Raw genomic sequence first — 60,948 nt, 5'->3', positions numbered from 1 at the left:
ATGGGCCAGGAAGTTTGTGCGCGCCCGCACGTGGTATTTTGTGGAAGAGCCACACTCAAGGGGGCAAAAAGCCACATGTGGCTCAAGAGCCGCAGTTTGCTGACCACGGGTATAGTGTGAAGAGCTGTAAGAGGTTAAGAAATAATTTTTGAAACCAGGCTTTTGCCTTGGCGGGTTTTATTTCCTAGTCAAGGCAATAACACAGACGTGTAAATAAGATGAAAAATAAGATGTGGGCAGGAGGGGCTTTGAGAAGATACTTCTGGCTGGAAATCAGGGATGAGTTCACGAAGGAAGTGAGATTTCAGTTCCAGTGCCACCAAGAGAGACACCGTGCTCTTGTTTGGGATTCTACTTCTTAGCACAGGGTCTGGAGCATGATAGGAGCTTGCTGTAACAATTCTATGCTTTTCAAATACACGAATACTTTGGAGCTAGATGATAAGATATGAGAAGTAGAAGTAGAGGTGAGGATGCATACTCTCCATCGAACTTCATGAAGCAAATATTAATTGTCCGCTGACTCCGGGCGGGGCCTTGTGCTGGGTGGGGAGAACAGCGAGTGCCAAAGCAGGGGGAGGGGAAAGCTCGGGGGCAAAGTCCATCTGGGTGTATGGCTCCCTGGGTGTGGGCAGGGAGTGGGAGATAAGGCTGGATGGAGTAAGTTGAGTCCAGCATTGGGAAAATCTTATACTGAGGAATTTGAAGAGAAAGATCTCCAAATGTGTTATTATTGTCTATATTTTTACTTTCCTTTTTAATATATATTTTTTTATTGATTTCAGAGAGGAAGGGAGAGGGAGAGAGAGATACAAACATCAATGATGAGAGAGAATCATTGATCAGCGGCCTCCTGCACACCCCACACTGGGGATCAAATCTGCAACCCGGGCATGTGCCCTGACCTGGAATTGAACTGTGACCTCCTGATTCATAAGTTGACGCTCAACCACTGAGCCACGCCAGCTGGGCTATATTTTCACTTTCTTAAGCAAATATTGGTGACCGATGATCATGTTCATTTTGCTAATATTAAAAACCCGCACCTGGTTAGACTTAAGAATAGCAGCTTATTTTTTTACATCTATTTTATAATCCAATATGCTAGAACCTGGGATCATTATTTGTTTCTATGTGTTTTCAAACCACAAAAGCAGTCTAAAGCAGTAGAGATATATAGCTCTTTTGTTTAACAAAATGAGCCAATTCTACACATCAACCAAATTAATTCTGAGGCAAAAGCTAATTTTGCAACATTCAAAGACTTTGTTCAGAAGGGTTTTAGTCCAGGCTTTTTCTTAAAATAGCTATAGACTCTTGGGGCAAGCTACTTAATTTATATAGCATGTATACATTTTATATCTCTACCTCTCTGACTATATCTACTTCCCTGCAGCTATCACGCGATAGAGTACAGTAGAAAGAATCAAAGAGATTTTGGACTTTGAAATCTGAGAGATCTGGTTGTAAGCCTGGCAGGGTCACTTCCTAGTTATATGTCATTAGGTGAATTGCTTAACTTTGAACCTCAATTTATTTATATATATATATATATGTGTATATATATATATATATATATATATATATATATAACAATTCCTACCTAATTTTGCCTATGAGAAACTCCTAGAGCACACATTTATTATTGAGCAATTGCTATGCATTTTCCATTTGAGGAAACTGAGGCACAGGGCTATTAAGTTGAATATCCACGGCCACACAACTAACAACAGGGAGAGCTGGGTTCCAGTTCAGGCTGGCTGATTGAGCCCATCTTCGGCATCACTGTTATTCTGTTTGTAAACGACCCTCTAGTTTTCTCAAAAATTTAAAATAGAATAGCCTTTGACCTAGGAATTCCACTTCTGGGAATCCTGAAATATCGATCCTAAGAATCCTGAAACATGGATCAGAAAGAATATATGCACCGCTATGTTCATAGCAACATTATTGACAACAAGAGGCCTGATGCATGAAATTCGTGCAAGGGGTTTGGCCCCCCGCAGCCCAGCTCCCTAGACCCTCAGGACCCCGGCTGCCTCGCAGCCCCTTGGACCTGCCCACTGGTTGTTCCAGAAGGTTGTTCCACCATCCAGTCTAATTAGCATATTAGCTCTTTACTATATAGGATAACCATGGTCTGGAAATAGCCCATCGGTAGATGAGTAGATAAAAAAGACTGTGGTACATTTACACAGTGAAATACTATGCAGCTGTAAAAAAAAAAAAAAAAAGAAACTCTTACCCTTTGTGACAACATGGATGGAACTGGAGAGTATTATGGTAAGCGAAATAAGCCAGTCAGAGAAAGACAAGTACCATATGATCTCACTAATATGTGGGATCCAATGAACAAAATAAACTGATGAACAAAATGGGACCAGTAGCATGGACACATGGAACAGACTGGTGGGAGCCAGAGGGGAGGGACATGGGGGTGACTGGATGAAGAAGTTGAAGGGATTAGCTAAAGAACATATATGCATACACCATGGACATGGAAAACTGTATGGTGAAAGCCAAAAGAGGGGGAAGCAGGGGTAGGTAGAGATGAGAAAGAGGGGGAAGTGGGGGAAGTCTGCAATAATGTCAATATTAAAAAAATTTTTTTAAACCTCACTGGGGGAGTGAGGATATTTTTTTCTTTTTCTTTTCTTTTTTTTTTTTTTAAGAGAGTGGAAGGGAGGGAGAGGGGGAGAGAGATAGAAGAGAAACGTAGATATGATGTGACAGAGACACACAGATTGGTTGCCTCCCACACATGGCCTGACTGGAGGCGGGGACTGGACCTGCAACCCAGGTACCTGCCCTTGATCCGAAATTGAACCTGTGACCCTCTGGCGTGCAGGCCCATACCCTAACCATCGAGTCATTCTGGCCAGGGCACATTAAAAAAAAAAAATTAAAAATGCTGCCTCGTGACCCAGCAAAAAAAAATCTACCACATAGATGAGCTTAATACATGCTTTCTTAAACTCTCAGGGCATTTGGGAGGCTAAAATGGGGCAGCACTTTTACCTTTTAAAAGCTCAATTATAAGTTATCTAAATGTAAGTCATTTAAAAATTTCAGGGCCTACATTTTTAAAGTGGTTTGGAATTTTAATAACCATTTTTCTATGCTGAGTATATTAGTGGAATGTTCAATGTATAAAAACTTAAAAATATACAGAAAAGATTAAGCGAACCAAGAAAATCTATAATACCTAAAGATAATCAAGTAATTGAAATGTTAGTAAAATGAGTGCATTTAAAAAAAAATTGGTTTCAACAGACGGGTAGCTAATCACTCTGATGTCTGGTTTATTCACAGGAGATTGAATAAAAGGAAACCATGATGGCCCAAGCCCAGCTGCACAGCTTGTGTCTCCTCACACTTTATTTGGTAAGAAAAAAGCATGCTCTTCCTTTATTTACTAAAATATTTTCTGGCATCCTTCCGTTGCATACCAGAGGAACAATGGTTACCACTTAAAAAAAAAAAAAAAAAGTCTATCAAAATTAAATCTCATACAGAGGACACAGTTTCCCCCAAGGTGATATTTTTGATGAAATGGCTACAAGTCGTGTGTCTGTACTCTCTCTTCAGCTCTTAAAAGCCAGTAGCACTTGGGTAAGGTTTAAAACAAATCTACCTACTCAGCTTTAGACCACCATGGATAGCTAAAAGCACATTGATACAGGTCTAGGTGTAAGTCCCTTAATCATGACTTTTTTTTTTTTACTTTGACCATGAAAAATAACCACTAAAACACACAGAAAAGCATTTTGTTTACTTTCAACCCTGCTCTGCTCAGTATTTTTCTTCCCATATCTATTTTGAAGTTTTCTAGTTAAATTTGTCTTTATAGGTTAAGCTAAATCTATTGACTGACAGGCTAGAGGTTGGAGCTGAATGAAACCTGAAGAAATACAACCCTTGACCTGATTTCACTCATCAGACTCACCAATGTCTTACACCTGCCAATATTTTGTATCATGAAGCTAGATTATGGGGAAGCCTTTGCTCTCTCTTTAGATGGAAGGTTCGATGGTCACACCTCAAGTCTTGGTTCCTTTCTTCTTCTTTTTTTTTTTTTATTTATTGCTTAAAGTATTACAAAGGGTATTACATATGTGTCCATTTTATCCCCCCGCCCTAGACAGTCCCCTAGCCTCCCCTTCCTTTCTTCTGTGACTCAAAAATAAAAGGCAAATTTCAAGACCTAGAGAGTTTCCTGGAGCCCACACAGTTCAACACAGTCACAGAGTGAAACAGAACGAACCTGTTGAAACTGTCATAGCCTTCCTCCCAGTGTGGGAGGGTGGAGGGGCAGATAACCTGCAGTTCATCCTCAAAGACCAGGAGCTCAGAGCTTGTTGCCGGGATTGCTTAAAGACTGGGTCAAACACCCCCACGTGACTTCCGCCCTCTTCCCACCCTCTGAAATGTCCTTCGCTACCTAGATTATCAGAGGGCTGTGGTGAAGTCGGACCCAGGCTCCAACTCGGCACTGTGGCTTACCGGTGATAGGAACATGAGTGAGTTACTTGTGTTGAACCTGAGTTTTCTGCCCTGTGAAATGGGTCTGATGAGAGTACTTGCCTTATAGAAAGCCGTGGCAATTCAATGCGATAATGCCTTTTTAAAGCCCTCAGATCAGTGGCTGGCACAGTCGAAGTACTCAATAAATATTAGCTATGATCATGACTACAGCATTTTAAACACTCAGTGTCTGCACTCATATGGACACTGACCACCATGAGGAAGAGACTGTGTTTTAGTCATCTTTGCAGCCACAGCACATAGCACAGTGCCAGGAACCAGGTAAAAATTCACAATTATGGGCTTATATTAGGAAACAACACTAGATCGAAGAGAGAGAGAAGAATCTATCACAATAATTGGATGTTCGCAGGCTCCTCTGCTTTTTGTCTAAGAAGGGGACATACATTTTTCTTCCTGGATAAAGGTTGAAAATAACAGTTTCTTCTCTCGACTTTCACTCCAGTGGGATTTCTACCTGTAGTGAGAAAGACTGCCTGAGCACGGCTGATGGCAGGAGCCTTGCTCAGGAGGCAGCCGCAGCTCAGCTGTCTCTGGTGGATGGAGGGGGTTGCTGCCTGTGCGGTGGGATCTCAGGGTCACTGGGGTGGAGCCCCTGCTCTCCCCTGCCTCCACTCACCTTTACTCCCAGGCCCTTTGCAACGAGGAACGATAGTTTAGGCGAAGCGTCTTGCCTTTAGCATAAGGCTTCTTCAGCCGAGAGAGTAGTTTAAAATGGTTGCCAGCCATATATTCTGTGCTGTCAATGGCTCTCTCGTTATTTTCTGAGAACTGGTTTTCATAAGGGGGTTAGAACCACTGCATGACATGTTGCAAGGGCACTGAAGAGAGAGTCCGTGAGGAATCCAGGGTTCGGGAAAGGGAGGAGGCAGGGAAATGAAGCAGAACCCACCTCTGTTAGAGTTTTGCTTGGGACCATGTTTCTCCCAGAAGGAAGAATAGTTTGGCATCGATACTGTATAACCAATGCAGAGAACTCTTGCTGGAAAGTGCAAGGAGGGTGGCTACCAGGCAGGCGGATCTGCCCGTTGCACGCGTCCTGTGATGGCCTGGAAGGCCGTGTCGCAACGTGGATCAGAGATGGGGCTTGGGGGCCCAAAATGGCTGGCTCTAGCCCACGTAGCAGTATCAGTGTCTGCTGGGGGAATTCTCTGGAGATAGTTTCCTGACTGATATGGTTGAGGACCAGAAGGAATGATGTGTGTGGAGGGTCCAGTCCCACGGCTGCCACACAGGAATGGTAAGTTTTTCTTAAAGTTACAGTTCAAATTCAGACCAAATTGGACTAAAAGTTACTATGTGCCAAGCAAGCTTTGTATTAAACATACCTGCATGTTCTTTTTCCCCTTATACATCCAATTGTCCCTGGCGAGACTGTGGACTCTTGCGGGGCTGGGGGGGGGGGGGAGACTGTGGTCTCTGGGGGGGCCGCGACTCTTGCACGAATTTCCTTATAAGCTAATGGAAGTGAAGGGAGGGGTTTGGAGAAGCTGGTGCAAAACCGTCTAGCAGGTAGAAGGCAGGGTGGCACTGTGGGAAGGTCCCGAGCTTTTGTTCACGCAGATCCGCATGTATGTGCTGTGTCAGCCCTCACTCTGAGGAAGTAGCTTCACTCCTCTCAGCTTCATGTGCAAACTGGGCGTGAACAGTCTCCCTGGAGGGCCACGCGTGAGGGGTTAGAGGAGAGAAGCAAGGCAAAGCTCAGCGATCCATCTTGGCATGGTAAACCCTCAACCCATTGTAGACCTCTCTCTGCCCATTGTGACGGGCTTTCACATGAGTCAGGTTAAAGGTTTTACGTTTCCCATGTCAGTCCTGGAATTAGCAAGTGATCTATTCGTAATAGATGGTGAGGCTAACTTTTCTTTCTTTAACAGACAGCCGGGCATGGCCTGGAGGGGAAGTTCAGTGGGCCCCTGAAGCCCATGACGTTCTCTATTTTCGAAGGCCAAGAACCGAGTCAGATCATATTCCAGGTAATGACCACTTTCGCTCGCTGTCGTCTTGACGTCTCGTGCTCTCTCAGTAGGCTTTTATTCTGTGCCGCGGGAAATAAAATAGGGGCTCGGCAGCTCTCCTTATCAGGAGGGATTTCAGAAGCGGAGTTAAACAGAGGGATGGTGGCCTCGGTATTGGGAGGCCTTGTACCTGACATCCTCATTTGGGCTTCCTCGATTGTGCCTGGGGCGAGCTCTACCATCTGGGAGCAGGGATCTTGGTGCCTGTAGGGCTCTGCCCCCCGCTCCCCCTGCTACCCTTCCCCCCAAAGGTGGGAAGAGTTTCCGGAGTGGGATGGCCAACCATCAGGCTGGCTGTTCAGTGCGCTTGCTATTGGAAGCGTTTGAAAGTGTGGGTTCTCTGGAGTATGCGTCTGGCCAAAGGCCTGTTCCTCCTCACCACCGCCTCTGAGCCGCCCCCCTCCCCCATCCCATGCCCCCTCCCCCATCCTGTGCCCCTCCCACTTCCATGGCCCTTGCCTGTGGTTGACCAAGGCCCCCTGGGAGGCAGTCCTGTCCTTTAGGCAGGTAACCGAGAAAAGCAGTGGATTAAAGGGTGGCCTGCAGGTGGGAGTGAGAGGCTTCAGCTAAAAGGGCTCTGAAACCATCCTGAAAGGGTAATGGAGGAGAAAAACACGCTACTGCATTTACCAGAAATCCCCTGGGAAGCCTGCTTGGCCTCAGCGTGGTTGGAGATGCTTTGATGAGCCTCTGGGGGTGCCCATGACCCCCACCCCCCGTATCTGGGAGGTTGCTAAGCTGCCTCCTAAGGCAGGTGCATTCCCTGGTTTGTTGGACAGTTGTGCCCACAGAGGAGAGGCTGGGAGCTGCCGCCTGCCCGCTCCATTTGGTATCAGTGCAGATTCGTGCAGAGGGCCCAGGGCATGGCTGGCAGGGTGCCCATGTGTCTCTGCCCACCTGGCGTGCAGGGTGTTGTGGAGGTCTTGACCTCTCCAGTTGGGGAAGGCAGGCAGGGAGGGAGGAGCGGATGGTTTGGGAGCTACCCGGCTGCTAGGAATTCACTTGGAGAGGAAGCAGGGTGGGGGGTGTCCCAGCAAAGGCCCAACATGGACACCGGCCCTGTGCTGGGAGAGGGCAGAAGGCCAGAGCGATGGGAACAGAGGGCAAGGAGAAGGAAGTGGGAGAAGGGGCTGCAGAGACAGCCAGGGCCCTGACTCTAAGGCTCTTAGATTTTCTCCCAAAAGCAATCAGCCTGAATCAAGTTTCCATTCAGGAAAGGCTGCTCTGTACAAACCGGAGGGAGGAAATGAGGCTCTGGGGCAACCATCGGGGCTCACACACGAGATCACCTCGTTTACTGACTTTCTCTGCCTTGCCTGGGGCCCTGGGTTGTAGACTCTCTCACATTTTTCATTCCTTTCATTTAGGTGTTTATGCTTCATCATAGGCAGGTCAGTGGGCGAGGCACACAATCATTTTCTGTTATGAACCATGTATGAAGTGCCTTCTGGGTAGAGCAGTGGTTCTCAACCTTCCTAATGCCGCGACCCTTTAATACAGTTCCTCATGTTGTGGTGACCCCCAATTTCATTGTTACAAATTGAACATAATTAAAGCATAGTGATTAATCACAAAAACAATATGTAATTATATATGTGTTTTCCGATGGTCTTAGGCGACCCCTGTGAAATGGTCGTTCAAACCCCAAATGGGTTGTGACCCACAGGTTGAGAACCGCTGGTGTAGAGGAACTAGGCTGGGTATGGGGTACAAGATGACCCCCAAACCATCCTGCCCCCAGGGAACTCATGGGGTAGGAGAAGAAACCTGACAAGCATGCAAGCACATGCCAGGAAGTGTTCTGATGAAAGTCTGGTGGGATGCAGAGGGGACGAAGGGCAGGTAAGGGAAGGGTGACCACTTTCCTTTTTCTTTTATTTTTTTAAAATATATTTTTATTGATTCAGAGAGGAAGGGAGAGGGAGAGAGAGATAGAAACATCAATGATGAGAGAGAATCATTGATTGGCTGCCTCCTGCACACCCCCTACTGGGGATCGAGCCCACAACCGAGGCATGTGTCCTTGGCCGGAATCAAACCTGGGACCCTTCAGTCCGCAGGCCAACGCTCTATCCATTGATCCAAACTGGCTAGGGGCTTTCCTATTTTTTTTAATTGAGTTTTTTTGTCTTTTTACTGATGTAAGAGCTCTTTATATATTCTGCATACAAAATCCTTATCACATGTCTGATTTGCAAATATTTTCTTACAGTCCATAGATTATCTTTTCACTTTCTTTATAGTGTAATTTGAAACACAAAAGCTTTTAATTTTGCTTCAAGCTCAATTTTTTCTTTTGTTGTTTGTGCTTTTAAAGAAAATCCTCATCCAAGGACATGTTTGATTTTAGAGAGAAAAGAAGGGAGAGGGAGAGAGAGAGAGAGAAACATGGATGTGAGAGAGAAACATTGATTGGTTGCCTCCCACACACATCCCAACTGGGGATTGAATCCCCAACCTGGACATGTGCCCTGACCAGGAATTAACCCCAACCCACTGAGCCACACTGGCCAGGGCTGGCGTTTGTGCTTTTGATGTCATATCTAAGAAACTTTCCCTATTGCTTTCTCTCATCCAGAGTCCTGAACATTGTGTTTGTGTGTTCTTCTCAGGTTTTATAGTTTTAGGATTTACATTTAGGCCTTTGATGTATTTTTAGTGTTGATTACTTTTGGAAAATTCCCCAAAATTGTTTGCAGTGAGTAAGTTCTGACTTAGGTCAAAAAAAAAGGGGGAGGGGGGAGGAAGAGAGAGAGAGAGAGAGAGAAAGAAAGGAAGGAAGGAAGGAAGAAAGCCTGTGAGTAAGTCCAGATAACAGTTCTCTTGGTAGGTACATATCTATAATAATGAAAGCATACTATGCAAATCGATTGAATGGCTGAACAGCAGAACGACCATCTGGACGACCTTCCGGACAAAGCCAGGGCTGCGAGGGCCAAGGCAGCATCTGGGGCGGCTGCGAGGGCCTACCCCTGTATGAATTTTGTGCATCGAGCCTCTAATAGGTTTATAATTATTATAGTTTCTTGATGAAGTGACCCTTACAGAATGTCTTTTCTTTTTCTAATAAGAATTTTTGTTTTAAATTGATATTATTTTAAAGTCTGTTTTCTCCTTCATAGTATAGATTAATTTCACCCTCATTTTGAAGGATAATGTTTTGGATATACAACTGGCAGTCATTTTCCTTCAACACTTTGGATCTATCATTCCTCTGTCCTCCTGCCTCCATGAGAAATCTGCTGTTCTTATTATTGCGCACCCTTTGTACATGATGAATCTTTGCACTTTCAAGAGTCTCTGTATTTCACATGTTTGACTATGATGTGTCTAAATTTGGGTTTCTTTGAGTTTATTGTATTTGGAGTTTATTCAACTTCTTGGACATATAGATTAATTTTTTCTCTCAAATTTGGGAAACTTTGGTTATTCTTTTTTCAAATAATCTTTCTGCCCTTTTCACTCCTTTTTTTCCTTCTATGACTCTGATTATACATGTGTTTGCTTGATGGTGTTCCATTGTATCTAGAATTCTGTTAATAATAATTAAGAGATTGTCATATAGAATCTTATCAAATTAAAGCCACTTTTGAATTGTTTTCTGTAATATTGAAATACTTCCTAATTGTTGTCACAATGTTCAGAAGTACTAAATGACATCTTTTTTTTTAATCTTAGCGATAAAGCTACTTTTAAAAATCTTTTTTAGAAGTTGGTAAGGTTATAGTTTTCAGATATTTCCAGAAAAATCTCATCTAGCTCCAGTTACCATTCAAAGCTTCAGTTGACTTTTGTCCATATATTAAAGTATGTTGTATACTGTTTCTTGAAGGAAATGTATTTTGAATATTAATGTTCAAACAAACTTTTAGAATGTAGCAGTTTAAAAACTCTGAACTTCTTAATTAGCGATTGTACAAATGAAAGCATTACCTGGAATTGGTGATTTTCTACAAAATCTACAACACTGTTTTACTTACAACCTCATCTGATATTGCTTTTTCCCAGTTTAAGGCCAGTCCTCCTGCTGTGACTTTCAAACTCACCGGGGAGACGGATGGAATATTTGAGATACAACCAGATGGGCTTCTATATCACAACAGAGCTCTGGACAGGGAAACAAGGGCTGTTCACAAGCTCCAGGTGAGTTGCGACCAGGAAAAGTCACCAAACTCCAACCTTTCTGAGCATCCTTTGTCTCTGACACCTTCACCCCTTGCCTAGAATCCTCTTGGGGCTCTCCTGGCGTTAATGGTATACTTGGTAAACCTCATTTGTCCATTTCTTTTTTACCAGCTACAGAGGGGTATGGTGCAGGTCCCCTCTTCCTTAGGCTTTTTGACCACAGCAACCCAATTTACATTGCCAAGGCCCTCAGATGGCACCACTCATTCAAGGATGGCATGCTCAGCCACCTGGAGCAAAACCAAGCCAACACATCTGTGAGTTTCACTGGCGCCTGCCTGTTTCTGCTGTGTGGGCTCTGGATCCACAAAGAAGGCAGCATCAGTGAGGGAATGGAGCTTCTTTGCAACTTGCAAGAAGCAGAAATAACCCATGGTCAGTTTTTGTGTGTGGTATCTGAATATTCAGGCATGATAGAGAGCTAATTATGGGGGGGGAAGAGCAAGCCGAAAGCTTTCTGTGTAGTAACTTCTACTATTGGATCAACAGGTTGACCATCAAAATGCCTCTGTAAGAGGCCATCGTGCCACTTCCATAGCCTCAGGGACAAGGTGCTCTGATTTCACTGACTCCAGCTACTTAGCAAAGAAGCATGTCTAGCGTACAGCATCCCCCAGCCCTGGAAAACAGTCATGACCACCCAGGCTTACCTGAGAGGGCCCCTGTCCTAGCCGCTCCCGATTTGGGCTTTTAGGGGTGTCTTCCTCTGCTGGTTCTTTGAACTCTTCATTTCTCTCAAGTGACTTTTGTTGAGTGACATGAAGTCCAGGTTCACCACGGTGGTTTCCTTCCCGTTCTCCACCAGGTCTCGGCCTTGGATGCTCACGGAAATACAGTGGAGGGCCCGGTCCCCATCACAGTGGAAGTGAAGGACATCAATGACAACCGACCCACGTTTCTCCAGTCAAAATACGAAGGCTCAGTAAGGCAGAATTCTCGCCCAGGTAATGGAGTCTGGAGGTATTTACAGAAAGCAGGAAGGGTGTCCGGCAGAAGGGGCCGATTTATGTGGCTAACAGCTGCAGCTGTCACTCATTAAGCACTTCCTATCTTATTGAAATTTCACAGCAATCCTCTGGGAGTTGTTTTATTATCCCTATTGCTCTAGGGCTTGATTTCTCGGCCTTGGCACCATGGAGATCTTGGGCCTGACAATCCTCTCTTTTTTTGGGTCAGGTGCTGTTATATGCATTGTAGGATGTTTAACAGCATCCCTGACATCTACTCCCCAGATGCCAGTAGCAACACCTACCACTAAGTTGTGACGACAGAGATGTCTTCAGACATTGTCAAAGGTTCCCTGAGGTTCCCCAGTTGAGAACCCTATTTTACAGTGAGCTTTAGGAGACCTTAGAGCTCTGTACCACTTTAGAATACTCTGGAAAGGTGAGCTCACTCTCCCCTATCCTCTCAGGCATCTGACATTCTCATGGTCAGTGTTTGGCTCCCATTTCTTTTTCTTCTCTTACTTCCAACCCTAGACTTATCCATTCACTAGGCTCCTACCCTTCATTTCCACAAAAATAACAAAACAAAAAGGCACAGGTGTGTGCCACAGACTTTACTGAAGATCTGGGGAGATGAGAGAGCATTACATCAGAACAGTGCACAAATAAGCATGAGTATTAGACTTCTGTGTTCTCAGAAAGATTCTTGGCCATGTCCCTCAGCTCACTGTCAAGTTTCTCTCTACGCTAGTTAATCTCACCTCTCATTCTTGAATGGCCTCTTCCAATAACTCAGGAAAAGTGTTTTGTCCACTTTATTATGTGGAGCAAGTTCACTGTCTTTGCCCCTGAAATTTCATACCGAAGACTCTCTAATAAGCTCAGCCACATAAGCATCTTCCACATCTTCCCCTTCCTCTCCTCATCGATAGGGTGTTCTAGATTAGTGGTTCTCAAACTTTTTGGCCTCAGGGCTCTTGTATTCCTCTAAAAATTGTTAAGGACTCCAATGAACTTTTGGATACATTCAGTGGTGTTATATGTGGATTACATCCAGAGGGGTGCTGGTAAATGTTTAATAGCTGTCTCTCTGGGCAGGGGGTGGGAATGGGGGTGGGAAGCCCTGCTTATAGTATTTACCAATTTCTGTAGGAAAAATATTCCTGCCATGGCCCATTTAAATTTTCAATGGTGTTAATAATTTGCTCACAAAACTTCTGGAAATTCAACTATTAGCTCTCTCGAGCTGGCTCCAGTACATCACTAGTTATATCTACCGATATTTATCATGTTAGAAATTAAAATGGAGAAACTTCAAAATTTATTAATTCTTTTAAAATCATAAACATTTTAATAAAAACTATATTTTCAAAAAACAAAAAGACTTATCAAGAAGAGTGGCATTGTTTTATTCTTTGCAAATCTCTTTAGTGCCTGAATTAATTGAAAACAATTGGATTCTCATGCCTGTTTCTGTACTCATTCTTTTGCAACATGCTGTTTTGGTTGAAGCATATGAAGAAAACTTGCCTCACATAGATACGTACTTGGAAAAGGGAGGAATATCATAAAAGCATTTTGAGATAACTATGGATATTCTTGGATACTATACCTAAACTCAACAAGTAGTGGTTTCTTAAAAGCTGGTTACCATGTGGAATCTGAAACCATATTAATGCCTTTCCTTTGGGTACTTCTTTACACTAAACTCCATGAAATTACCTTGTGCTTTGAGTGGATCTTTTTTTACATGTGCATAAATTTAGACTCCACTGACCCTAAAAACAGTCTTAGAGACCCCTAGAGGTCCCTGGACCATACTTTGAGAAACCTCATCCCAGGGAAAGGAAGCAGAATAAAGGTTTATTTTCCCACTGATATGAATTATGGCATCCTGCCCCCCCCCCACCACCCCCAAATCTGTCTCTACCTCTTAGAAGGCCAAAGTGGCCCTGGTTGGTTTGGGTTTCAATTAATATCTTTTTCTCTTTCTGGGTATGTTTTGTTAAATAGGAAAGCCTTTCATGTATGTCAATGCTACAGACCTGGATGATCCAGACACTCCCAATGGCCAGCTTTTTTATCAGATTGTCATGCAGCTTCCCAAGGTCAACGATGTCATGTACTTTCAGATCAACAACAAAACAGGGGCAATATCACTTACCCTTGCAGGTAAGTCCATGGATGCCTTCATAGGACTGATTCAAAAGAAGGGATCGACATTTGTGTTAGCTTCAGACACATTTCCCTTTCTGTTCTTCCCTACTTTCGATAGGATCGAAGGAATTGGATCCCAGTAAGAACCCTTTCTATAATCTGGTGGTCTCAGTGAAGGACATGGGAGGCCAGACTGAGAATTCCTTCAGTGACAGCACATCTGTGGATATCACGGTGAAGGAGAATATTTGGAAAGCACCCGAACCTGTGGAGATTGTAGAAAACTCAACTGATCCTCACCCCATGAAAATCACTCAGGTAGGGCCTAAGAAATGCCTAGAGCCCATTGGATAAATGTTCTCCCTTTGTACAAGCCCACTTTCATGGTCTTCACTGGTACATTTATTATGTACATTTTTTCCATAGCATAATTATAAAGCAAACTAAATAGATAAAGTTCCTGACCGCAAGTCTCTGGAGTTTACTATCATGGGTAAACTCTGACTGAACTGGATTCATATCTCTAGCTCTCACTCTATCATCTATCTATCTATCTATCTATCTCCATCTCCCATCATCTGTATCTGTATCTATCTATACATCTTTAAAAGAGAACTTCATCTAAGAGTCCCAAGATACCATTGATGTTTGTTGTTCCCTGTCAGTAGTCTGGGATATGGCTGCACTAGAGTGGGTTGTACATGACACGCACATCATGTACATGTATATGATTTGAATTTTGAAAAGCTGCTTCTTACTCTTGTGAGGAAAGTCTCTATCCAGTAGACTCATCCCACCACAGATGGAGGGACATGGACAGGATTGACCGAGAGTTGAGTAGGCAGCCTCTTTACCTTTGGAGACCACCCTCCCCCAACTCCGCCTCCCCTCTTCATTCACATGCTCCCCCTTCCCACCTCTGTGACTGATACTCTCACCCTGAGTCCCCTCTTCCCTTAGCTCCTGTACATACGTGCTGGCTCCACTCAGATCTGATCTTTTCTGGAAAATCAGGAGTTTCCTTGACTTGAAAGCTGTGGGTTAGTGAGAGAGCACCGGGTTTGGAAGCAGATAACCGAAACCATGTCCTTGCTCTGTTACGTTAATGATTGATCATAGAAGAAGTCATTTAACTGTTCTGAGCTCCAACCTCTCAACAGTAAAATGGGGGATAATAACACCTGTCTGGGTTTTCGTGGAGAGATTAAATAAGAGGTCGTGTCTGTGAATGTGGGTAACAGAGATTCATGTTAGGAGTGAGTCGCAGCCTGTGGTCCCCCTGAGACTGTTTTAAAATGACACTGTTGTTAAGAGGCCCTGGGATGGTACACCCCATATACATTGTGAAACTTAAAAGAATTTTTATTTATTAAATGTTGAATTAATGAACCTCACCAGGAGGAGGAAGAAAGAACAAAAGCCTGAGTTATTCTGCTTTACCAATGAAGAAAGTATGTCAGGACTCAATTCCATGACAGTTGCAGAGTTGGAGCCTTTACTAAAGTCTTCCTATCTATTACTTAGGCTATCCCCATAAGGATTTGTAAATGCTAAAAAGAATGCATATGCTTGTTTGCTCTTGGGGCTGTCGAAGGAAAAAAATTCTGGGGTGCCACACCCACTGCCCCTCCTCACAATTTGGTATCTTTCCTCACAATGCACTTTGACCCCATAGGTGCGGTGGAATGAGCCAGGTGCTCACTATTCCTTAGTCGAAAAGGAGAAGCTGCCAAGATTCCCGTTTTCAATTGACCAGGAAGGAGATATTTATGTGACTCAGCCCTTGGACAGAGAAGAAAAGGATTCAGTGAGTAAAACTGGGAGGAGTTTCCCAAGGGACAAGACGGAGTGCTGTGCTCACAGAGAGCTGAGAGCAGAAAAGATTTTACTTAACACCAGTAAAAGCAACCCCAAACCATACATTATTGATCTCAAGACATGATAATATCCCCACAAATCTGATCCATTTTTTTCTCATTTCCCAATTCTAAGTAAACTGGAAATAAGGGAATTAAACGAAATAGAATTGAAACAGTCATTTTCTCTGCCTTTTAAAGGCAATGATGGGGTCATGTCTTAACGCTGATCTTCCTGTTGTAGTACGTTTTCTACGCGGTTGCAAAGGATGAGCTTGGAAAACCACTTTCAATCCCACTGCACATTCATGTGAAAGTTAAAGACATTAATGATAACCCACCTACGTGTCCACCTACAATGCCGGTATTTGAGGTCCAGGAGAATGAGCAAATAGGTAAGGAATGAGAGCTGTTCAAAGCTGTGTAACTGTCTTTCTTGTGTTAACTCTATACTCCCTTTATCCTCTCTGTCTTGGAGAAGGTGGACAAGTAAACCTGATTGATGATCAGTTATCCACTAGCACGGTGTAGAGGTTGAATACACCTTGAGACTCACACAAGTATAGTTTTCTGGCTCAGTTACTATCTGGGTCGTGTTCTTAAATTGGAGCATTTATGGCTACTAACACCACCACTACCACTATTACTACCCCTACTAGTACTGTTACCACTACTAATACTACTACGCCCTCCTTACCACTAGCACTAACACCATAACCGCTTACACCACCATCCTGTGTACATATATAAGATGATCTCATTTGCAATATTTTTTACATAGATCCTTATTTGCCCTCTAACAAACTCAGTAACAGATAAAACCGCACCAAATTTGATAAATAATTTTAATCATCATCTACACCCAAGGTCAGATACTCTATAACAAATGAGCACAACAAATGGAAATTGACTTTTGACCCTTGTTGCTCCCTCTCTAGGAAGCTGGTAATAATAGTTCAGGAGGCTGGCTGGTAGATGAAGTTCAAGTCCTATCCATTCTGGTCTTTTTGTTCTTGACTTGCTTTATGTTCTTTTACTGTGTCTCATGGTAGCTTTAGTTTTGCACAGGGACAACTACTAGGAGAACATTATGCTCTCTGGAAGTTTTATTACTTCCCTGGATTCAGGTAAACTCTTGTCTATTACTTCTTGGTGTTGAGTCGATTGGCTGAGCAGGCTGGCTTTTCTTGAAATGTTTTTGTCTGTTGTTTCCTGTACATTTCAGAGGGTTAACAGTGTCTTATATGACTGTGATGCCTACGGCTCTGCTGCCCTTCTGGGCAGATCCTCACATGTCTGTGGACCTTCTCATCATTTTCTTCTTATCTCTCTCTTCTTGCCACACACTCTTGACATAGTGGCTGCAGTCCTGGTGGTTTGGTAGGCACTGCTTGCATGGCTTGCTTGCTCAATGCTTGCATTTTCCTCCTCACTGTCAGAAATCATATGCAGGCTATGTATTGTCAGTGTGAGTTGCTTAGGTCCTCTCTTTTTCATTTATGCCAATCCTTGCTGCAACAGGAACTGTTAAATGACAACTTAAAGGATTTTAATTAATTATAAGGGAGAATCCTCTAACAGTGACAGTTGCGTAGCAATGGAATATATGTCAGTAGCCGAGAATCACTTTTTGGAAACCTGAGATGATCTGTGATGCCGAGTGAAGGCAGAAGACCCTTGAGGACCCTTCCAGATGATGCCTCAAGTCTCTTTGCATAAGGTCTAACCTTTAGTTTATTAGTTGTCTATTGCTGCATAACAGATTGCAGCATAAAACAACAAACATTTATTATTTTACAGTTTCTGTGAGTCAGGAATGGGCCAGGAATTCTTATAAATCAGCACAGATTGAATTGATTCTATATATGTAGGCTAAAAGAGATGTAAAACAATGCCCTGCCCGGTAGGAGGGCGGGAAGGGGGCCTTACTGTTTAGCTCAAAAAATGCTAAATTATTTCTTTGTATGTCTATATTCTCCTATTTGGTGTCTTATATTGGCCAGAATCTTATGAGGCTCAAGTATTAGCAACGCCAACAGGAATTTCGGAATCCCACTGGCTACCAAGTCCTATGTGCTCATATAGGAATTCGCCTTTCATAAAGCACCACTTCGCTAAAGTACTTCCGAGGGCCCCACGAATCAGTTTGAGATGCCACTTGGTCCTGGCCTTTGTCTCAGAGACGTGGCACTCCTTTCTCCTCTCGTCCACAAATACTGTACTCACCCTGAGCGGCACCCCTCCTGGAATTCCCCCGGTCACTTCATGTCGGAAGCTCCGGGGCCTCTGGCAGCCGGGGTTTCCTGTGGAGAGAGAGCAGTGTCCTTGGTGTTGTGCTCACTTGTTTTGGGGAATGGCCCAGAGCAGGGCTGCTCAGACATCAAAGGGTCCCAGAATTCAGCAAGACACTCTTCGTTCCAGCACGCAGATCTTTTTTTTTTTTTTTTTTAAAGCAAGGGCAGACAGGTGCCACAGAGGTGACTTGGTTGTGATGGATTCAGAAATAGCAGCTGTCGAAACCGGTTTGGCTCAGTGGGTAGAGCGTCGGCCTCTGGACTCAGGGGTCCCGGGTTCGATTCCGGTCGGGGGCATGTACCTTGGTTGCGGGCCCATCCCCAGTGGTAGATGTGCAGGAGGCAGCTGATCGATGTTTCTCTCTCATCGATGTTTCTGGCTCTCTGTCTCCCTTCCTCTCTGTAAAAAAATCAATAAAAAATATATTAAAAAAAGAAGAAGAAAAAAGAAATAGCAGCGGCTACTGTACTAAATACATCCTCTTCTCCGCTCTGTTGCTCACGATGGCTCCTTCCTCAGCCTCTGAGGCACAGCTCCATGGGCCCAGCTCCATTACAGACTGACATAGGAAGTCCCCTCCCCCACAACAAAATTCCTTCACGTTTCCATATGTCAGCAGATGCCAACTGACATGGGAGGTGGGGACACACCTAGCTCCACAAGTGGCATATAATCCAGTCTCAGGCACACCTTGGGGGTTGCGGCTGTGGGTAGAGAAACCCACGATTCCTATTTCACAGAGCAAGATGGTCCAGAATCGATCATACCTCCCCCAGAGCTGGGTGAAGTCCTGAGTCATCACCTCTGGCTTAGGGAACGCCTTGGACTGACACTCACAGAAATAAATGCCCAGGGCCAGGAACGGCAGCGCGGCAGGGAGCATGCGTGCCTGCTCTTTGCCCCGTGTTATCTCTGGGGTGGAGTCCACTGTTGGCTTGCCCTTTAGTGAGACCATTTGCCTTGCATATTAGTGTCCGAGGGTAGTTGTGACAAAGTGCCACAAAGGTGGGAGCTTAGCACGCCAGGAGTGAATTCTTTCACAGTCTGGAAGCTGGAAGTCTCACATCAAGGCGCCTGCTCCGGGGGCATCCTCCCCGGCCTGTTCTGGCTTCTGGGGGCTCTTGGCACGCCCTGGCTGCTTGTGGTAGCACAACCCTGGTCTCTGCCTCCTGCTTTACATGGCCTCCACCTCCGTGTGTGTGACTTTGTGTTTTCTCTTCTTATGGGAACATAATCACTAGATTTGGGACCCATGCTCAATCCAGGGTAATTTCATCACAAGATCCTTAACTGGTTACATCTGCAAAGGCCCCTGTTTCCAAATAAGGTCACAACGAGGTTTGGAGTGAACCCGAATTTTTGTGGGACACTATTTGTTATGGGCTGAATTGTGATTACCTCCCCCCCCCCCCGCCCCCTGCCCCAATTTATAAGGTAAAGTCCTAATGCCCACTACCTCAAAAGCTGACTATTATTTAGAGAAAGGGTCTTTTAAGACATAAAGTGAAAACAATGTCATTAGTGTGGGTCTTAATCCAATATGAATTCTTGTTGGCATTGCTAATGCTTGGGGACATGAGTCCCGCAAGATTCTGCTAATATAAGACACCAAGCCCTAGCCGGCTTGGCTCAGTGGATAGAGCGTCAGCCTGCCGACTGAAGGGTCCCAGGTTCGATTCCGGCTGAGGGCACATGCCTGGGTTGCGGGCTCGTTCCCCAGTGGGGGGTGTGCAGGAGGCAGCCAATCAATGATTCTCTCTCATCATTGATATTTCTATCTCTCTCTCCTTCTCCCTTCCTCTCTGAAATCAATAAAGAAATATATATTAAAAAAAAAAGACACCAAACAGGAGAATATAGATATACTAAGGAATAAGTTAATATAAGGAATAAGTTAATATACTAAGGAATAAGTGAGTATATTATTGAGTTAGACCATAGCCCCCCAAAGGGCAGGGGCATTGCTTTGTACCTCTTTTACCCTAAGAGTGTAGAATAGACTCAGTACAACATTATGAATCCATCACTGATGTGCTGTTCTTCCAAGAAGAGGGAAATCTGGACACAGACGTGTACAGAGGCATGACCATGTGAGGACACATGGAGATGACAGCTACGTACAAGCCAAGGAGTAACCAGCCTTTCTGACACCCTGACCTCAGACCTCTGTGAGATCCAGAAATTGTGAGACAATAGCGTTATGTTGTTAGAGCTGCCCAGTCGGTGGCACTTTGCGTTGGCGGCGCTATCAAACTAATACATGACTCAACACACTACACGATGGGGAGGGTTAGAAGAACCAAAAGAAATCTAAGAACTTTAGTCAGCGGTTCAGAGTTATGCACAGAGCGTTCCAGGGACCTGCTGATCCAGCGGAACCACTGAAAATAGATGGAGTAGAGTCTGTGATGGGTGAATTTTCTTCTTCCCTTCTTCCCAGTGAGCAGTATTGGGACGCTGGTTGCCCACGACATGGATGAAGAAAACACTGTCAACAGCGTTCTACATTACAAAATTGTGGATCAGTTCCCTAAGTTTCCCAAAGATGGACTCTTCCTCGTCCAGACCTACACGGGGGTGTTCCAGTTAGCCAAGCAGTCCTTGAAGAAGCAAGACGCTGCCCAGTACCTCTTGACCGTGGAGGTGTCCGACAAAGGTTAGTGTCACATTCGCTGTCCAGAGTGAAAAACACTTGCTTCCCTTTTTCTTGTGATGTGTTAGGCTGTTCTAATGCCTGGGAGTATTAAAGAAGGATGCTGCTTAAGAGTCCCTGCTTCCTATGCGAAACACGTGCAACACAGAGGCAGCTGGTCCAATGGCAGGTCAGGCAACATTGTTGTGTTGGTCCCGGTCCTCCAAGAAGCAGATACCAAGAGATTAAATGTAGGAGAATTCTATGAGGAGAGATGCCTCTGAGAAAAAAAGTGGGGCGAGATACAGAGGAGGCTGGGAGAACCATCAGACTGTAATATAAGCCTGACCCCGAGTGAAGGAGATAGGAAAGGAGGGCTGGTGGGAGTGTCATAGACCACTGAGCACTCAAAGAAAAGGTTGGCACGGTCATCGGGGAGTCTGAAATTGGACGCTGATGGAGTCCATGATCTTTAAGCATGGGCCTCCCTGAGCATGCCTGCCTTCTTCAGTCGCTGGCTGGGGGCAGCTGTGGGGAGCAAGGCCTCAGTGCAAGTGTGGTGACGGACTGCGGAGTGTAGCAGTGGGGCCATCATCCTTTAATGTCCCTGTTGTTGGAGGTTGGCCAGGCACGTTGTCATGGCCACCATAATCATAAACAAAAAAATTACTTGTATTTCCCAATTCTTCCTTTCGGACTCCAAGTATCCTACTGTGTGAAAGTGGAGGGAAAATGCATCTTTTGGGAAGCTTGATCTTCTATTACAGTGGATCTTCCTCATGCCATGACCCTTTAATACAGTTCCTCATGTTGTGGTGACCTCCAACCATAAAATTATTTTCGTTGCTACTTCATAACTGTAATGGGAAGCCCAGGCGAACCGCTTGCAGGACTTTCTTCAGCCTCCCTGTGACCCGCTTATGGGTGCAGGTGGAGAGCAGAGGATCCTGTTTCCATACAAATTTGTACTCATTATCACTTTTGTTGTACCCTTCCCAAAGATGGACTCTTCCTCGTCCAGAGCTACACGGGGGTGTTCCAGTTAGCCATGTTAGGAGGGGGCACCTCCTGCATTGAGTGTCTGCCCCCCGGTGGTCAGTGTGCATCATAGCAACCGGTCATTCTGCTGTTCAGTCAATTTTCATATTAGCCTTTTATTATATAGGATTTCCCTGGGCACCCCATTTCCACCGGCACGCCATGCTCATCTTAGACTCAGATTGAAGCTGCTGTCTCTGACTAGAACTTTGAATTGTCAAACCTCTTCCTCAAAGCCTGTGTCATTTCCCCAGGGTTCCATGAGCCACCTCTGTCCCTGTCTTGCCTCCAGCAAGCTGGGTGGTCAGCCATTTGAAGGGGACTAATTGTACCACTTCCTCCCTTACTTGGAGGGCAGGGAGCAGGCACCTGACCCTTCCTTCCACCAGGTAGGACAGTAAGTGCTGGGATAGTCAGAGAGGGAAAGAGCTGGCTGGGGTGCTCGGGGAAGGTTTTCTGGAAGGAGAGGTTTGCACTGGGCTTTGAGGGCTGCGTCACTGTCAGTAGTTCAGAAAAAGAGGCTTCACAGAGAAGCAACAGTGTGGCTCGAGAACAACCCTTACCCTGGAGGGGGCAGGTGGAGAGACATGGGAAGCCCAGGCGAACCTCTTGCAGGACTTTCTTCAGCCTCCCTGTGACCAGCTTGTGGGTGCAGGTGGGGAGCAGAGGATCCTGTTTCCACACAAATTGCACGTCAACAGCGAAATTGTGGTCACGGCTGCCACTTCACTTGCCAATGCTTTTCTTGCAGGTTTCTGATGTCAATGCATGATTTTTCAGTGAAAAAAATGTTTGTGATATGACTTTGATTTTCAGATTTCCAGACCCTCTGTCAAGTGAAAATCAACGTTATTGATATCAACGATCAGATCCCCATCTTTGAAAAATCAGATGTGAGTAGTTGTCACCTGTTGTTTTCTTCTTTACTTTGTTCGTATCACTTGATCCCTACTTCTGGAATCAAGACACAGACAGTATGCAGGAAAAATGCCAGACTTCACAGGTAGCCTTAGTCAATGCAATCGTAACAACCCAGACACCTTCTCGAGTTAAATTCTTGGGGGGACATTCACTGGTGTAGTATCTGGGAACGTCTGTTTATAAACTTCTGCCAATGGCTCATTTACTCCAAGGGCTGCTTAAAAGCTGCAACTACCATCTTTGTCAAATTGAAAGGAGTCGAATGGCTATGTGCGGTTTGTCATTATATATTTTGTGTGTAGTAGAATGATAAATGGATTCCTGCGAGGTTTCAAACAAGCATTTTTCGTAAAAAGTTTAGTATTTAGAATATTGGCAACTTAAACTCATTTTGCAGTATTTGGATAAGAGAAAAGAAGAAGAAAAAATACTAGTTTCTGGTGTAAGCCAAGGAAAAATGTGCTCAAGATATTTGCAAGAATTAGGAACATTGGGCAGAAAAAGCAGGAGTAAAAAGATTCAGTTGAGGACATCAAGAAAAATGTTTACTTGTCATCAGCATGGGCTTTACACTTGAGGGTAGTTCTATCACTGTTCCCTTAGAGGGGAGGTCTCTGTCTACTTCTTCTGGAGCAGAGAGAAGCCCATTTTACTAGTTTGTTTGAAGTCAGTAATGAGATAGCCCAGCACCCTGTTCAGATATCAAAATGTTCATACATCAAAATAGGGACAAGGCTGTGGCAAAGAAGGGGAGTCGATTTATGGGAGGGTTCAGGGCAGTAGGAGGTGTGAGTGAACATAACCTGTGTAACAGGCACTGAGGCAAAGCAAGCAGGAGCTGGAACCACCTGCTTCTCTGCCTCCATGCTCCCATCCTGGCGTTACATCTAGACAGTGGCTTCAAATTGAAGGTGAGATCCAGCTTTGGGAGTGTCAGGGCTTGGAAGGGCAAACGGCTCTAGAGAATGAGTCTGCTGCTGTCACTGCTCTGGGCTTCTCCTGGGCCCTGACTAGTTCCCTCTTTAAGATTGCAATCCCCCCAGAAATGATCTGGGGGATTTTCAGTGGAGGAGCAGGAGATGGTTAGGCAGTGATTATGAGCGCAAGCTTTAAGTTAGACAACATGGGTATGAATCCCAATTCTCTGTGGTCTTAGGTGAGTTTTACCTCTCCAATCCTTTGCTCTTCTGTCGAATGGAGATGATGATATAGCTACTCAGTAGGGGTTGCTGCTTATCTTTATTGAGTACTGACTATGTGCCAGGTGTCAGGGACTTTCCATGCATTATCTCTTAATCTTCACAGCAAACATGAAGTAGTTCTATTATTATTATTTCCATTAGACAGATGATGAAACCGAGACTTAAATACGTTAGATAACTTGCTTCAAGTCACCCTGCTAGTAAGTGGCAAGCCTAGGATTTATACTATTTGACTCTGAAGTTCAGACTCTTAACCACTACTCCTTGGTAGATTGTGGACTAATTAAAATAATGTATGTAAAAGTACCTGCCGCATGGTAAGTACTCAATATATAGTATTTATTTTTGTCCTCACTAATATAATGAGTAAGGTTAGTAAATGTATTGGATGTGGGAGTGGGAATCTGTTTGAGAATCCTACCAGTAGCTCTCTGAGATGTTGTGTTTCTTGGTACAATGAATATCAGTCTATGAGTATGATTGATGTCAAAATCAACTACAACATATTTAGTCATAGGAAAAACACGTGTGGTGAATATTGATGCAAATTATGACTTGTGTCCATTCTGAAGCTATAGAGGCAATAGCCCTTTGACAGCTAATGCACATTCTTAATGTTTCCTTCTTAGTACGGAAACCTAACTCTTGCCGAAGACACAGCCGTTGGGTCCACCATCTTGACCATCCAGGCCACAGATGCTGATGAGCCGTTCACTGGGAGTTCTAAAATCCTGTATCGAATTACACAGGGAGATGATGAGGGGCGACTGGAGATTGACACCGATCCCCAAAACAACACTGGATATGTCATAATTAAAAAGGTACATGACTCTTTAATGGAATTGGCCTTCTTTCTTTGGTTAATTTCCCTATGACTATGCAAGGACCTATAAGCAGAGGTGGTGTATCAGCAGAGACCTCTCAGGCAGACCAAGGATCCTGGAGTAATCTCAGTCATTCCTGTCCTCCCAGAGGGCAAAAGGCCAGGAACCTAGTTCTGGGTCTGTCATTAGCTGACCAAGTAAACTTTGTGTGGGAGGGAGGATTATCATATAAAATACAAAAAACACACGATAAACCATTTTTAGTATATGGGTGTCCCAGGTAATATTTGGGACAAAAATACTAAAAAATTTGGTTGTTCATCTGAAGTTCAGATTTAGCAAGGTGTTCTAGATTTTTACTTGCTGAGTCTGGGTAGGGTGTGTGCTTAGGGCTTTACTTCTCCCTTCGCAAATGGGGAGGGGGGGGTCAGACTGGATGAATCCTGTGAGCACTTAAGACTATAGACCTTTTCTTCTAAAGCGCCGGCCATAGGCTCCTCTTTAAAAAAAAAGAAAAGATTGGAAATTGGTAGATAGCCTTTGAAGGTTGAATAGACACGTTTATCCTTTTTACCCCTTCTCCACCCACCCCTTCCTTTCGGGTTCCATCATTTGCTAGAACAGCTCAGAGAAACACTAACATTTGCTAGTTTATTATGTGTTAAAGGATATGGTAAAGGATACAGGCAAACAGCGAGATGAAGAGCTACAAAGGACCAGACTGCAATGGTCCTGAGTGCAGGAGCTTCGGTCCCTGTGGATTCGGGGTGCACCGCTCTCCCCACACATGGATGTGTTCGCCAACCCAAAAGCGCTCCGATCCTCGTACTTGTGGGATTTTTTATGGAGGCTTCCTCATGTAGACAGGAGTGATTCTGAACTCAATCTCTAGCTTCCCTTCCCTGGAGGGGAGGGTAGGGTGGGGCAGAACATTCCAAGCTTCTAATCATGCCTTGGTCTTTCTGGTGACCAGCCCCCGCCCAGGAGTTCACCAAGAGTTGCCTCATTAGCACGAAGGACATTTCTATCGCTCGGGGAATTCCAAGCGATTTAGGTGCTCAGTCTCAGGAACTGGGGTCAAAGGCCAACTATCAGAACAAAAGATGCTCTTTGTGCTCTTATCACCCAGGAAATTACAAGGATTTTAGACTCTTCTGTGCCAGGAACTGGGGGCAAAGACCAATACATGTATTTTCTATTATTTTATTTGCCCCAAGTGATGCTTAGGATTAAACAAGTTTTGGAGAAATGCTGTCCTACTCAGTTTGACTGCCACCCAAAGCTCCGGCCTGTCGTGTGGTAGATCGTGAGACTCTCAAGGCCAAGGGGGTGCCAGGAGCAGGAAGGCTATTTCTTTGAGGCCTGCCAGCTCATCAACATCTCTCTTGGGACTCCATTTCTGGAAATTCAGGGTTTCGTTTTAGCTTTAATTTTTTTTAAATGCTAATTTTGTCACTTCTCCATGATAGCTGGTCATTTGGAATCCTGGGTACAGGACCTATTTTTCAGCCAGCCCAAGTGTCATCTGGAAAATGAATGCACAGCTTTTTTCTCATGTTGAATATTCCCCGTGGCAACTCTGCTCCCTCAGCGCTTTTATCTCTGTCTTCAGCTTGAATCTAAGTCCCAAGGTTTGGCCTTTCAAACCCTGGTGTGCAGAAGAGCAACTGCGGGCCTGAGCATATCCTTTCAGCTTCTTTGATGACTGTGTCTCCTAGATGGATGTGAGGCCACCCCAAGAGGCCATGATGGGTCTCTGGACTTGGCTTTGCAGCGTATCCCTGCATTATGCAAGATGATACACATGGTTCGACAGACTTGCCCTTGATGAAGCTCTGCTGATTATCATTAGCTAGTTTGGTATCTTTCATTGCTAATGTTTTCCCTGGAGGATTTGGCTCAGTGTTTTTCCTGTTGTGAAAGTTAACCAGGCTGATCGATGACAGGCTGCTCCATATTTCCTTTGTTCTTCCATTCGATAAGGTTTAAGGGGCATTGCCCTCTCTCTAACTGGCCTCCCTGCCTGGGTCTGGATCACCTCAAATCCACCCCTCACAGGGCTGCTCCCAGAGGTATCTTTCTAAAACACGAATCTGACCTTGTCCGTCTGGGGCTTACCACCTCTCTCTGCTCCTCAAGGATGAAGTCCCAGCTCTTCAGCTTGACGTACACCGTCTTTTCCACCACCTCTTTCTAACTCTCAGCCTCGCATGTTCTGTCCTGGTAACACAGGCTACTTCTCATTGGAAGACATACCGTCTCATTTCTTTATCCCTCACCTCTGGGGGCTACAGTTGGGATAGAAGCTCAGGGAGGAGACTTGAGACCTGTTTGGTGGTGAGGATGGGAGGTGCCTCCTCTGCCTGAGCCCACAGATGGCTACGCTGCCTGCCTGGGCCTGGGCATGGCTGGACCGGCAAGGAACAGAAAACATGTCCTTTGTCCTCATCATGGGTTGCTCTGGGGGCTGCTGCCTTTCTGCTTCACCTGCCAAGATTTCTGCCAATTTGATGCCTCTGCTTTCATCCCCTGAGATGGGGATTGGGTCTCTGGGTGTCAGAAGCCCCAGCTTCCTCTCCCTCACCCCTGCTCCCCAGATGGTAGTGATCAAGACCCTGTGGTAGTGATCAAGAGGTCATTGTGGGGCCCTAGCTGGCTTGGCTCAATGGATAGAGCATCAGCCTGCAGACTGAAGAGACCCCGGTTCAATTCCGGTCAAGGGCACATGCCTGGGTTGCAGGCTCCATCCCCAGTAGGGGGTTTGCAGGAGGCAGCCGATCAATGATTGTCTCTCATCATTGATGTTTCTATCTCTCTCTCCCTATTTCTCTGAAATCAATAAAAAATATGTTAAAAAATAAAAAAGAGGTAATTGTGCAGACAGTGAGTGCTTATCTCTGTGAGCAACCTCTCTCTCTTTACATCTCAGCTGGCTTATCACATTTTCTATCCTGTATATTGGTATTCTGTCAGTTGCTTCTTATTTTCTGTCTCAGATGACTTGTTATCTTCACATACAATGCATTCTCTTCCATATGAGCAATCTTTCTATCGTACTTTCTATTGAGCTAAAAATCAGGTTGTGATGTTGTGTGTGTCTGTGTGTGCATGGAAGGGAGGGTTTTCTGGAAAGTGTAAATCTTCTCTGAACTCTTTTCTACTGGGGCGCTCTAGGGCTCAAGAAGGACCAAGGCCTTCTCATCTTCATGTTTCTTGACTGATATACCATGGGTGTTGCGTGTTAAGGAAGAGACAGGAAGCAATGATGAACATAACACAATTTCTCCTCTCAGAGAACTTATGGACAGTAGAATCTGAAATAGATAATAACATGATTAGAATCCTGGTCGGGGACTGAGGTTGCAGAGGATGTGGAGTTCATCCATTTGGGGATGGAGGGTGGGGATGAGGGAAGCCAACCTGGAGAGGACAGCATTGAGCCAACTTCTGACTCAGGGTGAGTTTTTTTCAGATATTAAGGAAGGGCAGGCTGAGCTAATGCAATCATGTGTCAAACCTCCACGAGTTTTTCTCTTCACAAATGGATATTAACATTTTTGTTTAATCAATGATATGAATAGATATAAACAGTTGAAGGACTGGCAGCTCACCAAGAAGTCCTGGGTGCTGTAGGCATGGAAGAATGAACAAAATAGTGCAGTTCCCATAATCTAGAATGTACCTTTGGGGCTTTGCTTCAGTTCCTTCATCTTTTTGAGGTCCTGGATACCACTGAGACTCTCAGGAAACTACATAACTATCATTAGAAAAAAATTCACATCTGCACATACATATAATATTTAGATTTTGGCTTCTAGGGGTTCACAGATCGCCAGAAGCCCTTTAATCCCAGTTAAGAAGTCCAACTTTAGGGGTGGTTCCACTCTTTAGGATTGGCAGTTTTTCCCATAGAATCGTGGACTCTGTGCCTTTAGGGAGACCTTCAAAGTCCCATAGAACCAATTGCTTAAAAATGATATTTCAGTCCTTTCTGTGCTAGCTTGTCGCATGTTGTTTAAGCCCATTCTTGAAACTTTCCAGAGTTGAGAACTATTTCTGAAGCAACTCTGACTGTCTTTCTATGTGGCCCTATTAAAATTCTTCCTCACACTAAACCAAAATTGGTTTTTTGGTTTTTCATTTCTGGCTCTGTCTGGAATGATCTGGAACAAGAGCAGGTCATCTATCTTTCGATCATTTCTCTAACCTCTCCCACTCTCCATGAGTTTAAGGACTTTTACTTGGGGATTTGGATCCCGAGGTGCCTCTAAAATAGTTCTCCATATAATGGGGACATCTCTAAGCATTTTCCACGCTTGAGAGAATCGATAGGTTTCTGCTGAATGAGTGAATGAACTGTCCCAGGGTTAGATAAACTGGAGGGGTGCTGCATTGATTGGCTCTTCTAGGAGCGTCTGCATCCATATTAGCGCCTTAAAAGCTCTGATAAATCCTGCAGCACAGACTTTTTCATGGCTCCATTATCATTGTGAGAAGTAGGTGTTTGCTGGCACTGACTCAATGAACCGCTGCTCAGTGAGAATGTTTAAAGGAGAACAGGGAATGAATCTTATAGGGAACGAGTCCTCCCCAAGTTAATTTTCTCTGTTTTTCCCCCCACACAGCCTCTTGATTTTGAAACAACAGCCATTCACAACATTGTGTTCCAAGCGGAAAATCCGGAGCCTCTGGTGCCTGGTGTTCAGTACAATGCCAGCTCGTTCGCCACGTTCACCCTTTTTGTGACAAATGTGAACGAAGCCCCTCAATTTCCCCAGCACATAGTCCAAGCAAAAGTCAGTGAAGACGTGGCCATAGGCACCAAAGTGGGCAACATGACTGCCAAGGATCCGGAAGGTCTGGACATAAGGTAGAGAGCAGGCTGGGCAAGCCTAGCTGTGCTGAGACCAAGGCCAGTGGGAGGGAAGAAGGGCTGGGGGTGGGGATGGGGGGCGCAGAGGACCTGGCCTGGCTCCAAGGCTCTCTCCTAAGGGAGCAGCCAGCGATTTGAAGCCATCTCCAGTGCATATGGTGAACTTGACCTTGGTTCCTGCAGGGGTCAGTACCCTGGGTGGGGAGTGGGGGAAATCCAGGCTCAGACAAGTGGGGAGCATGGGAGGTTGCATCCGGCCCACTCACTGCAGGTCCCACTGAGAGCTGGTAAGTTTGGGAGATGGGGTCCAGCGACGGGGCTACCCAAAGCCAGATCCTGTGTCTGAACCAGTCCCCGCGGCCAGGGTTTGGGGAAGAGTCAAAGACAAGAGAAAAAAATTAGAGTTTATGAGTGGGGAAAACGAAGGCATTTAAAAAAACTCTCAGATAGCTCAAGGAAAAGATAGAACGTATATGCTATTAAATGAGATTAGGAAGATGAGGAAGACGACTGAGGAGAGCGTCCTGTAAGAAACCGTCGTGGAGGACAAATGAGAAAAGTGTTTTAAGAATAAAGAACAATGAGCAGTTCAGAGGCTAGTGATAAGTCAGTTAAGAATTAAGATGACTCCGAAGATTTTGGCCTGAATAAGTTAATTCTTCTCTTTCTCTCAGCTCCATAAACTTATAAACCATCAACACCCCATGGACCCTAAACCAATCCACGAGTAAAGATTAGAGATTTTTTCCATTGAAATATATCCAGAATGCAAGTGCTTCTCATCACTTTTGCCATGGTTCAGGCCACCATCGCTCTTTTCTGGGTTCATCCTTGCCCCACACTGAGTCTATTTACTGCAATCAGAATACTCCTTTAAAAACGGAAATCAGATCACATGACTCCTCTGAGAGCCCTCCAAAAGGTTCCCATCTCACTCAGGGATGAAATCCTGGTTACATAGGGTTTCTTGTGCATCACCTGCAAACACACAACCCAACACAGTGCTTGGCATATAGAATATACTATAATTGAAAAAAATAATTTGCTGAACTAACACATCATAACTTTTTAATCATTACCTTTTCTTGAGCATGTAGGTTGTGTTCAGTATTTTTTCATTATATAAAATGTTTTGCATGTTTGTATGCATGTAATTCTTTTATACCTTCTATTAAATTGTTTTTGTTGAGGGAAAATTTCCAGAGGTGAAATGCTTTGGTCTAAAGAAATGAACAGCCTGTGGCTATGATGTGTTGCTCCACAGAGGGCTGTACCAATTGTTTTTCCTGTGCTTCTAGTCTTGTCTCTCTCAAATTCATCTGACACACCCACCAGTGAGTGCACTGGTAGCACCGATATGACTAGGTTGCCTTCCTGCTGAACACCATTCCAAGGCTGCCCCCTGCTTCCCACGGTCTGGCTCGTTCCAGGCTCTCTGGCTTCCTCGTTTCCATCCACGGCTTCCCATCTGTACCCTGACACTGCTGGAGCGTCTGACTCTCCCACAACGCAAGCTATTCCTTGGCCTCCAGGCGACAGCACGTGCAGTCTCTTCTTGCAGCTCCTTTTCTTGCCTCAGCTAGCATCTACTCCTTCAGAAAGGCTGCTCTGATTCCCATGAACTTCTCTGGGGCTCCATAGGGCCCCTTTCACTGTCTTTCCCACTTCCCATGGGAGTTATTTATCTCTGTGTCTGTCTCCTCCACTGGCCGGAGAGCCCCTTTTTGTAATCTCCCGTCTGCCTGATGTTTGCTAAACACTCAGTAGATGTTTGTTGAATGGGAGAGTTCACGGGGCCACCAGTGGCCTCTGAGTATCCACCGATTCACACAACATCTCCACCACTGGGTGCTCACGTTTCCTTAGAAGGGTGGTTTACTAATCCATTTTAAAAGATGTTTCCAGGTTGTTTTCATTAGAATTCTTTGATTGCCAGAAAAGTTCACCTGTTTTTCCCTCTGAGTTTGTGGCTATACATTTTCTAATGAAACAAGTACAACTACCACTTTGTAAAGATGAGCAAATCCCCGTTTTGAAGAGAGAAGAGATGCAAATAAAGCATTAATAGTATTACATAATGATCTTTAAAATATGCCATAAGTAATATGCAAGGGCTAATGTTGACATAACAGCACAGTGATGCATAAACTATCCTCCCGTTTCCACATAAAGTAACATGGGCTTTCTGTTGCTCTTTTCACTTTGCGAAGTTATTCCCTGAGAGGCGACACGAGAGGCTGGCTGAGAATTGACCCTGCCACTGGCGAGATCTTCAGTGCAGCTCCACTGGACAGGGAAGCTGAAAGTCTGTATCGCGTACAAGTGGTGGCCACTGAAGTAGGTGAGCAAAAAAAAAAAAAAAAAGAAAAAAAAGTAACAAATGAATAGGGGGCACACCAGTAGAAATAAGAGGGAGGGAAAGTGAGTGGGTCAGATTGTCAGAACAGCTTAGAGTGGAAGAACAAGAAGGATACAGAAGTGAAAGGAGCCCTGGCTGCTTTGGTTCAGTGGATAGAGCGTCAGCCTCAGGACTGAAGGGTCCCAGGTTCAATTCCGGTCAAGGGCACATGCCTGGGTTGTGGGCTTGACCCCCAGTGGGGGGCGTACAGGAGGCAGCCAATCGATGACTCTCCCTCATCATTGATGTTTCTCTCTCTCTGAGATGTTTCTCTCTCTCATCTCGATGTTTCACTTCACTCTGCATGTGTCCTAAAGGCCTTGCGCATTGAGCAGATCGATGAATCAAAACCAGGTTCACAACCCTGCTCCAATTTGCAGTTGGCATCCCTGAAATAACCGATGAAATGACCCAAGAGCACAGTAGCTTTTCAAGTGTAGTCAGGGGCAGAGAAAACATTTGAAAAGAAAAGCAAGAAGACAGGGGTCACTGTAATTGAAGCGGGTTGGAGCTAGAAATTGTAGAAACAGTGTCTGTGTTGAAGTCAGGGAGAACGAGAACACGGTCTTTACGTGGCACGGACAGCCGTGTTTGAAGCACTCGGTGTGACGACTTCCTCCTCCTGCAACACTGTGGGGTAGGTTCTGTTAACAACCATATTTTAGGAATGAGGAAACCAAGGCACTGAGCAGCTACACAGCTTGCTCACGATCACCTGGCTGCCAACCCTCTAGGCTACCGCGTCCGAGTTTCTCACCCCCTACCAGAGTGAGTAACCACTGTGCAGCCCTTCACGCTTTCCTAAGAACGCGGCGTGTGGGACCCTCCCGGAGCCACACGCATGACAGGCCGAATAACCGAGGCTGAGAGAACATAACGGGCATGCCCGAGGCAGTGTTGAGGAGCAATGGACGGTGTGGGCTCTGACCTCAGACCTCCTGGGCTGGAAGCTTTCCTTGCCGTGTGACCTTGGGCAAGTCACACACCTTCTCTGGGCTTCAGTCTTCTACCTGTAAATGCAAATCAGAGCCGTTTTGAAGTAATGTCTATAAGACATGAGCACATCAGTCTTACTATTATCATGAAGGCTTTTTAACCAGGTCTGATTCTAAATGTTTGTGATCTTTCTGCTACCTCAATATACCCAACTAACTTGAATTGTAATTTAAAAAAGAAAGAAAGAAATATTCTTTCTTACTAAGAGGAAAGGAGAGAGCTGATATTCCGTTTTAATCACTCAATTCCCTAGGTGGGTCCTCCTTGAGCACCGCAGCGGGCTTCCACCTGGCTCTGACCGACGTGAACGACAACCCCCCGCGGCTAGCGAAGGAGTACACAGGCTTGTTCTTCTGCCACCCGCTCAGCGCGCCCGGAAGCCACATCATCCAGGCGACGGACGATGATCTGCAGTTATTTCGGGACCCACAGTTCACATTTGCCCTTGGCAGCGAAAGCTTACAAAACGACTGGGAAATTTCCAAAATCAATGGTGAGTTATCAAAAGCACATTGAGGAAAACACTGGTGGATGATGACATGGACTTTTATGTGCCTCGATGGGCCTACAGCACTCGGCACAGGGCGTTCCCCAGGCTCCAGGGAGGAGCCGCCTGCTTTGGGAACTTGCAGAGGGGAGCTCCCAAGAGGGGAGAGAGCCCCAGGCATTGGAGGGAGGAAAGATGGCTCACACACAGCCACCCCTGGAGTGTATGGAGATGGATAGTTGGATAATCTGAGCAGCATTTGCAAAATTTCCAATGGCAGCTGAGAAACAGATTTGATAATGATGCTTAAAAACAGCTTTATTGAAATACTAGAGGCCCGATGCACGAAATTCGTGCAAGAGTAGGACTTCCTTCCCCTGGCTGCTGGCACCGGCTTCCCTCTAGCACCCAGGACCCGGCTTCCCTCGCAGCCCCTGCTTCATCCGGAAGGTCATCTGGTCTAATTAGCATATTACACTTTTATTATTATAGATAATTGACATACAATAAGCAGCACACATTTAAAGCATACAATTTTATAAAAATTGACATATGCCCTCTCCAGTTTGGCTCAGTGGATAGAGCATCGGCCTGCAGACTGAAGGGTCCCAGGTTCAGTTCCGGCTAAGGGCACATGCCTAGGTTACAGGCTCCATCCCCAGTAGGGGGTGTGCAGGAGGCAGCTGATCAATGATTCTCTCTCATCATTGATGCTTCTATCTCTCTAACCCTTTCCTCTCTGAAATAAAAAAAAATATATTGAAAAATAAAATAAATAAATAAATAAAAATTGACATATGTCAACACCATTGAATGCAGTCAGCACAATCAGGATAATTCTATTTCAACCCCCCTCCCCCCCAAAAAAGTTTTACACGCTCTTAGAGTCCCCAGTTTCAGCCCACTCTTTCAGCCTTTCCCCCATCACCAGGTAACTACTGATCTGCTGTCTATCTACTATAGATTAGTTTGCATTTTCAAGAATTTTATCAAAATAAAGTAATACAATATGTAATCTTTTTTCACCTGGCTAATTTCACTGAGCATCTTTATTTTGGATTTTTGCCATGTTGTTGTGTGTATCAATACATCTTTTTTTTTTAATTGCAGAGTAGTATTCCCTGGTATGACTCTATCACAATCTGTTATTCACTCACTAATTGATTGTCATTTAGGCGACTTCCAATTTTTGCTATTACAAATAAAGCTGCTATGAACATTTGTGAAGAAGTATTTTGTTGGAGCATATACTTCCATTTTCTTGATTAAATATCTAGAAGTGCAATGCTGGGTACTATGGTAGCTGTATGGTTAAATTTTTAAGAAACCGTCACATTGCTTTCCAAGTAGTGTATAACATTTTATAGTCCCACCATTGTGTGAGAGTCCTCAACATTCTCCTTAATACTTGCTATACTCAGTCTCTTTAATTTTAGCCATTCTAGTGGGAGTGTAATGGTATTTCATGATGGTTTTAATTAATATTTCCCTAGTGACTAATGATGGTGAGCATTTTTTCATGTACTTCTATACCATTCATATATCTTCATTGGTGAAATGTCTGGACAAATGCTGTGCCCATTTTTAAAAAATTGGCTGTTTGGCATCTATTGTTGAGTCATCAGCATTCTTTGTCTAGTAAAGATACACATGATCTGTCAGGTACCTGTTTACAAACATTTTCTCCCAGGCAGTGGCTTGCGTTTTCATTTTCAACAGTGCATTTTAATTTCTAACAGATTAAACACACACACACACACACACACACACACACACACACACACACACAAATCAACCATACAATCATCTCAATAGATGCAAAAAAAAGCACTTGAAAACTTTAACACCCATTCCTAATTTTTAAAAAGCAAACAACCCTCTCAGCAAGTTAGGAATAGAAGAGAAAGTCCTCAACCTGACAAAAGGCATCTGTGAAAACCCACAGCTAACTTTAGACGTGATGGTGAAATAGGAAAGCTTCCTCTCTAAGATCAGAAACAAGCCAAGGTATTTGTTTGGAGTTTTGTCTGTAGAAAGTTTTATCTACAAATACAACTTCTTTAATAGATACAGGGCTATTCAAGTTATAGACTTCTTCTTGGTTGAGTTTGTAGTTTATATCTTTCAAATAATTTGTCTATTTCATTTGATTTATTTAATTTATTGGCACAAGTTACTTGTAATATTATTTTATTATTCTCTTCATATCTTTAGGCTTTGTGGTGGTATGACCTCACTTTGATATTGGAAAATAATGTCTCTTTTTTTTTCGCTGATCAATCTGACTAAAGGCTATTCATTTTATTGATATTCTCAGAGAACCAGCTTTTGATTTCATTGATTTTCTCTATTGTGTTTTTGTTTTGTATTTCATTGCTTGTAGATATATATTATTTTCTTTCTTCTTCTTATGCTATATTTAACTTGTTCTTGTATTATTTTCATTATGGTGGAAGTTGAGGTAATTAACTCGAGAACTTCTTTCTTTGTGAATATAGGCATTTGGTGCCATAAACTTAGCTTTTAGTGTCACTTTAACTGCATTCCACAAAGTTATGTATTGTGTTTTCATTTTCATTCAGTTTAAAATACTTTCTAATTTTTTTTTTTTTTAGATTTCTTCTGTGACCCATGAGTTATTTAGAAGTGTGTTATTTAGTTCCCCAATATTCGGGTATTTTCTATATCTTTCTGGTTAATGATTTCTAATCTAATTCCATAGTGACCAGAGAACATTTGACTGGAATACATTTCAATTTATTGAGCTTTTTTCCCAGTACTTTAAAGATTTCTCCACTGTATTCTGCATTGCATTTTTTTCTTTTTTGTTCCCTTGAATGTAATGTGTCTTTTTACTCTGGATGCTTTTAAGATTTTCTCTTTATTACTAACTTTAAGCAATTTATTATTATGTGCCTTTTCATAGTTGTGGTTTGTTGTTTTTTTCCTTTCCCCTAAGATTTGCTGATTTTCTTGGATTGGGAATTTAGTTTTTATTAAATTTGGGGGTAGGGAAATTAGCAATAATTTCTTCAAATATTTTTTCTTTATAATTCAGTGTTCATGGCAACTTTATGAACGTAACTGCTGGGGATTATGATAACTGACTGTATTTAGTATTTGTTTCTAAATCATAAACTGAGGACTTGAAATGCATTAACTCCTTTTGACATTATGGAAGGTACATGTGGAGTGGAGATACTTTGGGTAGTTTAACTCATATTTAACCGTTTCCCAGTCACCCTCAGTATGTGATACAAATATGAGCTTGATTCCTGCTGATCTGGGTACTGAAGTTGCCATTCATTTTACCCTTATTCTGACAGGCACTCATGCCAGACTCTCCACCAAACACACCCGCTTCGAGGAGAGAGTTTATAATGTCCCAATCCGCATCAACGATGGAGGTCGGCCACCCTTGGAGGGGACTGTCTCTTTACCAGGTAGGCATTTTGCTGCAGACACCCTGGGATAGTGTCTGTTCCCAAGCGTAGTTTGAAAGACTTGTCACCTTTGATATGAGACTCTGCAATTGTTTACTTAAAAACCTAAACTACCAAATCCTGTTCTGCTTTTCAGTCACTTTCTGCTCGTGTGTGGAAGGGAGGTGTTTCCGGCCAGTAGGTCATATGCCTGGGATACCTACTGTGGGCTCGACAGTTGGCATACTCCTGACTACATTTTTGGTCATTGGTGAGTGTCATCTCTCAGATTCAAGGATTTCTGTTCTGGTCCTTAGAAACATCAGCTCACCTACGGGTCTGTCTTAATGGGTTGCTCTGGTGGCCGCTCAAATAGCAACCTGGGATATAGCCAAGAATATAGGTCACTTGTAAACCATATCAAACCTTCCTGGTTGGAGGTACTGTTTTAGTATCACCCTCTTCCTATCATTGCCTGATTGGTTACTTTGGGAAATATGAGGCTTTAAAGCATAAATGTTGGTGTATAATTATAATTCATAGTAGTCTATTGTGATCCTCTGTATTTCGGTGGTTTCAGTTGCACCTTCTCTTTTATATCTGATTTTATTTCTTTGGGCCACTTCTCTTTTTATCTTTGAGTATGGGTAAAGTTTTATCAATTTTGTTTCTTTTCCAAGAACCACCTCTTTTTAAGTTTTTTTCTTTAAATTCCTATTTCATTTATTTCTGCTCTAATCTTAATTATTTTTTCCTTCTCTTTACTTTGGGTTTGTTCTTTCTTTCCTAGTTCATTTGGGTTTAGAGTTAGATTTTTTACTTTTACTTGGGATTTTCTTTTCTTTCTTTCTTTTTTTTTTGTTGAAGTCAGCCTTTATAGCTGTGAACTCCCCTCTTAGAACTACTTTTGCTGCAACCCATACACTTCAAAGAGTTGTGCTTTCATTTATTTCAAGATAGTTTCTAATTTCCTATTTGATTCCTTGGTAGTTTAGATGCATGTTGGTTAGTCTGTATGTATTTGTGTTTTTTCCAGTTTTATCCCCACTGTAGACTTCTAGCTCATGCCGTTATGGTCAGAAAAGATGACTGATATGATTTCATTCTTCTTAAGTTTATTGAGACTTGTTTTGTGATCTACATGTGTTCTATCCTGGGGAATGTTTCATATGCACTTAAAAAAATATATATGTTAATATGTATCTATTAAGTTAATGTTGTCTAATATGTCCTTTAAGGTCAAATTTTCCTTGTTGATTTTCTCTCTGGATGATCTATTCATTGATGAAAGTGGGGTATTAAAGTCCCTACTATAATTGTGTAACTGTCCACCTCTCTTTTTATGTCAGTTAGTATTTTATTTATTTACATATTTGGGTGCTCCTACATTAGGTGCATAGATGTCTACAAGTGTTACATCCTCTTGTTGGGTTAATCACTTTATCATTATGTGATGCCCTTCTTTGTCTCATCTCACAATCTTTGTTTTAAAGTCTATATTATCTAAGTGTTGCTACCCCAGCTTTCTTTTAATTTCCATTTGCATATGTCTTTTTCCATCCCTTCACTTTGTCTGTGAATATCTAAATATCTGAAGTGGGTCTTTCGTAGACAACATTATGTATAGGTCTTGATATGTTTTCCTTTCAGCCCCACTCTGTCATTTGATTGGAGCATTTAGTCTATATTTAAAGTAATTATTGATAGGTATGTGTTTTTTGCCATTTTGTTTGTTGTTTTCTGGTTGTATTTGTAGTTCTTCTCTGTTCCTTTCTTTTTCTCTTGCTTTCATCCCTTGTGATTTGATGAATTTCTTTAGTGTTATATTTAGATTTCTTTCTCTATTTTTGTGTGTATCTATTAAAGGTTTTGGTTTGTGGTTACCATGAGATTATATAATAGAATATAATAGTCTATTTTAAGTTGTTGATTGCTTAAGTTCAAATGCTTTCTAAAAGTACCACATCTCTATCCCTCACCCACGTTATGTTTTTGACGTTATATATCTTTCTTTGTGTGTGTATGTTTGTATCTCTTAACTAATTATTGTTGATATAAATGATTTTACAGCTTTTGTTTTTTTAACGTTTATATTAGCTTTATAAGTGGTTGATCCACTAGTTTTGCTACATGTTTGCCTCTGCTAGTGAGATTTTTTCCTTTTATATATTTTCTTATATCTAGTTTTGGCCTTTTCTTTTCAGCTCTCAGAAGTTTCTTTAATATTTCTTGCAATGCCAGTGCAGTGGTGATTAACTCTTTTAGCTTTTGCTTGTTTGAGAAACTCATTTTCTCTCCTACAGTTCTGAAGAGTAAGATTATCTGGTGGAATATTTCTTGGTTATAGGCTTTTCCTTTCCTCACTTTAAATATATTGTGCCACCCCCTTCCGGTCTGCAAAGTTTCTGATGAAAAATCAGCTGATTGTTTTATGGGGATTTCTTTGTATGTAATTTTTTTTCTCTTGCTACTTTTAAGATTTTTCTCTTTGTTTTTAACTTTTGACATTTAAATTATTCATGTGGGTCTCTTTGGGTTCATCATGTTTGGGACTGTCTGTGCTTCCTGTTCAGGGGTGGGGAATGTCTGGCCCACAGGTCATATAAGGCCCTCGAAATCATTTGGTCTGGCCCTGCCAAGGCATTAGGAGTGAGTTAATTAAATGTTTGACAAACTATAGCAGGCTAATTTATAAGTTGATCATTTTAAATGGCCCACAAATGATGTTATAAATATCCAAATGGCCGTTGGCAGAAAAAAGGTTCCCCACCCCTGCTTGGATATCTGTTTCCATTGCCAGGCTAGGGAGATTTTCCAGCCGATATTTCTTCACGTAGGTTTTCTGTCCTTTTTCTTTTACTTATGGAGCCTCTTTAATGCAAATGTTAGTAAACTTGATGTCCTAGAGGTCTCTTATACTCTCCTGGTAATTTATTTTATTCTTTTTGATGTTTTAATTGGGTGATTTCCATTACTTTGTCTCCCATATCACTTACCTGTTTGTTTGTTTTTCATCAGCTAATCTGCTATTGATTCCCTCTGTGCATTTTTTCATCTCAGTTTCTTGTATTCTTCAGTTCTTATTGGTTCTCTTTTACATTTTCCATCTTTTTGTTCTTTCTGTGTCTATCCATACTTCTGAGCTCAGTGAGCATCCTACGATCATTACTTGGAACTCTATCTGGTAGATGGTTTATCTCCATTCCTTGGAGATAACATTCGCTCCAATTGGGTCCTTGTTCTGGGGTTCTATCTTGTACTTTCGTATGGAACATATTCCTCGGCCTCCTCTTTTGCCTAAGTCTCTGTGTTTACTGTACATATCAGGTAGATCAGCCATGTCTTACAGCATTGGGAGTGCCCTTATGTAGAGGTGTTCTATGGGGCCCAGTGGCACAATTGTCATGATTACACTGGTATGTGGGACCGACCCCTGGCTCAGCTGGATGTGGTGTTCAGTTGCGACTGCTGCTGATGCACTGATGTAGCATGTAGGCCTCTGGTGTGGGTGGCAGACGTGTGGGGAGATAGCCCCCCCCCCACAGATTGGGGCATTTCTTTGGAGGAGCTCCAGAGCCACCAGGGGCCACCTGCCAGGGTCCTTGTTTAAGTTTCTAAATGGGTCTCTGAGCATCCAGTCTTTTCTGCCAGGATTCCTCCTGTGAACTTAGCTGCCACATTAATTAAGAAACAACTACTCCCTTTTCCGTATCGGTCTCTGATTTATAGTACACATTTAGTGCTAAAAGGCACAATGTAATTTTAAAGGAGTTCAGAAATGGGAAAAATCTCAGAGGTTAGATAGTCTCAATCTGGAGCCATGAGGGAGGTGACAATGAAAATGTGCTATTTGATGTGGACACAGTGAAAGTAGGCTTTAGGCAGGTGAACACGTCTGAGAACAACTTTCTGGTTGTTCTGATTGGACTATTTCTCCTGTGGAAAGGGATGAAAGACTGGAATCAACATTTATTGACTATATACAAAGTTCAGGAACTCTGTCTGATGCTTACACACTTAATTTTCAGAGTAGTGCAGGCATTAGACTCTATATTCTTTGATAGAGACCAAGCAATAGCTGCCAGTTTAGATATGATTTAGGACTTGGTGCATACTTACTGACAATAAGAAAAGTGATAAGCTTACTTATCCAAGAAGGTCAAGGCCTACAATCCCCTTTTCACCAGGACAAAACAATTTTGTTGAACCACAGGCATAAATGAAGTTGTATGAGTCACTTTTTCCTACCAGGGAACTTACTGCTTTATAAATAAATGGGACAGTACATTTTAAGATTCCATCTATTTGACCCTGAGTTTTCTCTTTCAGGTGTAATTTTAACAGTTGTGTTTATACGAATGAAGAAGAACAAAGGCAAAGATAATGTTGAAAGTGCTCAGGGATCTGAAGCCACACCTCTGAGAAATTGAATTTGAAAAGAAATATTTGTACCAAGTGCCATTTGGATAACACCACCATTTAATCCCATAATTTTTGCTTTTCATCCAACATATGCACTATAATTTTTTACAGATATGCCTTCTTGCCTTTTAATATTTTATTACTTTTAGGTATTTTGTGTGCTATAGACATCAGAGATATTTTCTATTTTCTCATGATACTTTCCCTTCTGCAAAAGCCTTAGCTATTTATCCCAAAACAAAATATATGTGTTTTTCCCCTTTAGGGAAAGATGAGATGATGAAATAGTCTGGGGTTGTTTTTTTTTCTTCATCAAGGAGATTTATCAGTCATCCACCACAGAACTTCCTGGATTCAGTTTATGCTTCTTATCCATCCTTTGTCTCCTTCCTTTCTCCTTTAGTATTTCACTAATTTAAAAACATTTGTTGGAGAGAAAAAACAAAGTGAAGTTTTATTTAAAATTAAAAGATGAACTTTGTTCCTTAGTTTGAAGAGAAACTCTTGGGTGTTGTTAGTCTTCTTTAGTTCACTGTGGCTTGTGTTGCTCTTCATTTGCGGTTCTTCTACTTGGGAGCACCACAAGCCCTCCACAGACCACAGAGAGGCCCACGGCAGAAACAACCACTGGCTGGGTTCACGTACTACCTACTACACTTGCATGCTGCCCATGTTTTCTTTATGTGTATATTAATAAAGTTTTTGGTTATTGTATATTTAATGTGTGGAGGAAAATAAGGAAGCATGAAAGAAGTCTTGACAAAAATCAAGAATAAATGTTGGCTGTGGTTGGTTTTGTTGCCCGAATCTCTTTGGTTCTGCTTCCTCGTTCTTTGCATTTGTTGAGGAAAGGGCTGGATAACAACGGTTACCTATTGTTCATCAAAATTGCCTTCCACGTAGAGTTAGCCCAAGAGGAGGAGTCTACGGTGAAATAAAATTTCACTGCTCTCATGACAATGGAATGGGTTTAAGGCAAATATGCTAGAATTTTTAAATTTAAATGAGAACCTTAGAGATTTGGAAGCATTTCTAGTCCCAGAGCTGTTTGTTTTCTGACTCCTGATTTGAGCCTTGAAAGCATTCAACATTACACAACCTCTCAGAATTTTCTGAAAAGAACTCAGATCTAAGAAAGGTGCTCTTACATCATGGCTGAAGCAGGCCATAGAGTTATAGTTTTCATAAATAATCCTGCTTGTGGGTTTCTATTCTTAAAGTAAAAAAAGTGAAAACCAAAGAAAATATTCAAACTCTGTTTCTAAGACTTCAGTATTGCTTTCTTGTATCCTGTGCTTCAAACTCTTTACCTGTGTTTCGTTTCATTGTTGTTTTCCACATGAGGCCATTGGGAGGCTCATGATGGGTGAGGTTCTCTCCTGTATCACCACACATTAAAAGACAAACCAAAGAGAACAAAATCCAGAAACACCAAAAGCATATTTACTTCACAAGTGATTCCCCCACCTAAGGGATAGTCTAACATCCTCAGCAGCTTCTATGGATATTTTTGCTTGTGTGTTATTGGCCAAGAGTGACTGTGACCTGACATTTAGGTCACTTACAAAAACTGCATTATTGCTTGTCCTGCTTATTTTCAAGAAATATTGTCACTAGAGGCCCAATGCACGAAATTCGTGCATGGGTAAGGTCCCTAGGCCTGGCTGGCGATCAGGGCTGATCTTTGGGACTATGAATGGGGTGATGGGGGGGGGGGGCCACTGGCCCCTGCCTTGGGTGGCCTGGGGTCTGTGGGCTGGAGGCAGCTCCTGCACTGAGTGTCTGCCTTCTGGTGGTCAGTACGTGTCATAGCGACCAGTTGTTCTGTCATTGGCTGATTTGCATATTAGGCTTTTATTATATAGGATTACTGAAAAACCAAAGCATTCCCAAGGCTTTTGGTTTGGGTTTTGGGTCTAAGTCTGCTAAGATGGGCTCAGGAGATCTCTCCTGCCTCAATTTAATGTTATCTTCTCTGGACCAACTTGTATCACCTAATAATAGGCTGAATACATAGAACCTTTTTATCTAAAATCATTGATTAATATTCAACTTCTTGTGCTGTTTCTTTCGTGGGTGGGTCCTTCCTCCCAACCTTCTCTTCCTTCATGACCAGGTCCCACCCATTTTTAATGTCGTAAAGACCACTTTAAATACGGTTCCTTTAGGAAGGCTTCTCCGATTTCCTACAGGAGACCAGGCCGCTGCCTCATCTGAACTTTGACACTGTGGTGAGGAAAAGTGTCAGGCTAGGATTCATTCCCTCTTGTGGTAGGAGCACTTCCATTTCCCACTGACCCTCATGAAGTACACACTCTGAACTCCTTGAGGGCAGGAGACCAAGTCTTATTATCATTGTAACTTTGTTGCCAACAAAGAACCTTCAATAAAACAGCTTCTTGGTAAATGCAGAATTAAATTGAAGCGTTCTAAGACCTTCTAGAACAGTGGTTCTCAACTTGTGGGTCGCGACCCCTTTGGGGGTTGAATGACCCTTTCACAGGGGTTGCCTAAGACCATCGGAAAACACATATGTAATTACATTTTGTTTTTGTGATTAATCACTATGCTTTAATTATGTTCAATTTGTAACAATGAAATTGGGGGTCACCACAACATGAGGAACTGTATTAGGAAGGTGGAGAACCACTGCTCTAGAAATTCAGTTCTTTGCTCTTTTTGGCAGAACAAGTTGCCTCAATTCAATTGAGTTGAACATTTTGCCTGTTAACCATATAAACCAAAACCAGTGGACACATACAAATAATGAAGCAAGACTTGATACTCTATGGAGATACAAGAATAATAAACATCCTTCCAGACCGTAAGATAAATAAATGCCTATTGAACAGCAGGCAGAACATGTGTAAAACAAGTCTTTACCTTCAAAATATATGGTCTGGAAATCCATGAAATTCTAAGTTGTGCAAGTACTTTAAAAAGTAAGTGAATCAGCCGTAACCGGTTTGGCTCAGTGGATAGAGCGTCGGCCTACGGACTGAAAGGTCCCAGGTTCGATTCTGGTCAAGGGCATGTACCTTGGTTGCAGGCACATCCCCAGTGGGGGGTGTGCAGAAGGCAGCTGGTCGATGTTTCTCTCTCATCGATGTTTCTGACTCTCTATCCCTCTCCCTTCCTCTCTGTAAAAAATCAATTAAATACATTTAAAAAAAAAAAAAAGTAAGTGAATCAAATCATGTTCTTTATTATACCTGGAAGGGGTGGGGGCAGGAACAGTTGACTATAATTGGTGAGATCTATCTCTACTTCTAAAATCCTTGAAGGGATTCTAAAATATGGCCGTCTGAGGTGCTTTCTGAACACTGGGAGTTGCTTTGTGATGCACAGTAAAAGCGAGGTCAGCATCCATCATGGTTTCCCCCAAACACCCTAATTCCTGGGCTGAGGAGCCATATGAGAATTCAGCTAGGAATGAAGTCATTTGGGTCTGTGTTTTCTGGAATTCTGCCCTGAATAGTTTTCTTCTTATGTCCAGCTCTTTCATAGAGCTTAACATCAGTAATGCCCATGGCCCTTTTATAAAATCATGTTTAGAACATAGAAGAAGCATAGACAAATTCTGAGAGTGAGGGAAAGGAGAGAAAATTAAGGGAAAAAAGCACTTGTTGAGGGTGAGCACGCCTTCGCCCTGATGGTACACGGTGGAGCCTGCTCTGCTATGAGGGCCTTAGCCATGGAGCCATCTTGGTGGGTGACAGGGTATTTGCTCCCTGAATCAGGACACTATCAATTTAGCTAAGGACCAACTTTTCTGGATTCATGAATTATGTATTTAATTCACAATTACTATTAATTACTTTTTTTTTTTATTCCTAATAAGCAGACAGGAAGTCATGGTAACAACCACTACAGCCTTTTCCCATGCAGTTTTCTTCCCATTGATCTTCTCAGCAGAATCCTGTCAGGTCTTCAGAAAGAATTTTAGATGTTCCCAGACTCCAGGTTCAAAAATTCTCCCACCAGATGATTCCATGAATGTTTACAATAATATTTACCCTCCTGGACTGTTCTTGTCTCTGGTATTGTGCTGCCATCAGAGCCTGATTATAAGATCAACTGAAAAATATTTTAAAGAAGTTAAAGGTATGAAAACCCCTTTGGAGCTACGGAGAGACTTGGTCAAGGCTTCCCAACAGCTGGGGACAGTCGGAGAGCAATGCAGAATTTCTAAGCCATGTGAAGGGTTTGGACACCCTGGAAAAAGCTCTGAAATGTTTCAATCATTACATTACTCAACTGGAATTACTTTCAGATGAGCAACTTTGGGGCTGACATGAGCAGCTTTTTAAACTACATCATATGTTCCAAAAGCAAAATGGAAAAATAATAAAGCCCCAAAGTACAAGAGTAGCAATGCTGGCCATTTGGATATGCCAAAGAGAAGCTATAAAGTGCATCTTTAAAGTGAAAAGGTATGTGTGTCTGTGCAGGGTAGTATATTTAGGGGTACTACCTGTGTTTTCAGGCATCTGCTGGGGTCTTGGGACATATCCCCTGTGGATAAAGAAGAGCTGCTAGATGTGCCCAGAATGGGACAAAGACCAAATACATATTTCTTTGATCACAGTATCACAGATAGGGAGTGTATGATAAATGATATTCAATAGCATTATTGTTCTCTCTTTTGTTTTTTCCTTCTCACATCAAGGCCTGGATCTAGCTGCCTTAAGACCCAGATGTGTGATCATAGGGACATTCCAAAATGTAGATGTTTCTGGTATTAAACAGAACCATGAGGACAAGACTTTTAAGCAGAGGGGACCTCCCACCCCCCCCAAAAAAAATCCTTTAAATCACAACTACGCAGAATTCTTCTTTGGACAACATTGGTCACAGGTTTTTTGTATATATATATATATACATATATATATTATTGATTTCAGAGAGTGAAGGAGAGAGAGATAGAAACATCAATGATGAGAGAGAATCACTGATCAGCTGCCTCCTGCACACCCCCCCACTGGGGATCAAGTCTGAAATGTGCCCTGACCGGGAATCAAACCATGATCTCCTGGTTCATAGGTCAACATTCAACCACTGAGCCACATGGCCAGTCACAGGTGTTCTTAAAGCATCCCTGTGGGCCTCTCACTAGGTTGCTGTGTTTGGGGATCAAAGAGCCTGGCCATCTGGGGTGCTTTAAGTCCTCAGAGGTTGTTCTATAGCTGTAAGAGCTTGGCCCAGTGGCCGGCAAGCTCTCTGCCTTCACCGCCACCCCCAAGGCCCTCTCCCCTCTTCATGTGCAACTCTCTCCAGCAAATGACTCCTTCTTGGCAGAGTTATCCCGAGTGAGACTGCAAGTGCAATAGGGATAATATTTTGAAAATATTAATCTGATAAAGATTTCATTCGCTTACAGTGCTTGAGTCATAAGTCTGAACATTAGGCTTATTACTCAGAGAAAGATGGTGGTTGCTTCTAAACATAGCAAAGATAATATTTTTCGTAGCCTATGCTTGGATATGGGTTTCCACATCAGAACATTCCAAAGCATAGATTGGCTCATTTTTCACAAGGCCATCTGGCTCCAACGCCTGCTCTTCAGAAGACACATTCCTCATGCCTCTCAGTTGGGGGGCAAGGAAAACAGCATCACATAATAGCTCCTTGGTGAGGGTCCTCTTCTTCACCCACGCCAGCTGGGCCCATTGTCCTCTTTGTTGTTTTTTTGTTTGTTTTTGTTTTTTTAAAAATATATTTTATTGATTTTTTACAGAGAGGAAGGGAGAGGGATAGAGAGTTAGAAACATCGATGAGAGAGAAACATCGATCAGCTGCTTCCTGCACACCCCCTACTGGGGATGTGCCCACAACCAAAGTACATGCCCTTGATGGGCATCAAACCTGTGACCCTTCAGTCCTCAGGCTGATGCTCTATCCACTGAGCCAAACCGGTTAGGGCCCATTGTCCTCTTTGTAATATTTACTGAGCACTTGCTAAATGCTTAGGCTTGGCACTTACTTACTCATATAATTTTCACAGTTGAGATTTAAAGAGATTCATTCATTCAACATTGAGTACCTGTTGTTTCCTGGGTGCTGGGAACACAGGGATGAATAAGACAGAGACCTTGCCTTCAGAGGGGCCACTTGCATAAGACATTGGAAGTAAAGGCAGAGCTGAGATTTACATAGAGAACTATTAGATTCCAGTACGTGTATTCATCTCACTCTGTCCGACACACCTTCACTGACTTCCTCAGGTGACACGGCGATCACAGCTGGGACTTGACCCCAGGCCTCCCATCCCAATCTTCCTCCCACACCACGGCAGCACTGGTGACCCTGAATGCGGGCAAACCGCATGGGAAAGACTGAATGGGGTTGGGGTATATGGTCTCATCTGGTTCCGAGGCACCACCCCAAAATGGACAACCCTTTCCAGGCCTGCCTGAGTGCCCACTGCCCACACCCCCTCCCCACCGCTGGGAAAAGACACCCACTTCCTCCCTCATTCTTTGCCTGTCCTTCCTGAGATGCCTGCAAGATGGCAGGGACTAGTGTAGGCTGTTATTTATTCTTGTCTCCTTGAGGTTTTGCTTACATATTCTGTTTTCCCAAGTGCTGAGTGATAAATTGTCTTTCTTTTTCTTTCTTTCTGGTCAGCTTATGGCAAAGCTACGCACAGAATAACACATTTTACAAGAAATTGCTACAGATGTACGCTGCTCTTTAAGGCTGTCCTTGTCGCACGGTCAGAGCCATTAGTCTTGACCTCCAGGATTTGTCTCACCCACTGAAGGCTGCCGCAAATATAATTTCTTGCCTAAATGTTTACGGTTTTAGAAGGAAGTTTGGGGTTGTTTAAATGCGGATTAAATCCAGGTCGCTGAGCAAGCATTTTAAGGTCCGCTGAAGTGTAAGGTCAATGGTGGAATCTCCCAGGTTGGAGACTGAGGGGCTGGCGGGGATGAATGCGCAGTCTGGGACTTGGATGTAATCCGCAGGGAGGTTTTTTAGCGTCGTGCTCAAGAGCAGGGGTTGGCAAACGTTTTCTGAAAAGAGTCAGATATTTTAGGCTCTGTGGGCCACACGGTCTCTGTCACGGCTACTCAGCTCTGCCTTTGCAGCATGACAACAGCCAGAGACAATACTAAGCCAATGACTTCGGTTCCAATAAAACTTTATTTACAAAAACAAGCAGTGGGTCAGATATGGCCCACCAGGCAGAGTGTGCTAGCTCCCGTTTAGAGCAAAGTCCCGGCCATCAGACTTTCCATCTTACAGCCTCTGCCTTGAACTGGGGACTTTGGACAATCAGCTGAATCCCTCCAATTCTTAGATGTCTTATCTTCACGCCAGGCTGCCTCATGGGATTGTTCTAAGATGGAATGAGACGGGGTTTGCTTAGGGCAGTGGCTGGCTCCTGATAAGAACTCAATAAATGTTAATTATTACCACTAAGCCAGGAGCCCCATCAGCAGCCTTTCTCGGGTGAGGACCCACGGCAGTGACGACAGCTAGAGAAGCAGAGTTAGGGGACCCTGAGCCGTAATGCATTGTCAACAAGTTCTTTGTGAAGTGAGAGGCGTACCCAGGGCCCTTCTCCAAAAGGGTGTGAGGACAGAGAGCTTTCTGAGGCTTCCTCGGAGCTCCCCATGCAAACGTGGCTGGCTTTCGCTCTGAAGTCATGTCTTGTTCAAACCTGTGTTAGGGTAGTTGGAGATCCCGCCGAGGTCGATGATCAATGCTTGTCCCACTCCATTGGGAGCCCTCCTTCTGGGATCCAGGACCCCGAAAGGGCTGGGCTCGTGTTAGGTGATGAGTGTGTTGTTTTATGTATTGTTCAGCGTTTAGGACCCCACATGGGTAAAGAAATAGCCCTGCTGTAAGACCCCTGAGCTCTACAAAGCCAGTCCAGCGTTATTTTTTAAGTAGAGCAAGATGGGATTTATTGAAAGTACATTCCAAATGAGGAGTGGGCCAGGAGAGAGAGAGAGAGAGAGAGAGAGAGAGAGAGAGAGCGCCAGTCCAGTTGGGAGGAAGGTTTGGAAGGACCCCAAAATCCTGCTAACATTCGCCCCCTTTCACTGCAGCTCCTCAGCTGGATCTTCTCATTCTCTGAATGTGTTTCCTTTCTTTCCACGGGTCAAGGGCTGACGGATCCCCGTCATTCTTGTAGGATGTTCTCAAATAACCAATAGGCCTCTGATTATTATCCGTCACGTTTACTTATAGAAATAAAAACCAGTTAAAATGCCAAAGTCAAACGATCCGAACATGGCAATCCTGTGGTGGAGGGAGGCCATGCCACTGTGCAGAGACCCAGATAAACGAAGCGAATGCAAGCCAGGCAGCCCGTGTTCCATCAGCAGGCGATCCGCAGTGCTTTCCTGGCAAGGCCGGGGAGGGAAGTGCCAAATGCGGACATGGCTGACATCCACCTCAATCCTAGCAGACGCAGATCGATGGGCCCTGGCACCTGGTCCATCTCTTATTTGAATTGCTTTTGAAAGCCCGGCGTAGGGAAGCCAACCAACTCTGCACCACAATGTGCTACTGGCTTTGGCCAAATGTACTTCAGCTGTCTGCCTCTCCATTATGGTGAGTCATTCTATGGGGAGGCGGCGGGGGGGGGGGGGGGAGGGCAGTGCAGAGAAACTGGGGCCACCACCTCCCAGTTCTTAGTGCAAACGGGGCATTCTTGCTCCCTTCTGTCTAAGCCACAGGGTGTAGCAGAAGGGAAGGATGGGGGCCCGGGAGATGAAGACCCAAACTAGCAGATACCGGTGCCTGGGTAAGCATAGCACGAGATGCTGAAACACATGAGCACATTAAATTCCCGCAGGAAGCCGGAGTCCTTCATGCCAGAGCATTTCTCTACCACGAGACCTAAGTGTGAAGGCCATTGGCAAATCGTAATCCATCTCCACACCCTCCCAGAGGCTCTGGCACTGCCTCATGCTGTCCTCAAGACCTGTCAGCATTTGCTGTTGGCTTTCCTCAAACTCGGCGTTCTCTCTTTTCTTCCCCACAGGACCTTTGCACATGCTATTTCCTTTATTGGGAGCTCTCTGCTCCTGACTCCCCTCTCTTTAGCCTTTCATCTAGTTAGCTCAATATCTAGGCCTCAGTTCAAGTTTCCCTTTAATGGGAAAGCCTGGCTTAAGCCTGCACTGTATGTCAAGTGTCCTAGTTATAAGCTGCATTTCGTTTTTAAAAAATGTTTTATTGATTTGAGAGAGGAAGGGAGAGGAAGAGAAAGATAGAAACATGGATCAGCTGCCTCCTGCAGCCTGTTGCCCCCCCCTCCCCGCCCCTACTGGGGATCAAGGCCACAACCCAGGCACATGCCCTGACCAGGAATTATGATTGGCGACCTCTTGATGCATGGGATGACACTCAGCCAACTGAGCCACACCGGCCGGGCACAAGTTGCATTTCTTCTCCTCAAACCTCTTAGCTCAGCTTGTAATCACTGTGACCTCCTGTTTCATAGGTCGATGCTCAACCACTGAGCCACGCCAGCTGGGCTTAAATAGAGATTTAATGGTACTTGCACAGAGTAGGAGCTTACCAAACACAGATACTGCTATTGATGCTATTATCGTTATTAGTATAGAAGGGCAGTCTGCCTAAGAGGAGCTGATTCCTCCTTTGTGCCACTGCTGTCCCTTGTCTATAAACATTGATAGATCTGTACGTATAATTATAGTTCTAGATTTATATTATTTCCATTTGCACGTTCTCTTTCAAGTCCCAAGGACTCAGTAGTGCCTGGAATATAACACGTGATCAGTCTGTTGACTGTCAATGTTTTTGTAAACACACAGCTTCCACACTTAACTGTGAACAGTCAGCCAGGAATCACCAGACTTGAAAACACCCAAGTCATAGAATCCAAGGAGTAGGGAACAAAAAAGCAACTAAGAGAATAACCAGGATGATGATGGACGTAAGTTCCAAGAATTACCCAGAGGCCTAGAAAGAAACCAGAGGAGATGGAGCAAAAGAACAGGGGAAGCCCTTACTGGTCTGGCTCAGTGGATAGAGCGTCGGCCTGCGGACTGAAGGGTCCCGGGTTCGATTCCGGTCAAGGGCATGTACCTGGGTTGCGGGCACATCCCCAGTGGGGGGTGTGCAGGAGGCAGCTGATCAATGTTTCTAGCTCTCTATCCCTCTCCCTTCCTCTCTGTAAAAAAAAATAATAAAAAAAAAATCAATAAAATATATTTAAAAGAACGGGGGAAATCTCCAAGGAAAAGGTGTAATTAAGAGGGTTCCCAATGTGTTGGGGGAACGTCACAGCTTTGTAAGGAAATCTGGTTCTAAATCTGGAGTCCCAAGAGCCAGGCACCCTGAAGCCAAGAGAGAGTGGCTCCTTTCTCTAGAACAGTGGTTCTCAGCCTTGGCTGCACATTGGAATCACCTGAGAACTTTTTTTAAAATCCTGATTTCTGGGCCTCATCCTCCGGCAATTCTGTTTCTTTGTTATGGGGTGGGGCCACAACATTAGTAACAAAGAAACAGAATTGCCGGAGGATGAGGCCCAGAAATCAGGACTTTAAAAAGATTCTCAGGTGATTCTAATGTGCAGCCAAGGTTGAGAACCACTGAGATAATACTCATCTGTATCTACACACGTGGCAAGATTTTCAACATGTTATCTTAGTGCTAAAAGACACGTTAGTTTGATCCTCTTGTTTAACAGCTGAAGAAACCGAGGCACAAAAAGGCCAAGTGACTTGCCCAAGGCCACACTGTAAGTAGTGCTGCATTGGAGATGTCATTCCAGAATGCTTGGTCCTCTCGTACATGAATTGCAGTGTACGTGGCGCAATTAAGTCAATGGTCAAGTCTGAAAATAGAAAATAAATGGATATGGTTTAAGAATAATTATTCTTGTAAATTTTTCTTATGCAAAATAAGGACAGATCGTTTTTTCCCTTCCTTGAGAAATGTAGAATGGTAAGGAAATTAGTATAGATTTTAAAGGTTAAGTGATAGTAAAAATAATAATAGACAGTAAATAGTATATTGATTAAAGGTGAAACTGGATAACGAACAGGTCCAGGCTACCTGCCACTACTTGAGTCAATTAAGCAGAGACAGGGTTGAATCGTATATGAGTGCTTTATTTTCCAATATTGCCAGCAACATGGGAGAGCCGCAGGTCATCCACACAAAAATCTGCTCTTCCCCCCTCATACCTTGATACTAGAGGCCTGACGCGTGAAATTCGTGCTTTTTTTGTGGAGAGATGGCAAGGGAAGCTTCCTTTGGAACCACAGAATTTAAAACTTGAAGTTTTCCTTGGATTGTTTGCTAGTTATTTTTCTAGATCTGAATGCTGTACTTCTAGATGCTTCCTTGCAGTTTTCCTTCTGCATACTTTACTAAAATCTGCATGAAATCCCCAGGTGCGAATTCAGCTTTCTTATGAAAATCATCACCAGTTAAAACACTGTCAGATTGATGAAGAGGATAGTTAAGAATCAAAATAGCAAGCTGGCTGCCAAAGGGTTTTCCCTGTTGACCTTGGGATTCTGAAGGAAAAAAAAAGAATTTAAGCAGGGCCTGTGCAAGGTTCTCACCGAGATTTATGGACAGAAACTTAACTACCTTAGCGACCTCATCTCTGTTTAATTGCTCCATTGTCACAGCAGAAAATCTGAGTCTCAGGGGTGGGGGGAGCTCTGAGGGTTCACAGCACCTGGGGTACCACAGCCCAGAGAGTGAGAAACCTCACTCTTGCAGAGGCAGTTGGCCACCATTTGCACGCATCAGAAGTAACCGCTCTTGAATTAAAAGGCCAAAGTGTAAGGGAAGGACTCCTGACTGCCCACAACTATTTTTAATACCTTGTATGTCCCTGTGCTCATCCCTTTGACTAACATAAAGCACATGCTTAACTTTTCAAAATTGAACAGCTTGCCAAAGGAGAACTCTGGGACATGTGTTGTTTAAAACAGCACCCATTTCTTAGAATTAGTCCTAATCAAAGCCAAGGGTGACTTAAGGCCTTAAAACTGCCACAGTGAAGTGTTTCCAAATTTAGTAGACAGGGCATTCACATGGTGGAAGACAGAAAACCTTCTACTGCAACCCAGATCGTCACAGTACAGGTAGCATGTTGTCATTCAAAGAACTGACCTTAACCTTGGCTAGTATCAAATCCTTTCTATTTTCCCCTCTGCTGTTCTAATTTTCAAAATTTGTTCTAGATAATGCTTACATGGCAGCCAATATAAACAACAAGTCAGCCAGCTGAACGACTTCCAACAAGAGAATACAAGCACAAGGGTACAGAGACACCCTGCGGGCTTGCCCTTTGGAAACGGTTTCATAGATGTCCCTAGATCCAGCACTTGTGATCATATTTATACACATCCATGGGCTCACCACAGCCAAGTTCACCCAGCCCATCTGAGGAAGTTCACAATCTGGCCGAGATCCTTATTGTGAAGAAAAGGGAGGCAAGGGAAGCACGCAGGGCAGTTTCCTTACTCTTCCCAGGAGCCAACTTCTTTAGCTTTGGCTGAGATGTATTTAGGTGATCATCTCAAATCCTTTCACAGATCTTTAATTTAAAGCGGTTATTGATTTTTCTCTGGAAGCCACATTGGCAGATAGAGTCACTGAGGCTCAAATTGCAGCATTGGTAAAAGGTGCACACATAACAATGGACGGGTAGCAGCAATTCCACTCCTAGGGACATACCCAAAGATTTGAACACAGGGACTCAAACACATACTTGTACACAAGTGATCATAGCAGCCCTATTCACTAGAGCCGAAAGGTGGAAACAACCCAAATGTCCCAATGTTTATATATATATATATATACTAGAGGCCTGATGCACAAAATTTGTGCAAGGGGCTTGGCCCTGGCAGCCCCGGCTTTGTCCGGAAGGTCGTCTGGAAGGTCGTTTGGTGTCCGGTCTACTTAGCATATTACACATTTATTATTATAGAAGATATAATTAATATAATTAATACATGACATAGTAGGCAGTTAGGCAGACATGAGCAGAGCAGGAACAAGAGGCCCAGCAATTGGCAAAACGGGAGGACAAGTATTGTAGGGTGAGAACGCATCCCCAGAGTGACCTTTCTTCCCCTCTCACATCATTGGTGGTGTGGTTTGGACCCTCCCATGACCTTCCCTCCGTGGCATGTTGGTAGTCATGTGGTAGACCCCTTAGAGAAGGAACAAGGGTGGGGGGTAGCCTCATAGGACTCCCATTAAAGCCCTTGCATGACCACTCCCTTAAGCATTAAGATCCTCTGGACAGTGAGGTTCTGACCCACATTCAATAATCTTAGGAACAACGCCTCAATCTGTTGACCACAGAGACAAAGTTTTGGTCAAATAGAGATGACATCTAGGCCCCAGCTGTGTTTCCGTTCCAGGCCCAGAAAAGCAGCAAAATCAAACAAAGCCGTTCCATGGCTGCCTCAGGACCGGATGTAATGACTGATGACCCCCTATCCTATGCTGACCAATCAGTAGCGACTGTGACCCCGAAAGGACACCCCTGGAAAACTGGTGAATATTCTACTGAGATCCTCCCCTGAGCCCTCCAGATACTGAATGCTTTATTAGCCCATTTCACAGATGAGATCAGTTGAGAGAGGCCAGAAACATGTCACAGCAAATCACAGCACGAAGACTCAAATCCAGACCTTCTGCCTCCAAAACCAGCAGCATCTCACTGGCGGTGCTGCCTTTCCAACAGTTAGTCCCCTGTCCAGGAAGCATTCCATCAGAGGTGAGAGGACAGTCAGAGAGAAAAGGTGGGTAAGCCTCTTGAAACTACCAGTTTATAATTCTGCCTCATGACTGGGAATATATGATCAAACTGAAGAGAGAGAGAGAGAGAGAGAGAGAGAGAGAGAGAGAGAGAGAGAGAGAGAGAGAGGTCTATTTTATTAACAACATAACTCATAACCCATCTACTTTTCATTAGCTCCTTATCAAGAAAAGATAGAACAGTGGAGGGATAAAGTGGCCAAGGCGTGGATTCAGCATTCAATAATCCAAAACAAAGATCAATGTGAGAAGAGGGTAGAGCCCCGAGTGACCTTCTTACAGGCAAGCAGTGTGCTGCCAAGTCAGGGTGCGAGCCGTCTCCAGGATGACAGCAGCTTGGAGAAGCAATGGACTCATGTGAGGCCGCGCAGAACCACAAAACCCCGGTGTGCGGAGAGTGAACCAGAGAGAACCCGACTTCGGCGGCTTTGCCCCATTTCCTGAGCTTATAAAGCAAAAGTCAAAAGCAAGCCTTTCTTCCACGCTTCTACTTCCGTGAGTCTGTCTGCATGACCCAGACCGCTGGGTGGCAGAGTTCCAGGCCCTCATTCTGCTATTTTGACAGTTGGTCATAGAGCCGTAAACATTTTCAAAGTGATGCGGTATTGACCAGCCGACTGTGCATGCTTCCAGGAATAGCCCCGAGGCTCTGTATAAGGCGTGTTGTGGATTTCTGCTGCTCCTGCCTTCGTCTGGATCACATGGGTTTTTATGAGCCTTCCCGTGAGTCATGAACATGCGACTGTTAAGCAGCCAAATTGGGCTTTTCATCCAGATTGATAAACCCTGTAAAACGCTCTCCACTATAGTTTCAGAAGATAGCTTTGTAGAAGGCATTCGGGGACATGTGGTAAAAGTCGTCAGCATTGGCATGGTTCCATAAACACATCCTTAGCATTTCCTGCATTACACATGCTTGGTTAACAGCAAAGAGGGTGGAAGTAACTAGAGAACAGAAATGCAGGTGATTAGGTAAAAAGCTGCCCCAGGAACTCCCCAGTCATTTCTCGATCACCTGTTATATGCCAGAAACTCTCGCTGGCTAACGGTATAGAAATGATAAACACACTCCCTTCTTCAAGAGGGCTCACACTTCATGTGAGAAATAAACACGTGCAAATCATTGCGATCCAGTCACTACTATGCAGAAGGGACGTTGGGAGCTCAGGGAAGCGTGGATTAGCTGGGAAGCGAAGGGTGGGCATCGCATTTGAAGGGGGTCTGGAAAGGCATACAGGAGTGTGTCGAACAGCAAAGTTAAGGTGGGATTTCAGACAGAGGAGTTCCACATACAAAGGCAAGGATCACGGAGAGGAATCTTAAGTGTGAAAATTGACACGTCATTTAACATACTCTAGTACCTAAATTTTGAGCAATTGCAATGAGAAAAACGAAATGCCTTTCGCAAATCAGATACATTCTGATGTTAAAATTATCATCCTGAAATAGATCTAGTGGAGTAGCATAGATCAGGGAAATAGGACCAGAGGTAGACTAAGACAAAAAAAAAAAAAAAAAAAAGATGATCTGAATTCAAATATTATGGCAAATGGTTCCAGTGATACTGGAATATGGGTTTCCCTTACATTCCGCTGTAAATGAGTGGATGTTACTGTTAGAATCACAATATGTACTATTTGTAAATAAGTATGCTATTATGCTGCATATATATTTTTTACATTTTTATTTATTGATTTTAGAGAGGGAGCGTGAAAGAGAAACATCAGCCTCTTGCTCCATCCGTTCATGCATTCACTAGTTGCTTCTTTTATGTGCTCTGACCAGGGATCAAACCCACAACTTCGGTGTATCAAGACGATTATGCTGCATATATTAATTCTAAAATGCAAGTTCAATTATTTCCAGCAAATCCTTTTGTTAAGCTTATAATGACCTCAAGTAAACATGTCCTTCAAGTATTACTAAGGGGAGAGTCCACTGATATTTGCCTAGTGGATAGAGTAGAGCGGCCTTACAGAATGGTATCTGCAAAAGATCGGGCACATAATAAGCTCTCAGAAAGTGGTAGCTCAATGGTGACAAAAGGCATCCTATATAATAAAATCTATAATAATAAAAGTGTAATATGCTAATTAGACCTGACGACCTTCCAGACGAAGCCAGGGCTGCAAGGGAAGCCTGGGTCCTGGGTGTCTGCCAGTGGCCAGAGGGAAGCCCGGGAGGGCTCTCTAGGCCCCGGGCGGAGGTTTGGGTCTGGGACTGGACCTCTGGGTCATGAAAAGGTGTTCTGGACTACTGTGCATGTCTGGACCCTGATATAGGACTGGACACTGTGTTTGAAGTCTGAGCCCCAGGATGGCCTCTGGGCCCTGGCATGAAAGTCTGGGACCCGGATGTAGGTCTGAGCCAGGGATGGAGATACGGGTCTTGTGGGGGAGGTCTGGTTTGTGCTTGGACCTCTGGATCAAGGAATGGAGGTCTGAGTTACGGACGGAGGTCTGGGCCCCCAGTACTGCACTGGATGCTTTGTTAGAAGTCTGGGCCCTGGGATGGCCTTCCTGGCCCTGGTTTGAATATCTGGGAACCGGATGTTGCTCTGAAGCCCAGATGGAGGTATGGGTCGTGAACGGAGGTCTGGGCACTGGAGGACAGTCTGGGCCCGGGTGTAGGTCTGGGTCAGGGGCTGGACCTCTTGGTCATGGAATGGTATTGTGAACTAAGGATATAGGTCTGTCCCCCAATACTGGCCTGTATTCTTGGTTCGAGGTCTGGGCCCCAGAGTGGCCTTCTGGGAACTGGCATTAAGGTCTGGGACCCGGATGATGCCGCACAGACATGCTCCCCCGAACAAGCTGGAATTACAGCTAAAATACAGAAAAACTTCTTGAAAAATCAACGGAGAACTCGCAGGAGAGAATCCTGATACCCGAGGACCGAAAGTGGAGACCACAGAGAGACTGGTAGGAGGGGCGGAACCTCGAAAAGTTTGGCCGGGGCCCACAGACAGCAACTGAAATCCCGGAGAGATCTCAGCCCTGGGGGGTTGCCACTGAGAACTCTGAGATCTAATCCCCGAACTGGGCTCCCCAGCAGCGAGTGCCACAACTGAGAAGGGTACCCACATAACATCTGGCTGTAAAAAACTGGGTGCTGTCTGCCAGGGAGGGACAGCTGAAAATTCAGGCACCCTCTTAAAGGGCCAACGCACAAAATTCCCTGTGCTCTGGGCAGAGGGAGGGTGAAGTGGACGGGAGCTCTGAGAGCAGAAGCCAGATCTGGGGACTCGGGGGATAGAGCTCAGAAGGCAGACACCCCAAGTTTCCTGGGCTGAGTCACTTCCTCATAGACATCTTTCCCACATAGTCATTGGCCTTGCCTGGGGGGGAAGACAGTTGACACACCCTATTGGAAAACGCTTTGCCTGGAAGCCATTTAAGAGATTAAAAATAACAATTAGGCTCCAGGCAGAAGCAACTGCCCCAACCTGCTGAAAAAACTCTTGCCACACCTGAGGACGATTGCCCGGGGGGCAATTCAAGTTGGAATCTATCAGTCGGCAGAGGCAGTCTCTGGAGCAGCGACGGCGAACCTTCTGAGCTCGGTGTGTCAGCGTTTTGAAAAACCCTAACTTAACTCTGGTGCCGTGTCACATACAGAAATTTTTTGATATTTGCAACCATAGTAAAACAAAGACGTATATTTTTTATATTTATTTTATATATTTAAATGCCATTTCACAAAGAAAAATCAACCAAAAAAATGAGTTCGCGTGTCACCTCTGACACGCGTGTCATAGGTTCGCCATCACTGCTCTGGAGGCTTTGAGTCTTTGCTGATCTCATTAGTCAAAACAGCCTTTAACGTTGTCCTGTAGTAGAGAGAGAGCGGTATAGAGCAGCGGTGGCCAACCTTTCGGACCTCACGGGCCACCGGTTGGCTACTGCTGGTGTAGAGGGTCTGGCCTCACCCTGCCAGTGTGGCTCAGTGGATGAACATCAACCATGAACCAGGAGGTCACGGTTTGATTCCTGGCCAAGGGCGCATGCCCAGGATTCAAATTCGATCCCCAATAGGGGATGTGTAGGAGGCAGCCGATCAATGATTACCTCCCATCATTGATGTTTTTCTCTCTCTCCCTCTCCCTTCCTCTCTCTGAAATCAATACACTATCCCCTCTGTTCACGTCTCTCCAACCTTCTGTCTGCTCCTTGCATGTGCCAAGCCAGGCTCTCAGCTTTGTAATCTGAAACCATCCTCTTTTTCCATCCAGAACGCTTGTCATAATTCTTAGGCATGTGACGATTGATTAGCGTTTTTCTCCCCCACTGAACTATAAACTGCAGGAGTGTGGGGAAGGGGCTACAGGTCCCCAAAGAGATAAGACAGAGAACTGTCAGCTGAAGTCAGATTGTGAAGAGCTGCTGAGGCGCCAGGCTGAGGACGTTGGAATGGTTTTGTATGCTCTGGGGAGTCATTAATGGCCTTTGGGCAACAAAGCAAGGGGATCAGAGGTGTACTTTAGGGGTTGAGTCCAGTAGCAATCAGCAAGGTGGGCTGGAGAAAGGCAGACAGGGCCCTGCAGGAGGCTGTTGCTGGAGTTTAAGAAGGAGGTATGAGAGGTTGCACAAGGGTAATGGGAAGGAGAAGACGGAGTCAGGAGACTTGGCCAGATCCACATGTGATCTTTGTTTGGATGTGGGAACCGAGGGACAGGGCGAGTCCAGAAAGATTCCAGGTTTCCCAAGGAGGGTGTCAGAGCTTAAGTGGCTAAATGAATAGAAATAAGAAGGTATGAGGAGGCGGTCCCCTTGAGGATAAGACGATGGAGTCAGTTCTGGAATTGTTCAGCTGGAGGTCTGACTCGGGGTTGAACATATAGGACTGGAGTGCAGGAGAAAGGTCATGGCCGGCGAAGACGTGCGGGTACTGTGTGCCCTGAGACACTCACATGTAAGGGGAGGGGAGGAGGGAGAGGAGCAAAAGGAGCTGGAGAGAGAGCGTGGAATTAGGGAAGCCAAGGAGGGGAGAGTAGAAGTGGGAGGCTGAGATCAGAGCTGGAAGAGGGTGAGGCCAGGGAAACGCCAAATGAAACCTCCAGTTACCGGAGGTCGGAGAGAGCCGGTTCAGTGAGCAGCGTTTTGAGAGTAAAAGCCAAGCTGTGGGAATTTTATTCAGACTGCAGAGGTCATCAGGGCTTCTACTGCCCTCTGCTGCTGAACTTCGTTTAATTAACTTGGGCTAACTGGCAATAGTTACTGACCACCTGCCAGGAATCGGATGCTGTGTGCTGTTTTCATTATTTCACTGCAGTCTGGGGAAGAAGGTATCTTCCCTCATTTTGGTATCTTAGTGTCCATCATTATATCATTTACAATTAAAAACAAAACTCGCCCTAACCGGTTTGGCTCAGTGGATAGAGCGTCAGCCTGCGGACTGAAGGGTCCCAGGTTCGATTCCAGTCAAGGGCTTGTACCTTGGTTGCGGACACATCCCCAGTAGGGGGTGTGCAGGAGGCAGCTGAATTGATGTTTCTCTCTCATCGATGTTTCTAACTCTCTATCCTCTCCCTTCCTCTCTGTAAAAAATCAATAAAATATATTTAAAAATAAAACCAACCTCAGGGAAGTACTGTAACTTGTCCTAAGGACACAGTGAGGAAAGCCACAGGGCAGGATTCGTGAGTTTTATTCGCCATCATCTATGCCTACATGGCAATGCTTGGGCTATAGGATGATTTTTTTTTTTTGATAAATAAGTGAATGAACAAATGAAGTTTGGCATTCAAATGAATTCCAAGGCCCATAAGCCTTCCAGATAATACACTGCTGACTCACATTTATTCTAATAGAAGGGATTGTCCTATTGCTAATTTTTTCAAAAATCTCTTCAGATACAAGAGTGAAGAAATAAACTTTGTTTGTGACATGTTATTTCTGACTAAAAGTATGTGATTATAACTTCACATTGCAAATTACCAAGCTGTTCAATCAAACAAT

General features: G+C 44.0%; 1 protein-coding gene across 1 annotated transcript; it reads left to right on the top strand.

Moving 5' to 3' along the window:
• Positions 1 to 3,333: 3,333 nt before the first annotated feature.
• Positions 3,334 to 42,017, top strand: CDH17 (cadherin 17; the record flags this gene model as incomplete). Its single annotated transcript, XM_081111492.1, is given in 18 exon segments — positions 3,334 to 3,384; positions 6,423 to 6,521; positions 10,572 to 10,706; positions 11,554 to 11,692; positions 13,709 to 13,867; positions 13,971 to 14,170; positions 15,528 to 15,671; positions 15,674 to 15,718; positions 15,953 to 16,103; positions 20,444 to 20,659; positions 22,490 to 22,566; positions 24,426 to 24,617; positions 29,246 to 29,490; positions 31,704 to 31,834; positions 33,141 to 33,380; positions 36,701 to 36,817; positions 36,954 to 37,067; positions 41,126 to 42,017. Coding segments are annotated over 18 exon segments (2,556 nt in total). The 3' UTR covers positions 41,227 to 42,017.
• Between the last annotated feature and the right edge of the window lie 18,931 nt (positions 42,018 to 60,948).

The sequence above is a fragment of the Myotis nattereri genome (genome assembly GCF_964212035.1).
Source record: "Myotis nattereri genome assembly, chromosome: 17".
NCBI lineage: Eukaryota > Metazoa > Chordata > Mammalia > Chiroptera > Vespertilionidae > Myotis > Myotis nattereri.
The sequence above is the reverse complement of the archived record's forward strand: the minus strand, read 5'-3'. Positions and strand labels throughout refer to the sequence as shown.